The following is a 72,089-nucleotide window of genomic DNA, read 5'->3' on the forward strand; positions in this document are numbered from 1 at the left end:
GCGATTTGATCCTCATCAAAGTCACAATACATAAAATATGCTTGAGATAATAGTACACCAGGCAATTAAAATATCCAGCCTTGAAACGTTCACAGTGCTGGAGAAAAAACGTCAGCGGACCAAAACCATCTCTTCCACGAAAGCTAATGGGAAACAGTAGTTTGCACACCAGGAGTCACATTTATGAAATACATTTGGAAGTGCGGTTTAGAGCAAAGAGCCTTGACTTGTGCCTGGATGAAAGAAGTCCTCACAAACCATTAGGCCTGCCATCCACTCCCACACTCAGCTCAGGGTCTTTGCAGGGTTGTGTGCTGTGCCCCGTCCTCTATACACTTATGACTGCACTCCGTCCACCACGCTTAATCTATTTTTTAATTTCTAACTTTACTTTTTCTGTTTGCTGTTTGCCTTTATTATGAAATATGTGTCTGTACGGTGGGATTTTTGTGCTTGAGTTGTAGGTGGAAAACAATGGTCAGTCCCACCTTGAAGTGGACATTGATTGGCTGTCCCAGTGTGTGGGCGTGGTTAGCTATGCTGGTAGACTCCATTGTAGCTGGATAGGACTGCGGGTGGGGGCCGGGGTGGTGATTAGCGGAGGAGAGAGGTGAAAAGTGAGGGCCGTGTGCAAGTTGTCGGTCCAGTGAATGGGGGATTTACATTTCTAAAATGCCCCGATGGCCTCATTGATAAAAGTAGATTGATATGTGATCTGTGTGGAAAGGACTTTGCTCACTACCGAAGCAGCTCAAGTTTAGCCACATCAACGCAAAGCTACGGTCGCACAGCCACAGCTAACGTTAGCAGCAACGATGTTCCCACAGCAACGCTCTTCCTAGGGTTGACACCCGTCCCGTAAAATACGGAATTGTCCTTTATTTGAGAAAAAAATGTTGCGGGACGCGATTTGTCCCGTATTTTCATTAATGCCCCATGCACACGTCTGTCACACACACATCAACACTAAATTGATCAATAATGAACAAAATAAAACACAGGAAACATTAAGGCCAGCAAAATCTTAGTGGCGGGACAACAGGACCTGCTGCGTCTGTGCCAGATCTTTCTATGTGCCAGACAGCGGGGAGGACTCGGGCTTCACCTCCAGGTAGGGGGCGGGAATTGGGAATTAAAAGTTCCGTATTGAACCAATACGGACATATATTATGCCAGGCCCGGTTCTACGATGGTGCATAAGCAAGCATTGCACCCTCAGTTTGTGTTTGCGTGCTCAGTTGAAAAGACGAAAAGAAAACTGACAATGCGCCCGCGTTAAGCCTCATTTATGGTTCCGCGTTAAATCGACGGCATGGCTACGGCGATGGGTACGCGTGCGACGCGCACCGTACGTTCGCGTCTCCACGTATCCTACCCCGTAAACTCTGCGTTGGTGCAACGCGGAACCATAAATCAGCCAGTGTCCGTCACTCATCTCCGTGTAGCAGTTTCCTGCACCAGCAAGAGGCTGCTCTCTGATTATGGCTCACAGTTTGAAAACCCCAAATAAAAAATAAATTAGAGAATATTTTATGAAATCAATAAACAATTCCATCATCAAAATTATAACAAATAAAGGTTCAACATATCATGCTTTGCATGTAATAAGACTAGGTAATATATTAGTTTCACCTTTTAAGTTGAATTATTGAAATAGATGAACTTTTACACCAAATTCTAGTTGAATTATTGAAATAAGTTAACTTTTACACCATTTTCTTCACCTGTAGCAATATTCTACACCTTGGCTGATGTGGACATACAGAGCATAGGAGGCTATTTCAGCTGCTATATGAGTGGCTGTCTGTACAGTCATGCAAGTTCAATGCTATTAAAGAACACGTTTTTTCATATAAAATAAGAAGTTTTGGGGCTTTTTTTTGGCTCGTGCGCTGCTGAAATTGGGGCGTCCTTTATTTCTATTTCTGAAAGGTGGCAACCCTAGTTGTCGGTCCAGTGAATGGGGGATTTACATTTCTAAAACGCCCCGATGGCACCATTGATAAAGGTAGATTGATATGTGATCTGTGTGGAAAGGACTTTGCTCACCACCGAAGCAGCTCAAGTTTAGCCACATAAACGCAAAGCTACGGTCGCGAGCACAGCCACAGCTAACGTTAGCAGCAACGATGTTACCACAGCAACGCTCTTCCCCAAACTAAACTCGAAGAGAGCACCACGCGCATGCGCACGTCTGCGACCGAGAGGACTGCATTGGTTCAAGTATGTTAAAAAAATAAATAAATTACTTTATGAAGCCACTTTTTTTGTTGTTATATATCAATCTTTTGATCTGCCACAATAATGTAATGGATTTAAAGGAAAACACCTCAGTTTGAGGGCTTTGCTCAGCAATTTTTAGGTGAGATTAAAAAAAGATTAATTAATTAAAGATCTTAATTCATTAATCACTCATTTTTTTTAACAGGGCTGACAGGTAGCCTATTAAGGTGATTGGCCTATTCCATTCACAAAACTCTTTTTTCAGTGGAAACTACGTGGAAAAGGTCTCATCATTTAAATTCGTGAGCACCTTCGTTTCCGCCGACCTGTCTTGGACCACAAATGTCCGTTCATGAAGGCGGCAGGGCAGCAGCTCCACTCCCTGACGGAGCTCAGGAGGAACATCCTGGACAGGAAGAAGGTGCTGGCCTTCAACGATCATCGGAGGAGAGCCTGCTCTCTTGCTGCTGGTGTGTGTGCGTTTCCGGCTGCACGGCTGAGGACAGGAAAGCACTTCAGAGGGTGATAAACCACGCAGAGAAGACCATGGGATTCCCTCTACCTTATCGGGGCCCTGCTGTCTCAGCAGAACCAACCCCGTCACCTTTGACCCCTCCCTCCCCGCGCTCCACCTGTTTGATCCGTTGCCTTCTGGCAGACGTTACAGAGCTCCCTCCCTCGGACCAGTCGTTCACCTTTAAATGCCAGCTCTGACTCACCGCTTCCAAACAGTTTTTAACTCAATCAGCCATTATGTTGTTGATTTGATTACCTTGTTCTGTTCCCTCTGCTTTTAAACATGCGATCATTGCTAGAAAGCTTTGACTTGGACCTATCTCTTCCTGAAAGCTCCAGGTCAATATCTTTGCTGCCTGTCAGCCGAAAACATCTTCATTTAGACAGGCTTTTAAGTGATGCTTTATGTCGTACACTGTTGTATTTAATGTTTCTTTTTATTGCTTTTTTATTTAATGCTATTATGCTTTTATTGTGAAGCACTTTGTGCCTGTTGACCGTGAAAGATGCTCTATAAATAAACTTTACTTAGAACCACAACTCCTCCGGGGAATTCTGATACTAATCAATAATGTTTACGTCACTCATAGCCACGTTTTTGCTGCACAGTCACTTTACTGCTCATGTTTCCCTTGTGTTATCATATTTAGCGCTCTATTAATGTTCCTGTTCTAACGGAGCGCCTAATTTAATTCGAATAACAATGTCCTATGCACAATGACAGAAACGTTTGCTGTTGTTAAGAAGCATCTGCTGATGGGAATCAGCCTTGCAGAAAGGAGACCTTTGAAGACATACGATCAACAAAGGTCTGCACAAGACTGGAGAGGGAGGCCAAGTCATCTGAGGGTGTTTGGGCTTCTGTCAGTCCACAGATTACAGATCTATAAATGGACAGTTTAGTACTGTGGCGACTTTGCGTCAAAGTGCACCCAGCCAAGCCTGAATACTTTGCCTAAGCTGGCAAACTTCTCTGTACGTCTCTGTTATACATTGAAGAGGCACGGTGTCCATGGGAGAGCACACTCGGCAGCTTGCGTCAACCACAGATCGTCTCTTTTGATCCACATCTATCTCGACGCGTCCTCAGGAGCAACTGTGATGCTCTAGATGCTCTCTGTCTGCACACTCCCCTGATCCCCTGTAGCCTGAGATCTCTGCAGAGTGATTAACCTGCAGAATCTCTGCATCAGACCTTGATGGAGTGGCACTTGATCTCCTGTTCCCTGGTCTTGGCTGTGAGTGTTTCTTGTCAGGCCTTCTTTGTCTCAAATCCATCTCCCATCCAGTCATCCCAGGTCAGAGTCAATTTCTGGAGACCTCCTGCCTGGGTGATTCTGACATAAGAGATATGTCATAGCTGTTGTGCTGCTTGATAAGCATAATCACAGGAAAAAGCAATGTGCTTCTCCAGCCAGTGATACCTTGCTATTACTGCCCCTGAGGTTACTCTCCAGCTGAAGCAACAGTAATCGTCCAGAATGAGGGTAACCACTGTCATTATTTCACAGGCCTTGCCCTGCTGATCCCTGTCCCACAGGTACTTTCAAAGCGGTATAAAATGTTTTTTTTTTATTTGCTGGACGTCAGTTAAAATGATCTTTGTATCTTTGTCAGAAAATTCTTTCTACTCTTTTTTTCCGTCTTTTTTTTTATTGTGCGCTATATTCACAGGTGGACGTGTATGTTGAGGATGTACTGTCACACCTCCTTATATGGTCGTTCCTGGGAGGGGCTTTGTGCTCACGTGAGCAATGGGAGCGCGCTCCCAACCTGTTTTTTTGTAGTCATTGTAAATTTAAAGTAAGTTTATAGTGAAAGGTGCAGATTTACAAGGATTTTGAGAACTGTGTTTTTTTTCTATTATCGTGACTTACAGGAAGATCAGATCACATTTTATTGATAATTAATGCAGGAAGCCAATTAATTCCACAGGGTTTGCAAACCTTTTTAGTGCTTTTCTACAAGAACGGCACAGCTGGAAAAGGGGACGAGTCCGTCAGAGGAAGAGAGTTCTGCAGAGCCAAGCGGATGCCAAGGACATTAATGAGGGCCAGACGAGTTCTTCCTCTCAAGAACACTGCAGTGGGCAGGAGAGGGGTGGGAGGAGGAGAAGGCAACGAGGAGAATAGGTAAGAAGAGCAGCAGAGGAGGCTCATTACACGAGAACTCGGCCAAGCTCTCGCATTCAAACATATAGAAATATGCGACATAAAGACAAAATGTGCACAGACGGCATCATACACTGCAGCCAGACTGGTAAATACATCATCATCTTTATGAATCCTTTATAATGTTCATGTGAGCAAACAAACAACCAAAAAAGAAAATACAAAGGCAGGCACTGATGCTCTAATTATTCGTAACAAGATGTAGCAGGGTTAAAACTTATTCTTGTATAAACATTAGAAAACAAATTACATCAATAAAAAGTTTGTTATCGGTGCAGAAAATAAATCACAAGTCTTTGCCTAATTGGTTCCATTACGTCCCCACCTACCTGCTGACTCTCTCATCCATCCACACACTGTTTATCTTCATTTTAAGCGAGATGGATGAAAAAGGGTGGATGTGGGGGCCCCTGAATTTCATCTGTTATAACAAGCACATTAATTGCCAATTAGATGCAGCAGACAATTATCAGGAAATATCAGTTCATGCAGGAAAAACAAACTCTGGATGCAGAAGTTTGGTGGAGCTCCTGCGTTTTTAGTGGCAAAGCACGATGTATGTGGCGAGGTAATTTATGTGCAGCTTCGTGTTACTGGTTGTAAGTGAGCAAGTTCACTAACTCTTAATTGGGAAATAAATCACACTGTCGCCATGGCAACAAATACTTAAAAGTGGTCATGCCAAAATGAGAGCCTGCTGGTATACTGGTGTGTGTATGTGTATGTGTGTGTGTGCAGGTGTGTGTCCAGCTCATTACCATAGAATCTCGTTAGTAGCTGCTGTTGCACCGTTCACTCCTGTTGTGTTGGATTATTCTTACAGAAAGAACCGTGGACCTTTAAAACCCAAAGAAAATGCTGGAATAATTATTTTGTTAATGACCTGTAGTGAGCCAAAAACCATAATAATCATAGCTTTGTTCGAAAGCAGCAATTTTAATTTGAATTTGATCCCTGCAACACCTTCCAAAAAAGCCGGACAGGTGCATGTTCCCTCCTGTGAACATCCCCTTTCTTTTTAACAACCCTCAGGAAGCATTTAGGAACTGAGGAAACTAAATGTTGAGTTTGAATAAGACGTTGCTTGGATGGCAGGATAAGTCGCTCCAAAACCTGCTCAAAGCCTTCAGCATTAATGGTGACTTCACAGCTGTGGAAGTTACCCATGATGCCATGGGCACTCACGCACCCCCATACCGTCACAGATGTTGGCTTTTGAACTTTCTGCTGGTAACAGCCTTTACAGAGCCGACTGGGAGATTTGCGAGGCCCTGTGCGAAATGGCCGGGGGGGGGCCCTCGCGCGCTCGCTACGCTCATGCGCGCAAAATTTTGGGCTTTTTCGGGTCGGATTGGGTGTCTATATGCGTAATTTTAACTCTCCAATTAGCAAAATACTGGATACCTTCCCCGGCCTCATCATCATCACGAGTGCCTCGACGCGGGGCCCCGCGGCTGCTTGAGACCCGGTCGGACCAGTGATTTTTGTAACAAATTTATCTAACGAGGCTTTCAGAGAGGCATTAAACTCTTCCATTTTCTTTAGTTTTTTCATCCCCTGATGGAAATTTCCTGAATTGATATCGTTCTCTCGACATTGTGTGACAGTTTGTTCCAACTCCACCCGTCTGGATCAGAGCAGCTTGTGTCTGCGCTTGGTCTGACGCAGTTGTATTGAACAACAGACACGCGTCATCATTGCACATATATTAATTGATATGCACAGACTAGTACACATTTAGGTCTGTAATGGAACGTGACTGTTGATATTTATATATATATATATATATATATATATATATATATATATATATATATATATATATATATATATGTATGGGAAAAAAAAACAAAAAAAAACGGCCCTTAGCGCGAGGACCCTTGGGGCGCGAGGCCCCGTGCAGTCGCACGGTTCGCACACCCCTTGCGGCGGCCCTGGTCCTTTAATCCACAGGACCCCATGACTTCCAGAATACCAAGAGAAAAGTGGATTTGTCAGACTTTCCTGCTCTACGTCGCCCCGGCTCAGCTGAGGTCGGGCCCAGCGCAACCAGCAGCTTTTCTGCATGCCGTTCATATGAGTTTCACTTTGCAGGAAGGAGTTTTAACGGGATGTTGCTGCAAACTGCAACATACCAGATCTCTTCTTGGAGGAAATGAGCTCTGTGTCTGGACCAAAGATAAAAAGGACCACCCAGACTGATATCAGTAGGCAGTCTGAAAACCAGCTGACTGTAAAATAGAAAAAAACTAAAGAATATTTATCGTCCCCTCATACGACACACTGCCATGTTGCTCTGGAAGCTGATGGGAACACGCCCACTGTGCATCAATCAAAGTTAGCTGTGGATACCGGCTCTTTCATCTGACCCACGGCGGAGGAGCTGCAGAGCTGCCGGTGCTTCATGCGTTGTCGGTGGCGAAATCAGAAGTTAGAGCTGCGTTTAGCCGACACTGGGCTACTATGTACAACCGGTTACGAAGTGATGACGGCCAGCCATTGGCTGAGAGGACTGTCGTCATCGATGTGTAATTAAACAGTACAAACCAAAGAAGTGTTTTTTTTTAACCAATGTGTTTAAATTGTAAAGGCGTTTATTAAGAGCTGCTTAAGAACAGTGGATGCTTAATAGGATGTTATTATTTGTTAGAATGACTCAGATCAATATCAGTTGCTGCTTGTTTGTCTCCTTTAGACTTCAGGAGATGTTTTTGACAGATAATAGCATGGTTAATTGTCTGCCCTTAGATTGTTGCAGTTTGAAAAATATATTTTTAAGGCTGAAAAATATTATCTGTGTAAATTTATTGCAATTAATCGCGAGTTAACTGTGAAAATGTAAAAATGGAATCCACTGACAGCACTTACTCAGATTATTTGGCCTTTTTTTATTAAACTTTTGCAGTTTTCCCACTTTGTTCCCTTGGAAGACCTTGTCCTCCTCTCTCCAGTCCCCTTTGAGAAATGGATGGAGGCAGAAGAAGCATCAGCACAGATGGATGGATAGACTGGCCCAGCGCAATCTGGCCCCCTTCACTAGACAATTTAATATGGCGTCTCCCACAGTGCGGTTACCCTGCACGGGCGCTCCACTAAATCTCACTTTGACTTGCCATGATGGATATAGATTTGATGCATCAAAACACTGTGTGTGCATGCAATTTGGTCGGTGTGTGCATGATAGTGTTTGTGGAGGCATGATGGATACGGCAGACGATCAGCAGACGGGTGAGCTGTGAGAGGCAGCAATGATAATTATAGTATTTATCTTGGTTTGGTGTCACGGCTGCCAATGCTGCATTATAAACAGATAAAATGCTGGAATGTCTTTCGAGGCTCTCCATCAATTCGGCACCTGTTCTTCACTTATTAAAGGAAATACACCATACAGTAGAGAGATGATAGGTATAATTTATCTGACAGTCTTCTAATGCAGAATCAACACAGCAGAGGTTTTCATTCCTTTCATTTCATCTGTCACTCCTGCTTCTTTCAGCATGTCTTCTGTTTGCTGAGCTTCTTTAGGCAGTTCTGCTTTTTCTGGTCTTAACTTTTATATTTTAGATCAATAGAATTACTCTGAGTGATTGGCAGATGCCATTCACATGCATGGGGACCAGTCAAAGATATCTCTTAATCTACCTCACACACATACACAGTATACATGTGTATATATATATATATATATATAATATATATATATATATATATATATATATATATATATATATATATATGTATGTCCTGTGGATTTATGCATATGTAGGGACATCCCTTAGTTAAAATGGTAAGGTTACCTGTCATCACTTTAGCTACTTAAAGATTTGCACTGTTGGAGAACTCGACTTCTGAGCTGTAAATAATAAATGACCTACCAGGTTGTAACCATTCTTATTTAAAAAATAATACAGCTTGTAGTCTTTTTAATTGTACTAAATAACTCTGAGTTGGCCTGAGGATGAGGCAGATACCACCATCCACCACTGAAGGATACTATCTGGCCTAACTTGCAGACAGCCCCGAGTTTGCCAGAAGTCAGCCAGAAGACCGCAGGCTCTTCCAGCAGAGCCACCGCCGTCGTTGACCGTGTCCCTTTCAGACCAACTTTGGCCAGATATCCACAAGGGCCGAGTTCCAATGGAGGTCCGGGAAAGCCAAGACCCCGATAGATTGGAGCTCCCTCCAATGAAACTTAGGGTGCTTTCATACCTGTCCCGTTTGGAGCAGTTGTTCCGGAACAGGGAGCGTTTCCCCCTAAAGATCGGATCGTTTGGTACAGTATGTGTGAACACAGCAATCACGCTCGGATGCGGCACAAAACAAGCGAGCTGAGATCGCCTAGGAGAGGTGGTCTCGGCCCGATTCCATTCGAGACGTGGAGCGGTTCGTTTTTTTTATTTGTAATGAGAACATAATCGACACAGCAACCGATACAACTCCATTCATGTGTATGTGTGACCGCAGAGAAGACTCCACCACCTTCTCTCTAATTTCACCGTGCCGCGCTGTGGCAACATCACGGCACGGTGAAATTAAAAAATGTTCAATTCGGGCAGGGTTTGCGGCAGGCGACCTATCGCGCACCGCCGAGCTCAGCTGCAGAGCGGTCAACTCTTGCGCCGGTAGCACATAAATGAATGGGTTCGCTAGCGGCGGTCTGCGCTTTGCGCCCTCTCTGTGAAAGGGGCTTGTTGTTTTTCCTGAGGTACGGAAGAGGAAACTCCTTCCGCGTTTAGTTCTGACCAATGAGAGAACAGTTGGTTTGCGCATTGGCATTTGTTAACAGCTTTGAACCGCTACAAACGTTTGCCTTGTGAACACAAACCCCACAAACGAGAAACAAAACAACTGTATCGATTTAGCCCCTGAATCGGAACAAAACAAACGGGCCACAGGTGTGAAAGCACCCTTAGACTCCACCTGGAAGTGAGATGGTTGGTGCTTGGTTTCTCCTCAAGAGTTTGTTTTGACAAATGTAGTTTGGATAGCAACATCAGAGATGAGGATGAATGAATTGACAGATTTGATTAGAATAAATGTGAGGTTACAGAGATAGCCATAGGTTAGCATGAGAAAAGCTGATGATGCCAGGTTCTCGTGACAGAGGTTAGGTTGCCGGGCTTGCTCGCTCTGCCCATTTACTGGATAAACCAGGGTTATGGTCATCTCCTGCCAATAAATCGCAGTCTAGAGGTCAGAAGAATCAGATAATCTATGTGAGACATCTCCAGAGATTGTGTTTATAACAGCTCCTATATACTTCTTGGAATTCTGTTCCTCAAAGTTCACAAGCAATATTTCTCCAGATATTTGGCTCCAGATATTTGATGTGCTAGACATCCGTTGGCAGTCGGAGATGGCTCATTGGCGATCTCCTTGGAGTTATTCACACATAGTGACTGAATGTCCAAGGTCTGTTAACTCCCTAGATTGGCCCAGACTGTTCATCCAGGCGGTATCTCAACATGATTGATGTGTGAATGGTATATCTGCTCTGCCAGTTCATGGCATCTGCTTCAATAAATATCCAATGTACGGTTCTATGGAAGCAGAGGCCATGAACTCTCTTCCTTTTGCATTTCTTGAGAGTAGTTTACATGACATTGGAGACTTGGCTTATACAGACTATGAAGACGTCGTGGCCAATGGATGATTCCTATACATACAGTCCTTTTAGTATACTTGTTTTACACATACAAAGTAAGAATGACCTTGGTTCTCCAGTAGGGAGTCTGTCTACATGATCACTAAAGTTGACCGACACGTGCCTTGTCAGATTCTTAAAATAGCAATTTATTTTGAAATAGGTCCCGTTTACCCTAAGCTAGCATTAATTACATTAGATTAATTGTTATCTTTCAAATAATACATAAAAGATCTAACCTTCTTTTAATCATTGAATATTTTAACATCAACCAGGACTGATTTCGTGGGACGTTCACTACTGATAAAACTGTCCACTTGTGCATAATCTCTCAACACTGAACTTCAAGTTTTGGGGAATGGTTTTATAACCTTTTGCAGATTAATATGCAGAAACATTTGTTTCGTTAAGACTAGTGCTTATGTCTTTCCCTTTCAGTACTGTGTTAGCAAAAACCTGAATGCTCCAGTTCAGCAAGCTGACAAGATTCCTGCTTTTATAGAGGTCTGCACCTGGTTATCACTTCTGATTAGGGGATACTTGGTATAACCCACCCACATTTTTTTCCTTTACCTTCATTTTAGTTCAACAAAAAAATGGGACGGTGAAAAAAAAAAATGTTGTTGATCCTTGTCTAAAACTAAGAGCCATCTGACGATTTTTGTCATGTTTTGAGCACACCACATTGAGATAAAAGAGGGAGAACTTACTTTTGTGCAAACCATAGGAGAGATGACGTGCACGATCCACAAACATGCACAGCCCTGATCCGCTGACGAGCTTGGGTTGATGTTTGGAAGCCGGTCAAATATTAGTCCAAATTAAGTACAAACAGCTAATTATTTCACCCTCAGCAGCTGAGCGGATTAATTTTTTAATTGAACTTTCTCTTATTTATTACTCCTTTCAAGATAATGATGAAGAAAATTCATATTTCATTTGTTTTGAACATTTCATCTCACTCTTTAGTTGTTCCATGTAGAGAATATTTCTACTTCTTATGCATATCTTACCGTGGGTATATTTTGTTTAATGTATAGTAAATGTGCTTATATAAATAGAGGTCTTGTCCTAAGAGCGACGGGCTCTTCAGTGATGAATTCATAGTTCTGTTTTAGACTGAAAAGGTAATAAAACCTAATTTATTCCTACTAGAAGCAGTGACACTTTTTTAAATGAGGAAATGATTTATTGAGTTTAATTATAAATATTTATATGCATTCATGATGCACCTGCATTTTAAAATTTAGCATGTTTTTTTTCAAATGTTTGAGAAATCTCGACAGAAGTTGGGACAAATGGAGCATGCTCCGCTGCTGCTTTGAGAGTGGCATCAGTGAAAACAGGCTGCGCGAAGCAGACGGACCGCAGGAACCGGAGACTCACGCTGCGCCGTTGTTGTTTTCCACTGTTCAAACGCAGCTCTTCATTCAAACATGCGCCTGCTGTGTCTCCAGACATTTTGCCAGATCATATTAAAGTCACCTGCAAGTGTCCCAGGGATCCATCTGTTCCCGCTCTGTGGAGGATACGACCTGGACAAACCCTCTGTGGCATCACCCATACGTTTGCCTTAGGAGTCAGTTTGAAGGCTGAATTTTGGGAGCTCTGGACACCATCTTCACCGGACACGACTCCACGCAATCTAAAATTGGACAAATGGGGAACAGGCAGCCCACTTTAACTCAGTTATCACAAATCCTCCTATCCACGCTGATGCAACTAAGTTTACATTAATTCTGATCAAATATTCACCTCTACCGAAACAGCATCAGAAATGAGTTCTGCTGGGACTAAACAAGGTCTGGAGACGGACCCTATTGGCTAGTGGTCCAGTTAGTCAACTAGTCAAAGGTCCCTGGAGAGAGGAGAGCCCAGCTTCTCTGGCTGCTGTGAGGGTTACGCTGCATTCACACAGCACCATCGTCTGCGTCGTCTGCGTCGTCTGAGTCCACAGACTTTGAGTGGCGTGATGTCATCCATCCATGCCAAAAGGAACTGAGGTTTGTGTCACGTTGATTGCACTACTTCCATCAAAAGTTGGGAGATTTTCAACTTTTCCTGCTTCCATTCATCAGCCAATCAAGTTGCAGATACACAGCCTGAGCAACTAGATTTTTCGAGGCTAGCTCAGAGCTGCTCACAGCGGTTCGTTAACACAATTAAGAATCATTCTTTCTTAACACTGATTTATAATTCTGAGTTTCATACAGGAAATGAACAAAAAGAAACTTGAACCCGTGAGCTGCGGCGCTGCAGACAAAGAACCTACGGTTGGTGTTGGTGTAGTTACAGGGACACGCAAACAATACCACAGACATATAAACGCCAGAGACGCAAGCCCCGTACGGAGCAGAAGTATAAATAAGGCCGGAAATTTTAATTTAAAGGGGACTATTATGAAAAACACGTTTTCTCTTGCTTTAACATATATAAAGTGGTCTCCCCTCAGCCTGCCAACTCAGAGAAGGAGGAAAGCAACCAAATTCTGCCAGTGTCTGTACAGTCGCCTGGATGAGCCAGCCAGTGTCATGTGGCTTCTACGAGCCGTTCAGATTCTGCTCCCGTCGTTACGTAATGATGGGAGCGATTTACATAGGTTGGCCTCCGATTCCTGAAACCACGCCCACAACTAACTCCGCTGGCTGGAGCTTCCGCCATTTTTTCGTAGCGGTGTATGGCGTCATTCAGGCAGCCAATCAGCACAGAGCCTCATTATCATAGCCCCGCCCACTCAGAATCCTGCATAGATAATGAGGTTAGAGAATGGGAAGATAAAGACATGGCTCAGAGGCTGAATTTCTAATTTATTTAGCAAAAACAATCAAAAGCTTGTTTTTAAGACATTCAAGGCCCATTTAAAATAGGTATTAGATGCCATAATAGTTCCCCTTTAAAGCTCAGATGCCAAATTCAAAAGGCCACGTATAGTAAAGTAGCTAAAGTGTGACAGCTGGCTGATAACCATAGACTGCTGTCAGCCAAAAACCATCCCCCGTAATTATGCACATACTTGTGACATTATCTAATTTGATCTAATCTTACCCCCTCTATTATTGTCATGCATGTTTAATCTAGCCACGGACGCTAAAATGTTTGTAAATATATTTACATGAAGGTCAATATGGATGGACTCGTATTTGAAGCCCTAGTGGTCAGTCCAGGAACTGCATATTTCAACCCTTCTGTACCCTTCAGTTTTGCAGGCCTGATCTAACCCCTGGTGGAGGATTCAGCTATTCTTGCTTCTCCATAAACCAGAATCTTCCCAGCACAAATGACTAATTATCCTACTGCTGATTGCATTTGATAATTAAAATGTTATCGGTTCATTTGGCTGCAGCGTCAGGAGCAGGTAAGACTAAGTGGCTTAGCTCTGAATAACTAGCGCTGCCTTCATTTTCCCAAAAGCATCTTATTGGCTGAGATAAGGGACAAATCGATGGTTTGAAAGTCACTGGCTGATCATTGCAGACCCATTTATCTCCTGTGACTCAATTAATTGCAGCCCTATCATTAAGCACATCAGTCAACGTAACATAGGGCCCTTCTCGGTGACACTTTACAAATATGCCCTAATTAGTCCTCACTGGAATACCATTTCATTTGAGGGATTGCCGGGTGTTAGTCTGATCCCCACAAACCGAAGCTGTGAACCGCAGAGAATGTCTTTTTAAAGAGTCCTAACAGATGAGATACAGTGCTACAGCGCTGATAACCTTTGAGGCTAAAAAGGTGGAGAACATTACGACTTAATTTCAGCAGAAAGTGAACAACCAAGTCCAGAACAAGCAGAGCTGGCCACGACTCAAAGAAAGTCTGAACGGCTCAAACTCGCAAGGCCAGAGCACTGCAGGAAATGCCTCTAAAATATTATGGGGCGTTTGGAGTAATTGAGCTCCAGCACAGCCTGTCTGACCTTCATTTAATGATTTGTTGTATTTAATAAAATTCTATTAAACACAGGATAACACTTTCTATAGTCCCATAATAATAAAAAAGCAATATAAAAAGCTCATATAATTAAAACCCCGGGGTAGGCGGTAAATCTTTTCATATATTTACCTGTTAGGATTTGAAATTGACTAAGAAGAAATTCCCCAGATAACAGTCACCTTTGGTCTTAATTTGGACGACTTGTGGCTGTCATGGCAGAGCTGGAGCCGATGTGGTCCAGCTGTCACTCACACATGAGACGCTGGCTCTGAGGTGCATGCAGCGACAGCATCACGTGAAGTACAGTATGTGAGCCCTTTGGATTTAGTGGCTTTTTTGGCATAAGATGCATAAACTGATGATACTATTAGAATACTATGTGTCTTAGTTGAAGACGCCAATAACTAAAGAATTCAGCCCACGTTTGAGTGATTTCATTCGATGGCAAGTGGCAGCGAACTGAGTCCAAATCATGACTTCCCACGCTGTTCTTCGCCATTGGGAGGGAGTCCGCAGAATCGTTTCCCAGAAGTATTTCAGCTTGCCATGGTGCTCTTTGGTTGCTTTTAGGTACATTACCAAGCTTCTGCTTTGGTTTTGGGAGAAGCAACTTCCGCCACGCTGTTGTGTCACGACCTTACTGCCTTTTCGTGGTGGACTCTTCAAGCCTTTGGCTGTTGCTCGTCCTTTACGTCATGGAGGATTGTGTCTTTTGAATAATCACGACTGAACCCCCATTTCTAAGGATTGTCACCTTACTAAACTGTTCGTGGGGTGATGGACGTCTAAACACTCTGAGATGACTTTGGATCCCTTCCCATCCTTTTACAGGTCAACACCTCTCTCAGAGGACACTTATGACACTTACAGAGAAATTACAAAACACGAGAAATTATCATTGTTATCACCATAAGCACATTGTGTTTGTCTTTTATTGTGATTTAAATGAAGAACTGATCAACTTTTATGGCAAAGTAATGCAGAAAACATATTTTTTTATCTGCTGGACGTGTGGCTGAGATGTCAACACACAACAGTCAAGAGCAAATAAAAGTAAATACGTCTCTGTTTTCCGGTTTCTTTCGGCGGTGCCTAAAAACAGCATCAGCTTGGGCATCAGCTGGAGTGGAATTGCTGTTAAAGACAAAATAACAAAGAAGAACAAATAAATAAAAAATCTCACAAAGCCTGAGTTGCACCGTAATCAAATAGATGAAGGAATCAGAGCCTTTATCACGCGTTGTTTCTGTCAAGCACAGACCACATGTGCAGGTGACTGCAATGAAATTAAAATACCCACCTGCAACAACACTGTTTACCTCTGATCCATTCCGCACTTCAATCGGCACAGACATAAGCTGGAATCAAACGGTTTAGTCGCAAGGGCCAGTTAAATGCAGCAATACCACATCTGACCACATGGGGTCAGTGTAGCACAACAAAGTACAAATAATACTTCTGCCACATGGGGCAGTAAAGGTGGATGCAACAGCATCATACCAGTCACACTGGGCTTGATTTTTCTAATAGTATTCACATTTTCATCTGTAATCTACATCTGTAGTATAGAATTTATAAAGTGTCATAGATTTATGTTGGTGTAATAACTTCCATAGCTAGCACTAAACATGAGTCAGCATGACTAGCTGGGCATGATATCGGTTAGATTATTACATGGCAATAACTATTGTAACGACTAAATACAACTATTAATTGTGAAAAGTAATTCCCCATTTCCTTGTTCTGATGGTCCGACGATAAGAACAAGAAAACGCTGTTTTCTGCGGTGTTCTGGCATCTGACAGCTGTAGTAGCTGCTGCATATGTTGGCTGAGTGGTGACCGGTCGAGGATGATGGCAACGTTTCTCGCTCTCCAGTAGTCAATGTGGCGTCAACTCTTAGGGCCTGATTTACTAAGATCCTAAATAAAGAGTACTAAATTGTGTGTGCACTGAAAAAGTTTGCACGTGCTGTTGTTGTGTGTTTTGCGGGTGATCAACTAAGAATGCTTGCGCAATTGATAACAGGTGCAAACAGCAGTATTTAAATGAGGTGTTGCGTGTCTTACGGTTTGCACCATGGAGAGTCTGGATGGAAAGCAGGATAGTCGCAAGCGCAAAATGAAATTTGACGAGTTGGAGTTAGAGATATTAGTGGAAGAGGCAAATAAACACATTCATGAACTACAGCAAAGAAATTTAAACATTACCAAAGGAAACGCAATATGGGAGAAAATCTGCGATAGAATAAATGCAGTTGGTAAGACAAAAAGAACGGCAGATGAGGTTAAAAGAAGGTGGCAAGATATAAGAAAGAATAAAAAGTGGCCTTTAATAACTCTCTCTCTGCGTATTCTTTGATTTTGGCGATGTCGCCTCCTTGCCACAATAACAGCAGCCATCGGTGCGTAATGCTGGGCAGATTAGCACCTTCCTTTCGAACGTATTAAATACAGACGCAATCACAATCCCCGCAATTACTTTCAGGCTTGGTAAATGAACCAATTTGCATTTTCCCCTCCCAGTATTTAGCGCTTTTTCTGGCGGGTACGCCCCATATTGATTATTCATCAGGGCAAAAGTACTAAATGAACAGCGTGTGCTATTTTGCTCATTTGAGAGGCGCAGTCCTCTTTGCACGCTGTTAGTAGATCAGCTCGCACTTTGGTTTGCGGGTGATGTCAAGTTTGCACACGTTTTTACACACGCAAACCTTTAGTAAATCAGGCCCTTAGTATGTGGACGCTTCTGAAACATGGGGGCAGCATAGTACAAGAAAGGTTAAATACCACCTCTGACCACAGGGGGCAGCATAGTACAAATAAAGCAAAGACCTCTAGTAGAATAAAGTGGTATTATCAGTCCTGACAGGCCATCCTTGCTCACTAGTGCAGTCATGTTTTGTCAACATTTCAGATCTATCTGCCCCCTGTGGTCAGAAGTCGTATGGATATATTGAGGATCAACATGCTGGCAAGTTTTAAACACCTTGACATAATTTGATCTTTAACAGTGACCATTATGTTGTTATGAAGTCTGTAAAATGAATGGAACCGTTCTCCTTGACAACAGCATCATGATTGTGTTTCCCTCTGATTAATGTGATGATAACGACGTTCAAGCAACAGCATGCTAGTTGTGTTATGAATTCATAAAGAAGACAACTAACCCTTTTTATTTGCAATCATCAGATATATCACGTATAATCTTGTTGCGCTACTGTACAATAACAATAAAGTATTTTATTGTATTGTGTCTTTTTCAGCTGGTGCAACTAACTGAAACATTTCTGCTGTTTGGTTGTTCGTCATCACAGTAATTATTTCAGAATCAAAAACCTGCCAAAGATGCTTGAGAGAAGTAGAAGGTCAATAATGTGGAGTATTGATATTCAGCCTTGGCTTTGCAGCTTTGAAAAGATTATGAGCCGGTTGTGTCACATGAAATCAGGGCTTCCTGGAGATTTGGCCTCTTTGATTCAAAGATGTGATCTGAATTTCATTGGAGTCATACAACAAAGTGCACAAAGGGGGGAGTACATACAGATACATATTATGGAGCAATGTGATATGAAGATGAAAAGCATAAATAACAAAAATGGGAAATAGAAATAGCAGGAGAGAGAAATAAGAGGAGATACTGTGTGTAGCCTACAGCCCCAAATAAGGAAAAGTTAGGCTGATAAGGAAAAAGGGGGAAAAGAAACCCAGTAATTGTTTCCCTTTGATTCTCACATCTTCGTAAATAAGATGTTTCATTTTTTTCTTGTCAACTTTATTTCATTTCTTAACATACATAAATGTTTGTATTTCAGGCCAGGAACACATTCCAAAATATCTCTACAGGGCATTTTAATGCTAGAAAGGAGGTGAACGAATGGAATTTCAAACAGATGATGTCATTAGGTGAATGTTCTGATAATTTAGTACAATAGTTGTTACAAATGTTCATTTAAGAATGATTGGAAGGGATTTCTACATTTTCCGACAGTGAAAAATACCATAGAACATTTCAAGGTATCATAGGGAATTTCTCTGGTGCTTCGGACGACACGTCATTATTCAAGAGCTGGCACACCTGAAATACAACCGGATTCCATAAAAGTTGGGACGGTGTGAAGTATAAATCACACTAGAAGATAATCGTTTGCAAACCCATTAACCGTTATTTTATTGCCAACAGCACATAAACATATCAGATGTTGAAACTGAGAAATTTTGCAATTAAATGGAAAATATTAGTTCTGCTGAGCTACATTACAAATTTCATATTCAAACTTTACTGTGCGAAAAAAGCAGTACATGAACTTCGTCAAGAGGGGGTGTTGACGTCTCTGGGCTCGGAGGCATCTGGGACCATCACGTAGGGAAAATGCGTATCAGATGAATCAGGATGCCAAATAATTTTTGGAAGAAATGGGCACCGCGCTGTGGACCAAAGAAGAAAAACAGTATGCAGACTGTTGTCATCAACAAGTCTGAAAGCCTGGTTCTGTGATGTGTGCACTTGTGTCAGTACCTTTGACAAAACTCATTTAAACTTCTGTGATTGCAGCATTTAAGCAGAAATACATACATACAATTATACATACATACATATATACATTGTGAGAAAGTGAGCAACCCCTCCCCTTCTCACCATCACCAAACTTTTTTTTAATGTGTGTGGCAGAGTGGAGGATTGGGCGTGGTCTGCGGGGGAGCAGCACGCCGTTTATAAACCCAGGCATGGTGGAGAGGTTGATTGGACACAGGTGTGCCACAATCAGTAGAACCAGGCACACCTGTGTCCAATCAACCTCTCCACCATGCCTGGGTTTATAAACGGCAGCTGTATACCAGAAGGGGGGTCTGCTGAATGGAGGAAGCTTGTTGTTTTTTTTTTTTTTTTTTAAAGAAATACTGATTTTTACGGAGCCCCTAAAGGGACATGGATTTTTATTTTTTTTATAATGAATTGTACGCGCGTAAAACCTTTAAGTGAGCACGTAAAGTTGTTTACTTGCAAGCAAAGTGTAATGTCCTTATAATGGAGTCCCAGGTTAAAATATAGCTCAGCTAAATCCTGTAATGTCATTTCCATTCATAAACAGAGCAGGGCGCAACTGGAGGGTCTCTTGTTCCAGCAAAACTCCCATGTACTTGTTTTTACGCGCTCACGTAGAACAACTTTTAGGCGCTCACTTATAAGTTTTGCGAGAACGCGTGAAACTTTTTAGTGAGTGCATAAACGTTTTACGTGCTCACATAAACAACTTTACGTGCTCACTTAAAGGTTTTACGCGCGCGCGTAAAGGTTTCACGCGCACGCTTAAAACTCATTATAAAAAAAAAATAAAAATCCGTGTCCCTTTAGATTTTGCCCTCCGCCTGTATGTGTTTTTTTTACATAAAATAAAAAGCCTTATTTTTTTGGCATTCTACGCTCTGCGAGGTTTTTTTTACACCTCATCACCCAGGTCCAGTTTTGCCTTGTCCCCTTGTACGTGGGGAGGCCGCTCTGGTTCCTCACATACACACCTACATATATATATATATATATATATATATATATATATATATATATATATATATATATATATATATATATATATATGTATAGATAACATTTTCTGATTTAAAGTCCTAAAGGTTCAGACTCGGTCCAGTTTCCTTGTTTGCTGGCAACCGGTAAACTGATCTGGGCTTCTGGCCTCCTTGGGTCCACATTTGCGAATATGAAAGATAGTAGAATATCATTAATCTTCCATTCTTTTCTCTTGTCCCCTTTCTTTCCCTCTCTTCTCCTTCATCACTTGAGCACTCCCTCACTTCCTCCCGTTCCTGCAGCCTCATTTCACATTTTATCTTGCTGATAAGGCCTTCCTGTGCAACAACAGTTAACGAGCTCCGTATCATCATTTTTCACTCCGTGACACCATCAAACCCTTAAACCGAACTGCACAGCAGGAAGCAGGTTTACTCATCTGCTGGCTTGTGTGTTTCTCAGAGTTTCTGGTTTCGTCTGGATTCAGGTTTATCCGGTCTGACTCATCTCATTTTCAGAAAGTGACGGTGTTTAATTTTGACAGAGAGTGCATGTTTGCATGTGGCTCAGTGAGCGAGAGAAAGAGGATGAATTGTCACAGGTAACAGCTAATAGCTCATTTGCTGGCTCAAATTAAAACAAAAAACAGACTCCCAATTGGGGAAGCGTTGGGAGGCAGGAGTTATGAGGAAATGAAAAGTGATTGGATGTGAAGTTTGAATTAGAGGGAAGTAGTCTGGTGTCAGCCTCCATGAAGGTGACTGACTGAACCGGAGAGCGGCTGTCCCTTAGTAGACCAGATCCCATCCAGAACCTGTCTGATAAATTATTGCCAGGACACTCCGTACAGTTGGCTGGGAAAGCTATTAATTATAGCTTCAATGTATGTCTGTCCATGCCCGTCTTTGCTATCGATGCTGATTAAAAAACACACAAACAAAACTCGCTCAATGCCGTGGCAAAAGACAGTTTCTGGAATAAGAAATAACACAGTTTTCCATGTGTGAATCAGAAGGAAAAGCATCCTCTCGGAACCCTGCTGATCTTTGGGAAAGCAGAATAACATCAAACGTTATAGTTCTCTTGGACTGAGCAGTTTATGTTGTCTTGATATGGCTTAACTGAGTCTTTGTTTGGTTTCAACCACAAGTTTAGTTCAGATTTGCTCACTGAGAATTTAAAAATAAAAAAGATCAAAAGATCATCCCTGTGCTACAAAGAGATACTCTGCAAAACTGAAGCACTTCACACCATATTTTCATTAGACGGCTATCATGTTGTGAGTTTTTTAAAAAGGACTGGTGTCGTTTTCTATCAGTTTATGAAAACAAAAGGTCACTGTGGGTAAACTTGTTTGAAACTGTAAAACAACGCATATACATTGGCAAAAATGGTATACCACCACCACCGAGTGTAATAATAATGACATCAATTTTCTCAGTCAGTGGATCTTACTGGGTGTAACACTTTAAATGGAGATGTGACGGCTGAAAGGACTGAGGAGGGGATCGGCCCTCTCACAATTACCAGAGACCCCACCTGATGGACACCTGCCTTTTTACATTGAACTATATAGAATTGATCATAAAATATTAGGTTTCAAAATCTTACAGTTTGTAATGGTGTTGCATCATTGGGATAAAAGGACAGAGATGCTGCTCCAGTCAATAAGTAAACATCACTGACACCATGTTTATTGACTCCAGATTTCCTTTGGAAAATCCCATCTATCATCATCCATACCCACTTTTATCTCTTCTGTGGTCTGTCCATCCCAGCTCTCTTCAGGCAAAAGGCAGGGATACAGTCTAGACAACCTCACCAGTCCATCACATGGCCTCATGAAGACAAACAACTAGCCCTGCTCACACTCATAATGGCAATTTAAAATCACTGAGCAGCGTCAATAACATTTTTCTTGGATTGGGGGATAAAACCAGGGTACCCAGAGAAAACCTTGTGGAAAATAAATGTAAATAAACCCAAAAGCCTCTTTAAATCAGCTCACACAGGAGACAATATTTTGAAAATGATAGCGTGACAGTTATAGTTACTACCATTTATGTTACAGCAGAGACATTATTGTTGCCTGATTATTAATGGAAAAGAAATGTTTTTAAAGCATATTTTATTTAGTTATTTTGTCTGTAAGGAAGAAAATACTGTGTGATTTATGTTTATTGTTCTTCAAATACTTCAGTGTTTGGTGTGCAGTGATTCAAACAAGTCTGGATGTTGCCAGACATCACCTGGTTGGAGAGGCTTCTGATCAGCGAACGCAGAGATTAAAATCAGTGATGTAATTCCCAGGATGTCTTCCTGCAACCCGACTCAGCAGCAAAAAAAAAAACAGACAGAAAAAAAAATCTGATGAAATTGTTTTAGTGGTGTTTGAAAAGTTGTGTATAGTCTTTTTATGCTGTATAAAACATTAATTCCTTCCATGGTGCAGACGGTAAACAAAGCAAACTCACCCTGAAGTGAAACTAGATGACTATTAAGACCATGTTACTTTAAAAGAGATTCTGTTGTTGTTGTTGCACACCTAATTGGGTAGCATTTACTTCATTATCTCCAAGACAGACCGTAGCGACACATTCTTTCATTTCAGCCACGTACAGACTCGTAAGACCCATGTCATTGGTGACCCGTGTTGGAATCTGGGCTTGGGATCTTTGCTGCATGTCGCCTGTCTCTTTCCCTTTCTCCTCTTATTAAAATAAAAGCCAAAAGTCTTATTTAAAAACAAGACATGTGGGTTTTGTGGGCAACCCACAGATGGACCTGACCACATTAAATCCACCCATGGTTTAACCCATATGGAGAACAAACCCATTTCGTCCAATATTTCTGAAGGCATCCATCAAGTAGATTCTTCTTCAATCGGACCCCCTTTAACCCACATTCTCTGAGATCTCTCTAGTGGTGCCTCATTTTGGCACCACATTACGCCACCCACACATGTTGCACATTTCATCTCACAGTGGGGTAAAGGTGGCACATGGGTCACGATAACCTGTTTCCACCAAACGGTCCACAACAGTTTGATATATACGGTGCAGTATGGGACATAATTATTTGTATTTCCATCATCAGAAGTTGCAAACAGCACCAAAATAAGTTCCCTATTCAACACTGAATTGTATCACCCTTAAGTGGAAGTACCAACACCAGTGGTACAGTACACTTAAAGTGGAGCTGGAAAGAAAAACAACAGATGTTTTGTCAATAAGATGCATCATTTTGAGATGTTTCTGACACAAAGCTCAGCTAATTCTTGCCATGAAGAATTGATAGAATGTGTCCTTGCCTGTTGTCATTTCTTAATTGAATTGCATTCTTCTTCCTTGGTTTTATTGACTGGAGACACTGTTAAGCTGTTACAGAACACGGGCAGCTGCAACCAACAACATCACCAACATCCCACTAGGTAATGGAAACAGAGAGATCAGGACTGTGGATTGGAATGACCCAAACCGAGCTATGCTGCACGGTGGAAATGTGGCTTAAAGGCCATGTTTGCTGCCGTCCAGCCTGCACACCAAAAAGTGAAAATACAAGTAAGGCTAGGGAGTAGGCTACCATGTTGAACCATACAGACCCAAACTCTCTTTCATGTTAAAATGTCCAACTGTGTAGCGGAAATAAATACTTTTTTTGTCTAGTTTAAAAGCCTGTTTTGATCGATCACAACTGTACTGGGGGGGTTTCTTTGTGCCACATCAAGAAAAATCATACAGAGTGACAAATGAATGTAGCCTATAATTAGAGGTGTTGCCTGTTAAGTGCCTGTTAAGGCTGCCAACGCTGATGGCTAGCTGTCATCATGTTTGCCACTTACCGCTTCATACTGTAACGACTTGACCGAGCAAAAAAAATCATTCATATTTAAAAAGAATAGAATTTTTTGTTTTGTTCAGTTTATCAAAGTGACATTTAATAGCTTCTTAGGTTAGCATAAGCTATATTAGCTAAGCTATAATATCTAACTGTGATTGACTTAAGATGGGCCTGTTTCAGCTATTTTCCCGGGCCAGTTTGTTTCAGACATTTGCGACATAGTGCCCTGCCGTATGAGGCCCCCGTTTACACGTAGCAAAAACAGTGGTGTTTTCATGCGTTTTGGCCGTTCGTTTACACGAAAACGAAGCTCAAAGTCACCAAAACATTCTCATTTCTGAAAACCCCGGTCAAAGTGGAGATTTTCAAAAACTCCGTTTTCACGTTTGCGTCTAAACAGAGGAAAACGGACATTTAGGCTTCAGAACGTCACATTATGCGACAGAAACGTCAGCAGCGTCCTGTGTGCGACCTGTGTTTACAATTTGTTTGGCCACCGTCAATATTTTCTTGTATTTTACCTGTTTTATATTCTAAAGTCACACTTAAAAGTAACTCCACTTCTCTGTCACTCCGAACGAAAGACTTGGATCATCTTGGAAGTAACTAGAAGTTACACGTGTCATTTGTTGATGTTTTTTTCCAGGATTCTGATTGGCTAGCATGACTTTATGCTTCTCGTTACACTGCCCCCTGTAGGTTTGGCTGCTCATAGCACCTTAACAGCGTATTTATGCAGGTTCGTGTAAATGATGGTATTTTTCAAAAGGTAGAGGGGGAAATATCCGTTTTTGTAAATACCTGGCTATGTGTAAATGTGGCCTGAGTAAACACAGGCTTCAAAAGCACTCCTCAGAGGCCCCTATGGATGACATCACAGGGAGTTTGCCCACTTTTCTTATACAGTCCATATTTGTGACACAGATTCTGGCATAAATAGGACAATTCAAATCTCATCTCTTTCCTTCTGCTTGTTGACTTAAAATTGTTAACACTTAGTATCACGTCTGAGCAGCATCACAGCAACCGTCCTCTTGACTCTGTCACCCACACAGCTCTTACAGCAAGTGTTGCGTTGGAAGCTGCCCTCATTAACATCCTCCGTGCATCTCGGACACCACTGTGGTACTGCCATCTCTGGTAACCAGAGACGACTGCCTACTTTCTCTGTCTCTGCACGTCTCAGCCTCGTTTCTTCCTTCCTGTCACTCAACACTCCCATTTCTCCTGGGGATTCCTACTCAAAAAGTGTCTCGCACTGACATCCTCTCCCTCTGACGCTTAGTTTCCCACTGGCCTTTACTCCTCTCCTTATGTAATTACTTTAGTGGGTGCCGTCACATAGTAAGGGGGAGGAAATATATTTATCAGAGAGGAAAGTGAGGGAGGGGGCTGAAAGCAAAGTGAGCAGGAGAAAGAGGGAAGGAGCAAAGGGGAGCGATAAGGAGACCTATTGGGAAGGAGAGAGGGGTAATCTTACTGTGGGGAGTGTGGTAATATATCACCCGCCACAGTTAATAAAATGTCACAACGCCATGGCTTTAGACAGGAAAGAAAGGTTAACTGGTGCTCCATATAAATGTAGTCCAACAAGCAAAGGTGCATGATATTAGGAGTGCACGCACACACACACAGACACACACACAAGCGTGCAGGATTCTTTGCTAAAGTAGACAAATGAGCTCATAAGATCTAAAAGACAAAACTCTGGAACAGTTCACACATGCTCAGACATGCATGCAAATGCATACAAATGAGTGTGGGCAGCGACCACATGTGCACGTTTCTAACACAAACACATCAGAGTCTGGGCTGCACCCCAACCTCTGCATGCTCTGCTGATAGTTAGAATAATATGTGGTGGAAATCTCATTTTCATGATCATGTTTTATCACCATCTCTCCTCTCTCCTCTTCTACTCTTCCCTGTTGTCTCCTCTCTCACCCTCTCTTTCTTCTCCATCTCCACTCTTATTTTTCCAGCCCCCTCTTGCCCTCACCCCTCCACCTCCTCTCCTCCCTGTGGTCGTCTCACCCCTCTCTCCTACTCCTTCTTTTGCCCCAAGGATATCTCCCCTCCTACACGGCCTCGCCTCAACCCTCTCTCTCTCCATGTATTTATATCGTTGAGCAAATGTCATCCTTTCATCTTCCTCCAGATGAACAGACTCTGCTGGAAGAGGACGGAAGAAAAGACGAGCGGAACACAAAAGAACACGGTTTCTCTGAGTCCATAAATTCAACTGAAGCAACCAGCAGGGATATTATATAAACTCAGCCTTGTACAGGAAAATAATTCAATGCATTTCGGCCGGCTGGCAAAAGGATTGCCTCAGTGCAAACTCTTCAAACACACTGAAATTCTAAGAAAAAAAAGACTTCATATCAGAATTTACACAACAAGCCAAACAGATGCTTTTAGCAGGTATTAAATTGAACAAAAAACATTTAAAAATCCTTTGTGAGTCTGATTGACTGGTGACCTGGCCGGGTGTAACATCGGATGACGGATGGAATAGGCTCCATTCCCCAAAAAACAATATGGATGGAAACATGTAGATATGACGGTCAAAAACTGGCTGTGATTGGAAAATCACAGAAAACTGGTCATGTGGTGTTTCATATGTTCAGACAAAGTGGGTCTCAATTCCAAGCATATTTTATTTATGTCACACGTATGCCAAGTGGCGGCAGCAGCGATCAGGACACTGTTCAGTGCTGCCGTCTCATATATGAAAAGAAAATGAAAAGTCATGCTCAAGGGACTACACCTGCATTGCTACTCTGACACAATCAAGTGCCAACCATCTAACTTGAGACTCACGCAGAAGTACATACATGCAAACTAGTCGCTCTTCAGTGATATTAGCCATTTAAATCAAAATAACATTCATGTAAATCGTAAAGAGCTAAAGAGCATCTTCGTAATGACAACCTTTTTGTGGAATTCAACATGTGCCCTTGAGTCTTTCGGCCAGTCACAATCAAGATAACGCCGATGCTTCATTTTATATGTTGCAATTAATTTATTTCTAATATTATTGATTGATCGACAGTCAGCTTAGCCAATGGCTAGCCATTATATTCGTTACGCTACCAAGCTTATCAAAGCACTCTGCAGGTTGTACTAGCCCAGCATCAGCTAAGGGCGACAGAAATTTTGATTTCAACATTGCATGTTCCACTGCTTCGTCATTGGGGACCAGCGGAAGGAGCTGTAAGCCACGGCTAACTTTGACTGACATCAACGTGTTCCCGACTGACTTCATGTCCAACATTCCTGCACAAAGTAAGAACAAACAGAGGCTTCAAAACCACTTTTTACAAACCAGTGAGTCATGTCACTTAATACTCTACACCTAATACTCTATCTACACACTTCAAATGTGCAGTTCCTTGAGTGACCACTTGGCATTGGCTAAGAAAGTGAGCTGAACTTAACTGACCTTCATGTTAAAATGTCCAACTTTTTATCGGAATAAACATATTTACAGTCTGGTCTCAATGCCTGGATTTCAACCCCTTAACATCTGTTTAGAAAGTTCATTCTTGTGTACTTCATATAAAATGAAGCCACAAATGTATGCAGAATTAGAGGCACATTTTACTTGAGGGAGAGCTGGCTAGGGTTAATGGCTAGCTTTCGGCCCTTTAACTACTTACTGCTTAGCACTGTGTGGACTTGACTTCTGAACTGTGAATAAAGACCTAATGGAGTATAATGCTTCCTTCCAGGCCAGCATTATCATCCTTCCTGAGAAAGACGATTATGCTGATCTGGAAGGATCCAAGGACGAAGCTTAGCTAACTTTTGCCAGAGGCCAAACTCTATTACCGAGCCAGCATTTATATGTGCATTGTTGTCCTACCTGCTTTCTACCATATTTTAGGTGAGGTAAATTTCCAGTAAATTTCTTCAAGTGAGTATATGTTATTTAAATCAGTGTTTCCCATGCCCGCTCAAACACGTGATTGGATCACTGTCAGCTCGTCATCGTTGTCTGCACAAGTCTGTCAATGGCCCACTAATTTGAGCCAGGTGTGTTAGAGCAGGGCAACATGTAAAAAATGCAGAACAGTGTTCCCCCTGGTCCAGGGTTGGGAAACACTTATTTAAAGTATATAGAACCCACACAACCTGCCCCTTTCTAACTCCAAGCCTATTTGGTGTACTTGTGTTCTTCACTGGCCCCATATATATTGCCGACATAAGCTTCTCATTTGTGGCTCATGATACTGAAATCTTTATGGACCCATGTCATTTAAGCATCTCAAACCAACTCTGTACGAAAGTAGTCCTCTTGTAATCCAGTTGGAGCCCACATGGACATGCTGTCTTGGTACGTCGGCTAACCTGTTGATGGACTCTAGAGCACTGGCTGGGTGCTAGTCCTGGGAGCTGGAATAGATGGTTCCTCCAGCCAAGGCAGCCTCCAGAGAGCCTTAAAGCATGGATTAAGGTTCTGCGTTACACCAACGCAGAACACACGCCGTCCTGAACCCTTCGGACTTCTCCGTCACTCCATTTCGCCGCGGTACAGTACCCCCCGAGAGCGCTAGGGGGGTGCGATCTTTTCCTGAATGGTCTAATCCCACACACTGGAAGAAAAGAGCGCTGAAAGTTCACGACTGCTTCACGAACCGGAACCGGAAATGCGTTGCTACCAAGCGAACCAACCACAGCCCTCTCGGTTTGCATTGGGTCTGCGTCACCTCGACGTGTAGTTACAATTTTTGAGAGGTGCACGTCAGGCACGGTGCGCAACCTGCGGTGCACGCTCGGCGTCGATTTAACGCAGAACCATAATCCAGGCTTAAATTGTCTAAGCTAAGTAGAAGATTACAACAAATAAAGCTTTACTTCTGCCAGTGAGATGGGATCTGCATTGGATGATGTATATGGAGTGGTGAAAGAACTGGGTACTAGGGAGTGACCAAACAATTGTGGCCTACATGTGGATTGTCGGTATGATGTGTTTGTGCTGAAATGCTATACAGGTTTTCTTTAAACTGGCAACCTACCTTTATAGAGATGCTCCTCTACTTTCTGATGATCTAATAAAGCATTTGATTATCAGTGTGTGGGTGCTACCTTTTGATTCCTGTGGAAGCAGTAAGGTTGTACTTTTAGTTTTTCACATACAGCTACCAAGTTTTCTTTTCATGTACTGATCCCACAGGGTGTGAAAGTGCTGTGAAATTCTGGTGTCTCACAAGCCGCTGTGATTCACGGCTGTTCTCTCCAATGAAAGTGGTCCCACATAATGTCAGTGGAGCCGTTTAGAGTCGTCAAGTCTATTTTACTTGTCTGGGGTAGCGCTAGAAAGCGCTAGGAAGCGCTCTACTTTTGAAACAGCTCTGGGGAGACCTGAGGCTGGAACAAATCCAATACAAATGATTGGCTCTCCCCTTCCCAACTCCTCCACTGGCCCGCGCAAACATTACTGCCGTCATGCTTGAGTGTGATTAACACTCGTATGTTCGTTATCACAAATGTCATTGGTTTATTTGACGTTTGCAGGCTCAGATAATCAGCACAATGCAGCAAAACACAGGACAGATGTTTGAAACGCTGCTGACTCTGGTCACAAGTTTTGAATTCCTGGACTACTCCAGGAATTCACTGATTACCCTGTTGCATGCACGCCCTCCTCCACATGCATGAGCAACCCTGCCATGCTCAAACATGCCATAGACCAGGAATTTTCCAATGATTGATCGGATGATATAGATCGGAGCACTTATCAAAAGTGCCAGACTTTAGGGGTCAATTGTGTTTTTTTCTGTTTACAGTATGTACTGTATTCACCTCATTTTAAGATCTGATGATTTTTCTCATGTGAAACCTCAAAACTGAAAGATGGTGTACTTCCTTTTTCATATATTTGTCTTGAACTGCCAAGTGACAGCTGTGATAGGGTTGTATTCATGTGCTATAAAAGATGTAAAGAACGACTCAGTCAGGAGAGTTGATGTCAGATCGGTGTTTTCTATAGCCGTTCTGTCAGGACTTTTAGTATTAGGTTACAAAGATTGTACATTTGGAGACCTGATGTCTGTGTTCTCACTTATGAGGGAGTTCTGAGGAGGTAAGGAATTGCTGCATACATGGACAAACTCACACCCGCACCAGTGATAATGGATTAACAGGCTCAGTTTGCAGAGTTATTGTGATAGACTCAGATGAACACAGAATGGTCTGGAACGTCTTTAGTTTTTCATTAAAGGGGAAGCTGTGGGGGAGGGGAGGCTGCTTGGACTCAATGGTCTGTTTCTGGGTAAAACTGCAGAGCTTGAAGGAGGAAAAGAGACAAAGGGAGAGAAAACGAATGATGATGTCATTGGTTATTTTCTGTGAGTGTGCTTAAATCCTCCATATCAAGAAAAGCCTCATTCTTAGTCTCTTTTTGAATCTTTCATTCTTGAGATGTGCAGTTCATCTCTCTGAGAGTTTCTTTTTCATTTTGGGTCAGTGTCTCCAAATACAGTCACGACTCTTTGTTTTATAAGCTCACTAAGCATAAATTCATCCTTTCTCCTTCTGCTTTTGCTTCCTCTCTCTTCCCTCTTTTGAAGAGTTTCAGTGAGGATTTAGATCACATTGAGAAGAAGAAACAGCACGGATGAAAACAATGATCAACTCATGGCCTCAGACAGAAGACTTGGTCTAAACTTGGACTGTAACTCTTTTCCTAACGAGATGAGATCCTCGGTATGTTTTCTTTTGTCCCCCAAATAAGATCATTTCAGTCTTTTCTTTGGTCAACTGAATGATATTTTGTTTGGTCATTTCATGGACGGAGATTCAAGGGGAATGTGAGAGGCGCCTGGTTTGTGTTTTGTGCAACCACCAGCGTTGGACGGTAGCAAACTAAATTAAAGCTGCAAGCAGCGATGAACGGGCCCTCGCACTCACGTCCACCGCCCCCCATAAGCATATCAGAAATGACACCACCCACGACTTCCTATGTCAAACCATTCAAAAGTTATAGCAGAAAATAGGGACAACCAATCAGAAGAAGGGGCGGGGCTAAATCAGGCCAATGAAGCTCAAGGACTCAATACCGAGTCCGATGACACCACCCACGACTCGCTATGTCAAACTATTCATAAGTTATGTTTTTCCACGCCCATCAATGCAAACTATTAAGTATCAAATTTTTCGCCAGGCCTGGCTTGCATGCAAAATTTGGTGACTTTTTGGGCACGTTTAGGGGGGCAAAAAGGCCCTCCTTTCGTCAGAAGAAATAAAGAAAGAAAGAAGAATTCCTACATATAGAATAGGGCCTTCGCACTGTAAGTGCTCGGGCCCTAATTGACTGTAATGCTATAGTTAAGTAGATTCAGATTCAGATTCTAGTAAATGTATTAATATCATCCCAATCCAGCTATTGTATTTTCCTTTTTTTTATTTCAATAGACAAATTGCTTTTGCGTAGTTCTGTGTGGTTTTCTCTAAGTGATGTTACTATACCTGCACTTTGCACATCTCAACACGCTGCTTAGATCAGTTCAATTAGCGGCCTTGAACAAACATGATGGCTATGGCAGAGAAAGATGATGACTGATTACAGGAACATTCATGATCATACCTTTTTTTTCTTTTTAATACTCAGAGGTACCAGCAATAACAAGCCAGAAGCCTAAAGCCAGTTTTCTTATCATTGTACAAATCTTTTTAAACATGTAGTATATGAGGGGGGTGGGGGTGATGGGTGGCATCCGCTGCAAGTCGGATGCCACTGTGGAGTGAGTATGTAGGTGAGTGAGCAGGTGTGTATGTCTGTGTAACTGCGTGCGTGCAAAGTGAAAACAAGATTTTACCTAAACTGCAACTACAGTGGAGGAGGGAGGGCACAACCACGCCACCCGAGAGACCAGAAGCCGACAAGGAAGAAACCTAAACCCAGGCCACCAGCAACCCACGGAGGACCAGAAGAGGGAGAGGAGGAAACCCCCCACTTCCTCCCAGCAGGCGACAGAGGGAAGCCCCGGGCGGAGCCCCCATGACCACGGGAGGAGGCAGCCAGGAAACCTACGGTGTCGGACCAGGACCCTTTTGAGCACCAGCCACCCGGCATAGGCCGATCACATGGCCAAGAGGTCCACGCCCTCCAGGCCCTCAACCCCCACCTGGCAAGAGGCCAGACGCCCGATGAAAGTGGGAACCCCAGAGCCAAAGGCGGGTCCAAGGGCAGCGGGGGGAAGTGGAGACGGGCACGGAGCGCGAGAACCCCCCAACAAGGAGCCACCCGGATAAGCCCAGCAGCAAAGAGCCCCAAACCCAGGTTAGACAAAGGACATCCATCCATCCATCCATCCATCCATCCATCCATCCATCCATCCATCCATCCATCCATCCATCCATCCATCCATCCATCCATCCATCCATCCATCCATCCATCCATCCATCCATCCATCCATCCATCCATTTTCTATACCCACCTTATCCTTTGCAGGGTCACAGGGGTCTCCTGGAGCATATCCAAGCTAATTACAGGCGAGAGGCAGGGGTTCACCCTGGACAAGTCGCCAGTCCATCGCAGGACACCCATTCACACAGACACTAAGACTACGTTCACACTGCAGTTTCCAAGTGACCCAAATCCGATTTTTTGCTCATATGTGACTCAGATCGGATTGGTTTATGACAGTGTGAACAGCACAAGTCACATGGAATCTGATCTTTTCAAATCAGATTCAGGTCGCTTCCATATGTGGTTCTAAATCAGATACAGGTCTGATGTTTTGCAAGGCCAGGTCGGAATTAATGCGACTTTGACGTCACTTGAGAGCGACCGTTGTCATAATACTGCGCTGGCGGGGGCGGGAGTCACTCTGAAGCGATCGAAAAAGGTCAAGACAAACATGGAGGATAGCGGCGACGGAGCTAATCAGTGGATTATCTGATTAGCTGAATCCTGACTCTGAGTCCGCATCCACACACACCTCTCTACAGACGAGGCAGCCATCGCTCCACAAAAAGCCATTATTAAAAATGTGGCTTTCTTTCTCCTCCTTCTCCTCTTCATTAACACTTGCTCACAGTTTCGTCGGCTTCCACCACACAACAACTTCAAAATATACCCATGTATGCTCACTTCTGTTGCCTCCATGTTTACCGCCGTATGACGGCGTGCTGCGTGTGACGTCGTGCTGCGTGTGACGTCTTTGTTATTGTTCCTCTGCGTATGCGGGTCAGTTCAGGGCCACGATGCGTTCACACTCGAGTCTGATATAGGACACATTTTAAAAGATAATGTGAACAGCCACACAAAAAAATCGGATATGGGAAAAAATCGGAATTGAGCATTAAGGCCTGCAGTGTGAACGTAGTCTAACATACACTCATAAAGACATGGACAATCATTCTCTCCCCACTCCCATCATCTCCACCCTGGAAGCCCGGCACAGCCCAGCAGTCTCCCCTCCCAGGCAGCACGGCGAGCCCATACCTGGGCCTGGCTATCAGTCCCTCCCATGGTCCCCCCGCCCCAGGTCGAATTACTTTCGTTCAGTAAAAATTCATAATCTGAAATCTCTTTTTTGTTTGGGACGGAGCATGGTGTTGAGCCCGTGCTCATTAATTACGACGTAGATGGAGGGGAACATTCTTTATCCCTCTCAATGTCTCATTGTAGTTCAAATCTCTTTTTATTTATTTTAACCATCACCGTGTATGTAAACTCAGATTTAATCAAATAAAAATGCAACGATCATGTAAGTTCCTGCCGTGTTGAGCTAGTTGTTCAAATTCTTCTTTTTCATCTTCTTTGTTGCATGTGTGTGTTCCTCTATTTATTTGCAGTGGGCAAACAGTAAAAGTGATTTTACTTTACATTACTGCCACCAAGTGATATGGAGTGGTAGTTTTCTGGGCCAGTGGATCCAGGTCCATCACTGTAATGGAGACACTGTGGCTGACGGGGCCGAGGAGGAGGTCGGACCTGGTGTAGTTCTAGCCTCGTTGTTTTTACCAACAACTCCTGCTCAAAGAAACCTAAATTAAATCAGAATGGACTTTAAAGCAAGCAGTCTTGGGCTGTGGATGGCTAGATGAAGTTATATCCAGTGATTCATCTCAGATCTGCATTTCACAAGGAGGTGATGGAACTTTGTGCATCACTTCAGCTTTATTAACATTTTTTAGGCATATTTTCCAACTGTCAGCTAAATACTTGCTAAGTTTTAGTGTCAAACAAAACAGATCCAAAGACTGAAGAACAAATAAGGCAGTAACCACATTACTGAAGAAAGAAAAGGACCAATGCCCATTACAGAGAGTGTCTGAGATTCGAAAAAAGACTTGTCAAAGTGAGAAAAATCAATACTGAGTGAAGATCCCACTTAAAATGTCTTCAAAGGCAAGCACAGGACTGTGCTTCCACTCAGTACTCTGTCAAATCATGTACACTGTAAAAAGAGAGAGTGGTCCATAATGCCATGCAGAATAAATGATTTAGAAATATCAAAAGTGTCAGTTTCTGAATAAATTGAGAAGCGCTGAAGCAGAGGCACAGCCGTCATTGACTTCACAGAAGTCTCTGGTTTCACTCCTTTTCTCTCTGTTAGCTTTATTCCCTCTCTTGACTTCCCAGTCTGTCCACAGCTTGTCGCTTGTTCTCTCTAAGTGAAAGATCTGTAATCACGTTGAGAGAAATATGGCTTTTGCTTTCACACATTCCTGCTAAATTCCTGAGGTGAGAAATTGATGCATAAAATGTGTAAAATGCACACACGTGTGCATGTTCCCTGCATGAAACAACCATATCACGGGTGTAAATGTGTTGACAACATGTTGAGAGTTCATGCTCTACCACTTTACGAGTTGTGGCTGAAAATAACATGTTACAGAGAAGCTTTTTCGTGTTGAAAATGAACAAGACAACATCACTGTGCTCAGTGAGTGTGCTAATTATGGTCTACGTAGAGTCTGTAAATGGAAGCAAAGTGCAACAACAGTGGGTTTACTCTGAGAAAAAAAACCTGCAAGACAAAACCTCAACATTGATGTTGGGTACAGTAGGATATTACACTGAATGTTAATGAAGTTACTTTTTTTTGTCCCATCACTACAGGATTTATAGGGTTTAGGAATTCAGGGCCCCCAAGTTAAGACTGAATTTGTACTCAGACACATTCTTTTCACTTTCTTTTCTCAACAGCACAAGTTTCCTAACCTTGTTGCTGATAAGCGACCAATTACGTCAACCTACGGTCAGTATCAAAGCATTTCAAGAACCTTGCTTTGATAGCTGCACTATCTTCTGTCATAATCTCCATCCGAATTAGTTTAACACTGCATATCTCCTTTGATTCTGGTTTTGTATAAATATCTTCTGGGGTGACAGATAGAATCCACAGAATCTCAGGCAGATGAACTCACCTTAGAGAAGCGACCTCATCATTACCTCCTGGTCCCTCTAAGAAGACAAGCACAACACTTCAGCTCTCTTAAAGACAAAAAAACTATCTCTCATCTCTCATCTCATCTTCTTCCGCTTTATCCGTTCCCGGATCGCGGGGGCAGCAGCCTCAACAGAGATGCCCAGACTTCCTTCACCTCAGACACGTCCTCCAGCTCTTCCTCCAGCTCTTCCGGGGGGAGTCCGAGGCGTTCCCAGGCCAGCCGAGAGACATAGTCTCTCCAGCGTGTCCTGGGTCTTCCCCGGGGTCTCCTCCCGGTGGGACATGCCCGGAACACCTCCCTAGGGAGGAGGGACATGCCTGGAACACCTCCCTAGGGAGGCGTCCAGGAGGATCCTGTACAGATGCCCAAGCCACCTCAGCTGACTCCTCTCAACGTGAAGGAGCAGCGGCTCGACTCCGAGCTCCTCCCGGGTGACCGAACTCCTAACCCTATCTCTAAGGGAGCGTCCAGCCACCCTGCGGAGGAAACTCATCTCTAAGGGAGCGTCCAGCCACCCTGCGGAGGAAACTCATCTCGGCCGCTTGTATCCGCGATCTTGTCCTTTCGGTCACTACCCAAAGTTCATGACCATAGGTGAGGGTAGGTGCGTAGATTGACCGGTAAATCGAGAGCTTCGCCTTTCGACTCAGCTCCCTCTTCACCACGACGGTCCGGTACATCGACCGCATAACTGCGGACGCTGCACCGATCCGTCTGTCAATCTCACGCTCCATCGTCCCCTCACTTGTGAACAAGATCCCGAGATACTTGCACATACAAAAAACTATATAAAACTATATACAGATACGCTGTGAGGACATGCAGCTGGCAACGACAGGGTAGCTGAACCTAAAGCCTGGTATATGCTGCTCCCTGAACTTGTAGAAAGGGAGCGCTGTCGACTCAACGCCATTTCAACATTCTCTTTGTGTCACAAAGTGTTGCGATGCAATTCAACACCAACTTTACTTTCCAGTTTTGTTGGTTTATGAGAAGGAGTTGAAACGGATGAGTGTGTAAAATGTTTGAAAATGTTTTTATTGCAAATGTTGCGTTGTAAACGAAAGAGAAGTTGTGCGAGGAGACTGTCAGATGTGCACGTCAGATGATGCAGAGGGTCTCCAGAGGGGGGGTGCAGGGCGACGGAAAGGCTCTGCCCTGCAATGCCATTAACTTGACATATAAACATAAATCAGGGTTAAACCAACACACAAGAAAATAACACACAAACCAGTTAACTCACAAAAATCTTATAATCAAAAGAGCAACATCTTAATAAGGGAAACAGAGGAAAATCAAGACTTACCAGGAACAACCCAGTAGATTAATAAAGCAAACCCCCCAAAACCACAGAAGAAAAATGGTAATAAAGCAGAGAATTGTATCTCAGTTTAGTCCCAGCCATTGAGTCCTCTTAAATTCATCTTTGAAATCCTTCATTTTGATCTTATTTTGGTACTTATTTTGGCCCAACAACAAATGCCAACAATGACATAGCTCTCAGCATAGTTGCTACATAGAGGTGTAAATCACACTTCAGCTACTCTAATAACACATCTATATTTGCCTGAAGACATGCACATTGTTTTTGTGCATTGATGGTCTGAGAAACAATGGGGTTCTCAGTAAAAGTGGCTCTGGATTACCAGATTTCTGAATACATGAATGAAGGTGGTCATTTAGGGGCATTATACTTCACAGAGCGGCTTTTCAATCACGTCTTTGTGGAACGCACAACAAAGCCACCATCATGCTGAGGCAGGGTGATAACGATCTGCAGTGAAAGTGAGAACAGCATCAGCAAGTGGTGATGCTTTCCAATGTCTTTTACTCACGTGCAAATTAGAGAATGTGAGAGTTAAGAGATTAAGAAGCAACTATCGCACTGAGAAAGGGAATGAGTGACTCGTGGCCTATTGCAGAGTTGTGCTGCGAAACCACTCTGTTACCTTGTGATAAGAATGGAAAGAGGCACAAAATAGAAAGAAGGGAGAGAAGGAAAGCAGTGAGAAGAGGAAGGTAGGAGAAGAAATTAGATGGAGGAAAATGGGTGGAAGCAGCTTGAATTGACGGCAAGCACTTTCACAGCTGTAAAGGCACACTATGTAACCATACCCCCCATGAACAAACGGGGGCAGCATATCACTAGAGAGGTCGGGCTCGGACAACAAGGTACAAAGTCCCTCCCCCAAGCACATATCAATGACAGCACCTACCAGTCTAGAAGTAACATTGCCATTTCATCCTCAGTTCTGCCTTCAAGAAGCAAATTCAGAACCACCTTGAACATCGTCATCTTCTCTCCTCACTGTCTAACTGCCTTATCCATCAATGGATAGGAACCCTCATGTCGACTCCTTTTCTGCATCTTTTTGTTCTAATCACTTTGATTTCAGTTTGTTTTTATTTTTTTATCTGGTAGTGGTGAGGCAGTCTATTTGCCTTCTGCCCTTGTAGCTGACTTTGGGATCAGACATTTACAATGTGAGCGTAACTTGGTCGCCCAATCTGCTGGTCTTCAAAGCTGTGGCATAATCACATTTAAAACGAGAGTTGTTTATTTGAAAATGGATGAGAGGAAAAAACTGAGCAGCGGTCTGATTTGTTTAGGACATGAAAGAAAAGGACAAATATGTGTAAATGAATAGATTTGCACACACGGACAGCAGGTTGTCTGTGCTTCAGAGAGCTTGGGATTTGGTAGAATAATTCATAAGAAACAGTAGTTACTTCCTTGAACTGTGCATGCGGTATTTTGTTAAAGGTTTAGAACATTCTCCCATTGCTCCAAAGGATTCACTTTCCAGCAGTGATGTTGGCCCATACCCTGCCCTTAGGTTTATTTCTGATATGAAGTTTGGGCAAGGTAATGGGCCCAAGGGAGCAGACTCGGACCACAGTGAGGCTCAAAAGGTAAAAAAGGTTTGTTTTCAGAAGCTGATGGAATGGGGCTGATGAGTTCAGGAGGTGGATGGTTGCAGGAGCACAGGTGATTTCTGTCAGACAGAGATTCAGTTACGGTATGGGGTTTTTATAACGGTGATAAAACGGAAACAGACTAAATTTATTCCCACTTGAATTCCAGGCGTCCAGAGACAGGTGGAGTTTGCAGGTGGGGAGTGGGCAGGTGGGAATCTTCCACAGAAGTGAAGGCGGAGCAGGTAACTACATCTGCTGGTGCAGCTGGGGGACATTTTTTAACATGGAGGTCAGTAGAGGGCGACTCATTTTTGGAACCAACCCCCAGTGGTCAGTTGAGGGAATGCATAAACAGACTATTTTCAGTGGGCCTGTATCAACACAGCAGAGCCGTCTGTTTAAACTGACATGTTTTCTGTGGCACAATATGGTGTTTAGTAAGGCTTCTGTTGATTTTTAAAAGAATATTCTGGAGAGTGATTGTTAGATATCGCAGCTTTAAACCCATTCAAAAATGAATAAGTCATTTGTCCGCTGTCAGGTCGGAGAAGGCCCTGGGACCAGTGTTTGATGAACCTTTCCTGTCCTCAATCCACTGTGTAGGCCAGCCGCCTCATCTCTTCTTCCCCACATCAGAGGCCCTCGTAGCCTTTTGGACAATACCCAATTTCTTCCCGGTATTAGAAATATCTTCCATAACCTCTCAGCAACATGTCTCAGCTTATTAATAAGCTGGGACACTCTTTTGGCCGAAAGGCGACGAGAGAAAATGTCTCATTTGAATTTGCAGCGGGAAGACGATGGAAGTGGAGTTCTGTTGAAGGAACCTCTGTCCTCTTGATAAACACACAGGGGCACACTCACGCTCAAACGCACAACCCCTGGCAGACTCCACCGCAGCACCGTGAGACTCTGTGATTAAAAGGGTGGCAGAGAATCTCAATCTGAGCATGTTCTTCATGAAGGTGACATTTCAACTCCTCGCAGGGAAGTGGCTGCTCAAATGTATTATCTGGGAAATACAAATATTCTGAAAAGCATTTATTTTTTCAAATTTGAAACACGAGGCCCAAAGTCTGTAAAATATTGGTAAGATATAGAACTTTTTTTGCAGAGAAGCTTTTACTTTTTTGCAGTTTCGATATTTCCATAATGCGCCAACCTCCCCTAAATTTGATTGAACATGCTGATGACAGGGGCACGGTGCCGCAGCTGGTAGTGCAGCCGTCTCACAGCTAGAAGGTCCTGGGTTCAAGAACCCCCATGACTTCAGTGCCCACACCATGGGTGGGGTTGGTGAAAGGGCCTGTCTGTGTGGAGTTTCCCCCGTGTTCCCCTGGGTAGCTAATGTGAGCTACCCTCACAAAAACATGCACACAGTCCTGGGCTATACGTGCCCCCTCTGGCCAACCAGGGAGCCAGATGGGGTGGGGAGGATCTGGCCGGAATAACGTGATCCTTCCACGCGCTACGTCCGGCCAGAGAAACCCCACCCTGTCTGGTGAAAAGATGCGGCCTGCTCATTCCTCAGGTTAAGGAGGAGACCTGTTCAATTTGACTTAAAGCAAAGGAGAGTTTCAACAGCCCTGATGTATTCTGGGAGTTTGTTCCACAGGTGAGGAGCATAAAATCATGAATGCTGCCTCACTGTGTTTGGTTCTTACTTACAGAAAGTAAGCGTGACCCCGACGACCTGAGGGTTCTGGTTGGGTCATAATGGACCAGGAGATCAGAGTGTGTTTTGGTCCGAGACCATTCAGAGATTTATAAACCAGCAGCAGGATTTTAACATATATTGTGTGACAGACAGGAAGCCAGTATAAAGATCTAAGAACTGGAGTTATATGGTCCACTGACCCCCAGACCACCGCAAACATTGATCCAGCTACTGACAGAATTGGGCATGCTCGAAATCCATGACATTGGGGAAGGGAATAGCATTATTCATATTTTGTTATTTCAATTAAATATCAACAGGCATGACGTCATCCAGAAATTGCTTATCCTACTTCAAGGCTCTTTCAGAGTTGATGATTCTGGGACCGATTTGCCGATGACAGAGGTCACTAGCCTGCCTGTTGGAGGTCGTTGGTCAGGAGTCAGGACAACATCCTTATGTATGAACAACCCCAAAACCTGTCCAAGATTCTAAGTAGTGCATCGCAGAGCTGTTGCCAATGGTCAACAGAAAAATAAACCAAATAACTGGAACTGTCAGGAGAATCCAACAGCAGTTGATGGGTGAACAAGGCATCAATCATGTGCGTGCACCGAATGGGAAATGAATCCTGAAGGGGAGATCGGCAAAGCCGGGGGCGAGACACACAGAACAGACATACCACAGTTTTTTCATTACAAAATATTTTTTATTAACCTTCATAATAGACCGTTTCTGCTACCTGCATGCGCTAGTACAGTGCTTTACACATATTCTTTTTCTTTTCTTTAATTGTCCATGTTCCAACATCATATCACATCTTAGCACAAACGGTTTGAAGCGTTTGTTTCCTCTCTACAACTGTTTCTAAATAATCAACTCCTTTTTTGTGCATGGCCATGCATGGTTGTCCTCCCACCAGGAGGGTTGCTTATTTTCATGTCCACATAGTACATTAAAATTAGATTATATATTAGTTTTCCCCAGAGGTCTACATCTAGCTATTAATGGCAGCGACATGTCCCTACCAATAATATTGATTGGCAGTCTTGTCCCTACTAGTATTTAATCAAACTTTGACTGAAAGTACATTTATCTCATATGTGCTTTCACATCTTCAAAACAGCCCTTCAGGTCCAGTAGATTTGGATTGACAGGGCTGAATCTTGCTTTTCAGATGCTTTGCTACACGCTGGAAAGCGTAGTCCTTCCTGCTCAATGCCATGAATCTAACTTCAGCTCTCTGTAACAACACCTCGAAGCATCCAAGCACAGAGAACCTGACAGAGGACAAAGATAATGGAGGGGAAGCTGATTTTGGTGGAGTGAGAGTTTAACCCTTGGGGCACCTTTTAAAATGGACCTCTCATAAAAATGCAATAAAAAAGTTATATTTTTTCTTCCTTTTGCCACATAAAATCCTTTCAACAACTTAAGGCTTAAGAACAGGCAATATTATTATTATTGTTTATTAGGGCCCGAGCACTTACAGTGTGAAGGCCCTATTGTATCTGTAGGAGTTCTCGTTCTCGTTTTTATTTTTCTTCCGACAAAATGAGGGTGATTTTGCCCCCCTAAATGTGTCCCAAAAGTCACCAAATTTTGCACGCAAGCCAGGACTGGGGAAAAATTTGATATTTCATAGTTTGCATTAATGGGCATGGCCTAATGGCTCAACAGCGCCCCCTAGAAAACTTTGTGCTTCAAGCCCCATAATACGGTTTGACGTACATGCACGGAAATCGGTACACACCTGAATCATGTCCCAACTTAAAGAAAATCTCTTGGTGCCATGGCCGAAACCGAACAGGAAGTCGGCCATTTTTAATTAATCGTGTCATTTTGGCGCAATTTATGCCATTTCTTCAGCCGCTTCTTTGCCCGAACCGTAACGTGCACCCAGATGTGTTATACATCAAAATGTGCGTCTCCATCCTGCGACGATGCCCATTACTTTTCTCAGTCAAAAGCGTTACCGTGGCGACGATAGACACCAAAAAGCGCGCCCCCCCTTTACCTGATTGGTCCATATTTGATAGTTCCTACTTTCTGCCATAACTTTTGAATGGTTTGACATAAAGACTCATGGGTGGTGTCATCTGACTCGGTATTGAGTCCTTCACCTTCATTGGCATGAATTAGCCCCGCCCCTTCATCTGATTGGTCGATATCTGATAGTTCCTACTTTCTGCCATAACTTTTGAATGGTTTGATATAGAGAGTCGTGGCTGGTGTCATCCGCTAAATGTCCAGGCCTGAAGACTTCTACATGCAAGTCATACAAGCGCTTCCACTGCAGCACGCCTGAACGTGCACAAGGGTGCGAGGGCCCGTTCATCGCTGCTTGCAGCTTTAATTTTATATATGTCATGCCCTTTTTGGCATAAGAACCACATCTTTTTCTTATTTAAAATGGAAAAACACAAAATGTGAAATATTGTGGATGAGGTTATTACTTTTTTGACTGGGTCACTAATTGATGGGCCTGCGGTGAACTGGCAACCTGTCCAGGCTGTACCCCTGCCTTTGACCCAAAGACACTTTTGGGTCCCCAAGGTGTTCAGAGGGTTAAAGACAAACTGTGACATAAAGAGGAAATTTTTATGAGAGAAACCTCCGACAACAATTTTTTTTTCCAATTTCAACACATTCTTTCTAATTTCAAAGTAAAATATTGTTGTCGAATGATCAGTTGCCCTGGAAACACCCAATCATCCCCACCGTTCGGAGCTCCTCCCTCCTCAGCCAGTGGTCAAAAGGGTCCTCATTCATTTAAGAAAGTAAATTCTCTGAAAACTCGGGTTCTGGTCATCAGCAGGCTTGAAGAGTGCCGACATTCAAGATAAAAGGAGTGAATGTTCATGAAAATATTTCCATGTTTGAAAGATGCATGCAGGAAACGCTGAAGAGGCTCTGGGTTTCAGATGAAGTTCAAATGAGGAAGTGATATGAAGTCCATCAAAAACAAGTGGGACAAAACCCAAAAACAAATAAAACCAAACAAAACAGCACTGGCCAAAATTGACATTTTAAGGTAACCTCCAAGCACGTAATATTTTTGGACATTATACATAAAAAAAGATTCAAATTTTCTTTTTTGACAAGGAGTAAAACAAAGATTTATTTTTGTATCAACCTCATAAATAAAGTAAAAACTGTGACATGACAAGTTGAAAGTTTTCATTGACAGAACGAATGCCCCTGAGCTGGTTAATCTTGAAGGAAGATTTTTACCGTTCTGCTTTTGCTGTCTGTTGTTTTTTTGTTTTTTTTTGGTAACAAAACTGCAGCATCGCTGACATTTCTGTGCTCTTAATGAAGATGTTCATTGGTTCCAACTGTTTAGGTGAAAAAGCAAAATAAACTGGTACACCTCATTGGTTTTGTGCAGCGGAGCGGTGGATGGTGTGGACGGAGTGGGATCTGCTTGTCCACTCTGCTCTCTGTGGAAAACAAGTGGGAGTCTTACTCATTAAGCAGCAACAAGGAGTTAGTTGTTTTTTTTGTTGTTCTGCTGGATTTTGTGACGGCAACATTATCTCCCAGCGGGTCTTACTCCGCATCATTATCACCGCAGCGATTTTCTTGTACGTGTTCTGCTCAGTGGTCATGTACGATTCCCCTGCATATCATCAATACAAGATGCAATTAGCGTTGTTCCCCAACCCCCTCAGCTGGAGCTCTGACGGCTCCAAAATCAGGGCAAAGAAGCGCTGGTAGGCGCTAGCAGACGAGACCTTCCCGACGAAGCTGCGTGGGTGCGACATTTGCATCAACAGGATTGTTTACAGTGTCAAAAAACAACGCACAAACGCAGATTCAAGTCCTGCCTCGCACTCGAGAGGTGAGACAAAGCAACAGATGCAACGGATCTAGGTGGGGGAGTATGAAAGCAACACAGATGGTGCTGACGTTGTGGGTGATGGTGTAAAAGGGAGTGGGGCAACCCAAAAAAAGAGATGCATCCATGCATTAGCTATACCGGCTTATTCCAACGCAGGGGTACACCCTGGACGGGTAATGAGTCCTGTCGTCACATCCAACACCGATGACTTCAGTGCATCGCACGACATGTCCTTCTGTAGCCACGGTTACACCACAAACACCAGCACTGCTGCATGTGTTTCCTACTGGAATAAACAAAAGAAGCTCTTTTTTTTCCTTAACCGTTTCTTCAACATTGAATCAAATAATCAGTGACCAGAGACAGACTTCTTGGCTGTTTACAAAGTCAAGGGAAGAGGTTTGTCTTCAGATTGTGGAACTCTGTAACGCTTTGAATCTGTTGTTCCCTCATTGCATGACTGAAGGCACAGCTGGAGAGCAGAGGCAGAAGACGAGGGGATGTCCAGCGCATCATTATGGTGCCATTTCTGTGGGTATGTGGCTTGTTTCCTGTGTGTAGGTGTGAGGGTTACTCAGTTTAAACAAAACAATACCATAAACAATGACAACTAATGCAGCTTTCATGGAGTTTAAAGCGACATATTTTGAAACGTTTTTGTTGTTTTTGCCAGCACGAAGCCAGCCGTGACCCTCATTAATGGAACATTACAAGGTCTCTACTTTTCCATATTCTGTTAACATAGACGACTGTTTGACTCAAATATAAACCTATAACAACCAAAGGAATGGGAAGTTTTGTGCAAAATGCTGCTTTAAAATGACACCATATCCATATTAGTATTTTACCTCCGATTAGGAAAAGAGCTCTCCATTCACACTACCGTATACCGACTTGGAAACCTGGTTGTAAATTCCTTCGAAATAGATTTCCTCCATTTACCAAATAGATAGATAGATATATAAATGGATACTTTACTAGTCCCCAAGGAAATTTAGGGTCCCCAGTAGCTGAAAAAAACACTATAAAAACACTTAACAGTAGACAACTGACTCACAACTCACAGACATGCGTGCACAAATGACATACATTTAGGAAGACATGTTCAGGGGGAGAAGAGACAGTATAGCTTGAGTGAATAGTGCAAAGTACAGGAGATAAATACATAAATTACAAAAAAATACAAAAATGAGTGTGTGGGTGGGTGTTGGGGCCGGCTGAGGCAGATTTATGTCCACCACTCCCCTCCTCTCAGTGCAGTGTTGTAGAGCTGAATGGCCCTGAGAACTAAAGAGTTGCTCAGCCTGTTTGATGAGCAAGACAGTGACAGGAGTCTGTCACTGAATATGCTTCTCCGTTTATTGATGTTATATTATTTTATATTATTTATCGATATATTATTTTAAATGTTTGTTACTAAATTCAGTATCAGACTCAAGTCCACCGTGACTGTAAAAAAAAAAAAAAAAAAGTTGATCTTTTAAACAAGCACAGGAACCTTGTATGGATGGTTTTCCCAACATGATTGTTGTTTATAAAGTCATCTTCAGTGCTTAGTGACTGTTCGAGCTTCAGCCCTGATTTATCAATAAATCGCCCCCCTAAAATGCAGATGAAGTGCTGAGTATCGGCTCCCCAGGGACTGGAGTTCAGACCTCTGAAGCTTTCAGCTCCATAGAAAACCCCTAGAAGACCCTGAACTCTCGTCTGTTTTATGGAGTTAATGCCAAAAATTGGTAAAATGGTGCCTCTGGTGTACTTGTTATACAGGCCTTATTCCACTTACCAAATGAGACAGAGCTAAATTCCTTATTTGGCTTAAACTGCCAACTTAATGTCCAGAAGATCAGCTCAGATACTTGTAGAATTGGAGGCAGGACACACATCTCAACCTTTTTCAAAGTAACACATAGGGCCAAATCCACAAAGAATAGATTGCGCCCGCAAATAGCGCTGTGAATTGCGCTGCATTAGCGCCCACAATTTGCCCCGCTTTAAGGTCCTATTCACAAAAGATTTTGCTCTAATGATATACCGGCGCAAACACGGCCATAAAGTTTTGCGGCTGAGTGCAATTTGCACTTGTCTGAGTAAGTGAGCGGAGCTGTTTCCAGTGTTCTCCATATTTCTGCACACACATTGGCCCATAATAAAAACTGCAGAAATAAAAAATAAAGCGAGTGAAAATAAAACGTCATGGGGCGCAAGGGCGCAATTTCCACTGGGAGGGGGGGCATGTCCCCCCCACTTTTCAAACTCATGCTTTTGTCCCCCCCCCAAGCTTTTTTACAGTTTAAGAACTAACGTTAGGCTCAGCCTGTATTACAAATCATCAAGACACTGTGCGAAGATGGGACGGCAGCCCGCTCCCCCTCCTCCCTCCTCCCTCAGTGCTGTTCAAGGATGATTTATGGTTCCGCGTTGAATGGACGCAGAGCATACGGCGTAGGTTACGCGGCTGGCGCACCGTACAGTGCGCGTCGCCGCGTAACCTACGGCGTAACCTTACGACGTAGGCTCTGCGGCGATTTAACGCGGACCATTATTTAGGCATAATTAGGCTTAACTAGTGTGTGCGTATGTGACAGACGCGCATGGGACGATTGTGAAATACGGAAATAACTGTTTTATATGAATTCTAATTCCCAATTACGTAACAATTCCGTATTTCAAGGGACGGGTGGCAAGCCCACTCACCGTGGCTGCATCTCCAGCAGCAGCTGAGAGTCTTGACTGACGCTGAGCTTCACAGGGACACGATCAGCGCTATTTTATTATAAGTCTGATATATGTTGTGATATGTGATGACATTTTTAAGCTGTTAAACACACACATTCTAGATTTATATGTTTATATGGTGGAATTGTTTGTAATAAAGCAGCCCCTACTGTATGGATGAATCCTGAGCTCCTGTTATTTTTATTTTTAAATCCGAGATAAGTCCACAACCCCACTTGATCTGATTGTCTACAGTCATGTCTGACTGTAGATTTCACCCTTAATATCATTCAGTATCACACAGGCTTGAATGATATTGAGGAGAGAGAGAAACAGAGAGATGGGGAGTGAGGAGTGAGTTTGTGCGCAGTTTAATACACGCTTCTGAAAGACGGTATTTGCTCCACTATTTTTGCGTGTGGCAAATAGCTCTGGCCTTTCTGAATTAGGCGCTTTTTGCAATGAGGCTTATTTGCATAGAAAGGGGGCAATTTTGCGCCAAATGTATGAATATTACCTAATTTGCATGCATGCAAATGGAACCGGCGCAGACTGCCACTATTTGCTTGGCAGCGCAGTTTGTGGAGCAATTCGCCCTTTGCGGGTGCTTTGTGAATTAGACGCTCTCTTTTTGTCTCATTTGCACCGGTTTAGCGGCCGCAAAAGCCGCGCAATCCTTTTGTGGATTTGGCCCATAGTGACTACTATGTGCTTGACCACCTCTTCCGGTTCGGCGTCACCGTGGTCACCGTTGGGGTGTGGGGTATCAATGGACTGGATTTGAGGAATAAAGTATAGAACAGTACGGGAAGGACCGGAGGAGTGCCGCACTCAATGTTATGTGGCACTAAGCCGTTTGAGATGAATTATCTTTGCACAGCTACCTCCAGTATAAATGGTGGTGGTGGTGGTGGTGGGGTGTATATAAATACATCTACAAAATACAAAGAGACTGTCAGCAGGAATGTCATGCTCAGTCATCTGAATGCAGAGTCCAGGTGGAGGAGCTCTAATGCTGCCCCCACAGCAGTACTGGTGTACGTCAGGAGGTCATTAGTGGCCCTGAGAAGCATATGTGCTGCTGACGAAAGCTTGACTGTGTAAGTGGCTGTTTGGCATGGTTGTAAAAGCTGTGAGCTGTCAACTGTCCAAAAAAAGCCACCGAGATTTGAGCCCGTGGATCTAGAAGAGAGAGCCACTTACACAGAACATCTTCGGGCTCAGGCTGTGCTCTTACAAACGTGAGGTTATCAGCAATTATCCTGCATTAGCAGAGCCACAAAGTGACAAGATGAACACAATGTACCAGGAAATATGAACAATTTGAATTTTGAAGTCATTTGAAGACTATTTTGGATTTCTCCCAACCTGTACATGACAGAAATAAAGCTGGGTTGACACGGAAAATGCAAATTTTAAAAATGCATTTACTTTTACACTTACTTGAACTTTTCTGAACAGACAGTACGAGCCCAAAATACTTAATGCCCCCCCCCCTTAAGTTTAATTTAATAATGTAACATACATCCACTTTGGTATTTCAGGCAAAAAAAAAGCCGGTATTGAGTGCTAGTAAGTAAGTGAAAGAAAAATAAATAATGATGTTATTTCAAAAAAGGTGACGTCAACAAGTACATTTAACAATGATGTCTTACAAAGGCTGCGTCTGGGAGGAGCAAAGATGGCAAGATGATCACCACTTCATCCACAGATCTCTGTGGAAAACTGTGGAAAGCAAGTGGAGACTTATGAAACCCAAAGTGATGACCTTTAACCGCTGCTCACCTTCCTGTCTGCAGGAAAGAAAGGGGACAAAGTTATACCTGAAGGTCTTTCACACTTGGGGCCTGATTTACTAAAGGTTTGCGTGTGTAAAAACGTGTGCAAACTTGACAGCACCCGCAAACCAATGTGCCAGCTGATCTACTAACAGCGTGTAAAGAGGACTGCGTCTCTCAAATGCGCAAAATAGCACACGCTGTTCATTTAGTACTTTTGCCCTGATGAATAATCAATATGGGGCGTACCCACCAGAAATCGCTAAATACTGGGAGGGAAAGATGCAAATTGGTCCATTTACCACCCGCAATGAGATTTACCAAGCCTGAAAGTTTTTGCGTGGATTGTGATTGCGTCTGTATTTAATACGTTCGAAAGGAAGGTGCTAATCTCCACATGCAAAAGGAGAAATATTTTATTTGAATGTTAAATCGAGTATTATTCAGCAAAAGGTTGCCACAGGAGGCACATTCATTTTTTTATTTGTGATAATAAATAAATCACGTGTTTTCATGGAGAAAAAAGTGTTTCTCATTGTGCGCCTATACTTGTTCTGCAGTCATACCCCGGTGTTGTGCCGTATTCAGCACCCCCGCCGTGAAAAGCACCCCCTCGTCTGACAAAAATTATATTCTCATTCTGTGTTCTGTTCATGTTCTGTTGTCCATGTTCTGTTTAGCGTCCAGTTTTGTGTTAATGATTCATGTTTAAATGCGCTCATGGATTCGGGTAAAAAAAAAAAAATCGAGTAAATGGTTATTGATGTCATTAATTAATAGCCTGCTTACTGTGTTGTCTTCCATAATATTTGTAAATATATATAATATAAACTCCTAAGTATGTGTTTGTATGAGTGTGTATATATAAATATATTGAAGTGTCAGTGTGTTGTTTTTTTTCTTGGTCTACTTATCATTGAATATACGAGGGGGTGCTTTTCACGGCAGGGGTGCTGAATACGGCACAACAATATGCCTCTTCCACTAATATCTCTAACTCCAACTCGTCAAATTTCATTTTGCGCTTGCAACTATATCCTGCTTTCCATCCACTCTCCATGGCGCAAAGTTTGCGCCGCAAACCGTAAGACGCGCAACACCTCATTTAAATACTGAGGTTTGCACCTGTTATCAATTGCACACGCAATCTTAGTTGATCACCCGCAAAACACACAACAACAGCACGCGCAAACCTTTTCAGTGCACACGCAATTTAGTACTCTTTATTTAGGATCTTAGTAAATCGGGCCCTTGGTGTCCTAAATGCGTTTGTCAAGTGTTGGGAGACGGAACAGCAACATCCCAAAGTGGTAGAAGATTCACAGAAGATTGCGGCTCGTTTGGGTTGTTTTGCAGATCTGAAATGCAAAAATGGGTGATTATTAACAGAAGAAGGTGAAGTTGAGGAGAAAAAGAGATTAAATGTTTTGGGTTCATATTGTCAGACATAAAGACATAAAAGTAAGATTGTTCCTGTCACTGTTTGGGAATATACTGTCTTTCAAGCCGGGTATCTGCTGAGATAACCGGACATTACGATGCACACACAGATATCGCAGGCACCACGATTGCTACTGATCTTAATGTAGAACCCACTTGGAGTCTGCTGGAAACACTCAACCCACTTAAAGATTAGGTCGAGGAATCACACAGACCTGCTTTGGAAAGATCCAGAGCTGAATGGAAAGTCACGTATCGATGAGCGGATGTTGTATCTGTGTATATATTTATATATATACAGGTTTGAGCTGTGAAAATTAAACTTGACCGTGCCCCATATTCACTATGGTTTGTTTATTTACTGATTTTGTTTCCCTACTCAGACTTTTCTCAGGCCCAGTTCATTAATATCCTTCATTCACTGCTCTGTGTTGCCGGTCAGTGACTCAGGCTTCGTCTTCACTGCTCATCCTCCTCTCACTGTCACTGCCGCTTCTGTTGTTTTTGCTTCCCCTCTCTTCACAGAGTTCAGCGATCCCAGATTATTGAACGACAGGCTGAAAGAAAACCCACCGGTTTCCTTCCACGCTGTGATAAGCAAGCGGTGCAGAACAACAGAGGAGTGGCGGTGGTGGTCGGACCACCGTTGGGGGATGCTGTATCCGTGTTTCATGTGTCCGTGTTGTGTTTGTGGGAGAACGGTACGAGTGTGTGGACAGGCTGAAGGATGGTGTGGAAGTGGGAGGCTTCAAAAGAGAATTTCAATTTAGGACAGAATCCTCCGAGGCTGTGCACACAGCCCAAGGTGCAAACAAAATAACACACATGGACAAAACAGTGGGTACCTGTGTGTTAAACACATACTCACAAAAACACACACACGCTGAGGAGAGCATACGGGTGGCAGAAATCTTTCATATCTCAGTGTGAGTGTGTCTTTGTCTCTGTATCGATGAACACACCAGCCCACACAAAAACACCAAGGTGCCTGTACTAACAGTGGGAAGACACAAAAACACTTGCGTTCGTGCACACAACATGTGTCTGACAACTCCGGCTGCATGTCCACGCTCCTGTTATAGACCGTTGTGAATGCTGTGGTCAGTAAAACTCTCCCTCGGTCGTCCTTTACAAAAACATATGGTGATCACAGCTGTGACTGATTAAAAAAAAAAGCCTAAAAGGTAAAAACTTCTGCACGTGAACATTTGCCGGAAGGATTTGATTGTGAACCTCAACGAGTGCGCTGATAAGAAACATCCAGTCATGAAGAATGACTCCCTGAACCAAAAGAGACGCCAAGACCACCACCTCCACCAGTTCGTCTAGATCAGGGGTCGGCAACCTAAAATGTTGAAAGAGCCATATTGGACCAAAAACACAAAAAACTAATGTGTCTGGAGCCGCAAAAAATGAAAAGTCTATAAGCCTTAGAATGAAGGCAACACATGCTGCATATTAGTTATAACTTGGGGAATTATTATGCACTTTGAGAAAAAAGTCGAAATGTCGAGGAAAAAAAGTCAAGATTTCGAGAAAAAAGTCGAAATGTTGAGAAAAAAGTCGAAATGTTGAGAAAAAAGTCAAAATGTCGAGATAAATGTTGAAGTACAATCTCGAGAAAAAAGTCAATATTTCGAGATAAAAGTCGAAATGTTGAGAAAAAAAGTCGAAATGTCGAGGAAAAAAAGTCAAGATTTCGAGAAAAAAGTCGAAATGTTGAGAAAAAGGTTGAAATATCGAGAAAAAAGTCAAAATGTCAAGATAAATGTTGAAGTACAATCTCGAGAAAAAAGTCAAAATGTCGAGAAAAAAGTCAAAATGTCGAGAAAAAAGTAAAAAATTCGAAATGTCGAGGAAATAGTCAAAAATTCGAAATGTCGAGAAAGAAGTCGAAATGTTGAGAAAAAACGTTGAAATGTCAAGGAAATTTTGTGAAAAAAGTCAAAATGTTGAGAAAAATGTCGAAATGTAGAGAAAAAAGTCAAAATTTCGAGAAAAAAGTCGAATCTCGAGAAAAAAGTCAAAATGTTGAGATTAAAAAGGAAAGGAAAAGGGAAGAAAAAAGAGAAAAAAAACAGGAAAAAGGAAAAAAGAAGAAAAGAAGAAAAAGAAGAAAAAAAGAGGAAAAAAGAAAAAAAAGAAAAAAGACGAAAAAAAGGAAAAAAAGAAAAAAGACGAAAAAAAAGAAAAAAAGAAAAAAAGTTTTTGAAAAAGCTCCAGGAGCCACTAGGGCGGCGCTAAAGAGCCGCATGCGGCTCTAGAGCCGGGGGTTGCCGACCCCTGGTCTAGATAAATACAGAGGCATTCCCAGACCAGCTGAGCGATACCTCTTCTACACCATTTCTGCCTTGGACCTTCTTCCAATTGCTGCTGCTTGAAATAACCCCCCCCCCTGAGAGGGATCCAGGGGGGAACCCTCACCAGATGCCTGGACCACCTCAGCTGGTTTGAAGTGGAGGTGCAGTGACTTTACTGAAAATCCACCTGTCGCCCTGAAGGATCTGCAGTAATTTAACCTAAAGAACCGAGTAAAACACAAGAAAAGAAACCTAAAACCCAACAGAAACCATAACAAGCAGCGCCTACGTGTCTGGGGTCTCCCCGACACTTGTACATACAGCATGTGGGCTTAAAGCTGTGTACTTTACACGCCACAGCTGCTCCCACCACCGCTTTTACAGAACAGATGTTCACCATCTACTGAAGTAACTGTTTAAAAATCAGTTCATTGTTGTAAAGACAAGATTACTGAACCTACCCAAAGAACAGTTGTGCTTACACTTGCTGCTATCTGCATCATGCAAAGAGGAATCAAGTTAAAACCTTTAGCTTTCCTTCAAGTGGTATAAATGTTCACATAAGAGCCACAGAAAAGGGCTTTTGCAGTCTCGTGGTTGCTACCTAAGGACTACCTTGAGTTTGAAAGTACAAGGATGTATTTATCTTCGCACATGAAATGTAAATGCACCACATTTTAAACATCAAAATAGTGAAATCTACAACAGCACCAACAGTCTCCAAATGTTTCCTGTGATATTCAAGAGTCTGTTCGGCACCTTTATACTGGAAAACCAGCTGGATCCCGGCTCTCTGCAAAGGTTTTCCACGACATCAGGTAAAGGCCCGTTTAGAACACTTGAACTTCTTCTTTTCAACAATCCTTCGATGAAAGTGTAAGTATCTGAGTCATTGCAGTCAAATTTGCTTTTCTAATACGTAAAAACACATTTAGCTTTTATATACCTTGCCAATTCTCAGATTTGATTACTTCTTTAATATAGTCATAATGCACCCATTCTTGTCCCTGCAGTGCTATAAATATTTAATGGGTCAATAAAGACATGAGGAATTATTGCTGTTTGTGTATTCAGCTGAAGAACATTGTGTTTTCTGTTAATGTGTCTCAAATGAAGACCAAATCATATTTTTTCTTCCATATTACTGCACAAAACTGGTTAATGCCCTCCTCTCTTTCTTACCACTGTAAGTGTCGACCATCATATTACTAACGACAACTAGCACGTCCTCTTGTTGGTTCTGCAGGTGTTCTGGAGATATATACAGTTTACAGAGAAGGATGAAGGCTACAGAGGGTTGAATAAGTCATTATGAAAATGTAGGTTTTTAAAATCCAAAGCCAGAAATAACAGCAACATAAATGGTAGACTTTTTAAAACTTTATTCCAGTCCCCCCCAAAAAAAAATCTATTGGTAATATTTTAAATAAAAAACAAAGATGTTCCACAGCTTGATTACATACTTACTACTAAAGTAACTCCTGACTAACACTTAATGGATTAATCTTTTGCTTTTATTACAACATCAAGTCTGTGTGAATAAGCAACTTCAAACACCCTTTGGGGTATTATCTCGCTCTTCTTTGCATTAATTCCTTCAAATAGTGAACAATCGTTTACGTTTCAAGGTCAATCAAGAGCTTTTTGCCAGTGTAAAGACCTTAGAGCTGGACTGATGTGGTCCTCTTTGTTGGTCTTAGTGAGGACTGGAGCAGCAGAGTTCTGGATGAGCTGCAGTTGTCTGACTGTCTTTTAAGGTGGACTATAAAGATGCTGTTACAATAATCCACCTACTGAAGATTAATGCATGGACTACTTTTTCCAGGTCCTGCTGAGTTATCATATCTGTTAACCTTGATATATTCTTAAGATGATAGCAGACGGAATTTGTTTTTTTGCCTTAATGTGTTTTTCCAAATGTAGATCTGAGTCCATCACTACACCCAGGTTTCTGGCCTGCTTGGTGGTTTTTAGGTGTTTAGATTGAAGCTCTGTGGTGACCTGTAATCGTTTTTCTTTGGTTCCAAAGACAATTACCTTAGTTTTGTTTTTGTTTAACTGGAGAAAGTTGTGGCACATCAGTCATTAATGTCCTCAATGCATTTACCAAGAGCCTGTACAGGGCCTCTGCCTCCTGGTGACGTTGTAATATATATCTGCATTCTGCGTGTCAATTTGTGCCAGTGGGAGCTTGTAAATGTTAAAAACAAGAGGTCCCAGGATGGAACCTTGGGAACTCCACATGTGATTACTGTCTGCTCAGATGAAAAGTTACCTATTGACACAAAATACTTCCTGTTCTCTAAGAATGTTTTGAACCAGTTTAGTACTCTCCAGTCGTTTGAGTAAAATATTGTGGTCAACTGTATCAAGTGCAGCAGAGATCCAGGAAAACTAAGACCGACATGTTTCCACCGTCTGTTTTCAGACATATGTATTCAAACACTTTGGTCAGAGCGTCTCAGTGCTGTGGTGCCGTCTAAAACCTGATTGGAAGGCTTCATAGCAGGTATTTTGTGTTAAAAAGTTATGTAGCTTTTTCAATGATCTTACTTAAAAATTGGAAACTTGAGATGGGCATGTAGTTGTTCATTTGTGTTTTGTCAAGATTGTCCCTTTTCAGCAGAAACATAGAATGTATATCTCTGGTCTTTCTTTACCAGGCCAAATGAAGGCCGATAACCAAAAAAGAAGAAGCCTCCATTATGAAAGGAAGTACAGACTTAAACAAGGGTGTTTTTTCGTTCCTTTAACTCTCTGTATTTTTATTAGTTCTTATTTATTTTTTGTGTGTAAGATTACATAAAAAAAATCTGATATCCATATCTGACATTTATGTTGTTATTTCTCCGACTAGATAGATAGAGATAGATGGGTAATTTATTTATCATGCAAGGGAAATAATAGTGTTTGATATTTCAAAAAGGTGCAGTGTTATAACGGTGTGTCAACTTTTTTAACCGTACATCCACTGAACAGGTGTAAGTGAACTCACCGGGAGTGTTTATGGCCTCTCTCTTCTTCTTTCTTCTTCCAGTTTCTACGCATAATAGTGTACTTAGCACCCCTGTAAACACAAGTTTATCTCAGAACTTGTGATTACTTATCAAGTTTCCATCTTTGCACAAACATTTGTCATTGCAGATGAGGCCGGAGAGTGGGTGAGCAGCCAAATGAGTCAGTAAACAGGTAAAATGAGTGAGTGAGTGAGCAGCTGACTAATCAAGTGAGTGAATGAGCGGGTAAGTAGCTATGCATCTGACTGATTAAGCTGCCAAGCACTTAAGCCCACAAAGCAGTTGAGGCATTTTATATGTTAATGTGTGAGAGAGGAACGTATGAGGAATAGATGTGATGTGAAAGCAAAATAAGAAGGCAAGGATCGGTGAGAAAAAAAAAAAAACCCAGTAGAAGCGGGGACGGAGGAGGATGGAGGATGGAAGATGAATGTGGTGGTGGGGTGAACCTGGGGGAGCGGAGGACAAAGGGAGAAGCACTGGAGTGTGTAGGAGGTATGGAGAGAAGGAGCTGCTGGTAATCACAGGCCAGTGATGGGTGGTCAAGCTGTGCACACACACATGTGTGCGGCTGTGCATGTGTGTGACACCCACCGAGGTCAGCGATCTGTGATGGACCCACGCCATGTGTGTCCGTCTCTGCACAGATGTGTGTGTGTATTTTCAAGTGGCTGAATAGAATTTCAGGAGCTATTTTTTCTTTAAATCTCGCCCACATATTTGTCAGGAATTAACCGCCGCTCCGGCCACTGAGCATAAGGTTCGGCATCGTCCCGCTCCTTACATTTTAACAGGATATTTCACTTTTCCAAATAACAACCTCTTGTAAACAGTCAGGAAACCAGAGAGTCTGTTCCTGCCTTTTATTCAAATTGTTACAGCTGTGTAATGAAAGGGAGGCGGTTTCCCCTGACGTGTGATTCCTGACGACTGCGTTTAACCAAGTTCCTGGTGCAAAAACGGAACAAAAACGGAGGCGTTTTCATGCGTTTTGGCCGTTCGTTTACACGAAACCGGAGCTCAAAGCCCCCAAAAACGATCATTTCTGAAAACTCCGGCCAAAGTGGATATTTTCAAAAACTCAGTTTTCACGTTTGCTTGTAAACGGAGGAAAACGGAGGAAAACGGAGGAAAACGGAGGAAAACGGAGGAAAACAGAGATTTAGGCTCAGAACGTCACATTATGCAACAGAAACGTCACCAGCATCATTTGTGCGACCTGTGTTTACAATTTGTTTGGCCACCGTCTATATTTTCTTGTATTTTACCTGTTTTAAATTCTAAAGTCACACTTAAAAGTAACTCCACTTCTCTGTCACTCCAAACGAAAGACTCTCTTTCCGTCTTGGAAGTAACTGGCAGTCCAGGCTTATTTATGGTTCCGCGTTACACCAACGCAGAGCCTACGGCGTAGGGTACGCGGCAACGCGCACCGTACGTAGGCTACGCCGTCGATTTAACTACAACTATATTAACGGAACTATATTATTCAGGCTCCACACGTGTTGATGTGTTGATGTTTTTTTCCAGGATTCCGATTGGCTTGCATGACTTTACGCTTCTCGTTACACTGCCCCCTGCAGGTTTGGCTGCTCATAGCACCATAACAGCGGGTTCGTGTAAACGAGGATATTTTTGAAAACGTAGAGGGGAAAATATCCGTTTTTGTAAATACCCGGCTATGTGTAAACGTGGCCTAAGACAGCAGTCAGGTGTTAGAACTGAGTAAAGTGCATAAAAGAGACTTTAAAGGAGATATAACAAGGAGAGGTGGGTTCAGTTCTAGTTACAGAGCAGTTCAGCAGCATTAGTAGTCGTAAAAACACCTGGATTTTCACCGTATTTCATTTTGACCATACAGCCTTGATGCTGCGGTTAACATTCATCCGTCCAGAGATATAATCTTTACTACATGTTTTACATCTGCCTTGGGGCTTTCTCCTGACTGGACAGGCCCAAAACATCTCTCCAGGCAGGCTCCTTCACTGCTATTGAAGGCTCCACATTCTGCAGATGCTCTTTGATCACAAAAATCAGATGCCCGTGACCCTGAATAAGATAAAGTGGGTACGGGAAACTGATGCATGAATATTTCTTATCCTTGCTACGTCACACTCGTCTGGTGAAAGCTGGAGATCCAACGCTGGGACCCAATCACCTTACTGGTCTGTGAGATGTTCAAGTATACGTTGAGCGTCAGAGTGACATCCTTGCGACTGCAGAACATTAATGGAATAGAAGCGCTACTTCATTCATCTGTTGGGGGGGTTTAATGTTGAACTTCAAAAACTAAGTAAGAAAAGCTTTGTTTCTAGAAAATGATAACACTGTTTTAGACTATTTTGCTAGTTTTTAAGAATTCTAATCGAAAGTATTTTTCTCACCCCACTGGCAGAGATCCTTTGCTTAAAACAAGGCAATTTTGCCTAGATTAAGGAACACTGGGCTTGTTTCTAGAGGGGCTGTTTTTGCAGAATAACATAGGGAACCTCTGTCTTTGTTTTTCTTTTCAATAAAAGCAAGGGCTTAACTTAAAAAAGAAACCAAAAAACTGGGCTTCCAGGCAGACATCACAGAGAAATTCATGGATAAAGTCGTGTAACAAAACATGCTTTTGTACCTTCTTTTGATGTCAGTTCTGGTTCAGATATGTTTTGTCACCAGGTGTCCTGGTTGGGCTTCATTTTGTCTGGAGTATTTTGTCTGCACCAGCAGGAGCGGCACATTTCTGACGAGTCATGGGCAGAATGAGCTCAGCTGCATTTACAGATGACACTGACGAAGGACTGAGACCGGGACTTCACGGGAACAAACTATCTGCCCCACGGTTCCAGCTGAAACCTAAAAAGACCCATCTGAAGACTTGGAATTGGTTAGAATAATATGAGATCTTTAAATTGCTCTTTGTGAAAATGGTGCTCCTAGAGCAGCTTTGCATGCATAATATACTCCGTAGATAAAATACTCAGAAAAATAGGAATAACTCCAAAACCCTCTAATTATGTGAGAATGAAATACTGAGAATCACAAGGAGAGGGTCATCCTGAAAATGAACAGATTTGGCTCCAGAGTTTAGATTTGTGAACGTCCTAGAGGCTTGTTGAGTGGCGGAGCTAGTGACTTATGAACATTCACAATGTTTTCAACATATTACAACATTAAAAATGTTACATTTTCAACATCTTCTGTAAAAGGGCCTCAACACCTATTTCATACATGTTGGAACTGCCATCGGGTTCTAAACATGAAAGTAGGGGTCTCAACAACCCACCCACAACCAAAATTAGAGCTCGATATCTGTGTTCTGTTTGATGAATACGAGCCTCATGATGCGGTTTGGTTCCTCTTCCTGCCTGGGAGTTTAAGGGTCCTAGTGTCTTTGTGTTTCCTGGGACTGCACCCTTCTGGACAAAGTTCTCTAGTGTTGTTCCCGGGACCTGCTGGAGGTCACAGCTACAAGGTCATAGCTCCAAGTGCACCAATAACCACCGGCACCGCTGTTGCCTTCACTTTCCACATCTTTTCTATCGCTTCCTTTAGCCCTTGGTGTTTCTCCAGCTTCTTGTGCTAATTCCCATTGTTGTTGCTGTTGCTTAGGATCGCGACATCTGTCACTACTACTTTCCCTATATATATATACATGTACCGGTATATATATATATTTGTATATATATATATATATATATATAAATAAATACACAATTCTCGGCCTAAACAAGCCAACTATACACCACGAGAAAAAACAGGTATTATGGAAACAAAAGCAAAATGCTCATTAAGTAATACTAGCACATATGCTGAGATGGGAAAAAAATACTCAATCCTTACTGTGTAGCCACAAACGTCCACATTTTTGAAGGTCCGGCTCTTGTGGACGTGCACTGCCTGTCATACAAACATCACAGAGAGCCAACATCAGCCAACAAGCTTTCTCAGCAGCCTGAAAAGCATTTTGTGCAAACGAATGGTACACCATATGTTTTCTTAAATTTTTAGCCTCTGGTCACATCTCAAATGATCATCTATCATAATAACACTGTAGATACGTCCAAAAGCACAGGAGAGCACAAAGTCATCCCCGGAGGTGCCGATGGGAAGTCTGGACGCTCTCTAACTGAGCCTGAGTTGAAATAATTGAGAAACCAATGTTGAAGCTGCAGGGACAAACTAAGAACGTTCAGCCCAATGAATCACATGTCATTTGCATGTTCAGATGTATTTGAGTACTGCAGTTACATATTAATTAATACATTCTCATTAGAAAGCGCTCACTTATATAAGCACGGAGAAGCGATGACCGCTGCTGCAGAAATCCTTTTTTCATCTCATTTCTCTCAGTTGGCCGCTGTATTCTGAATGTCTGACTTCACCTTTCTCTGATCATTGTATTTACCGCGTTGGCGGGTGAGAGAACGGAAACAAAGACAGAGAAAGAAAACACATTTTTATTGTTTGTGCCATTCCCTTCTTTCTTCTCTATATCTGCTTTGATTCCTTCTCCCTCCATCTTCTTCCATCTATGCTGTCTGTCCTGAAAACACAAACAGCTTCACAGTCACACTCAGACTGTCTTCTTGGTGGGATGGGACACACACCAGTGGACACTGGTCATGGATCACCGGTTAACTCAACGGTGCACCAGTCAGTCTGGACAGGAAAGAAGGCTGTTGGAGTATTTTTCTTTTGATTCACTTTTTTTCTTTTCTTCATGGACAAGTGTGGACATGAGGACACACACACACACACACACACACACACACACACACACACACACACACACACACACACACACACACACACACACACACACACACACACACACACACACACACACACACACGCATGCAACGTATGTTATCCATTTTATTACCAACATCGTTTTTCACTTTAAAATGCACATTTTCACATCCATCCATCCATCCATCCATCCATCCATCCATCCATCCATCCATCCATCCATCCATCCATCCATCCATCCATCCATCCATCCATCCACTTATCCTAGTTTAGGGCACGGGGCAGTACACTGGGATGACCTCATGGGTTGGATCTGGGAGGATATTTTAAGCTTCTTTAATTGCGATTTAATTTTCTAATTCTTTTTGTCCGACAAAAACATTTTTAGGTTTTTTTAATTACCTTACATGTTTCGCCTTTGGTGCTGGTCCTGGAAAGCATCCTCCACCTCAACCATCCACACAAATGTTTTGTGCATGTTGATGCAGTTGATGCAACGAACTCTGAGCCACTTTGTTATTTAGCTTGTGCTCCATCATGCCAGACAAGGTACAGATCATCACCACATTGACTGGATTGTTGGCCCACAGCAATAAACCTCTACATTGTATCTCTGAATATACTTAAAGGAGCTTGAGGCTCCTTTTAAGAAATGAGACTCTCTAGCGCCACCCTTCACCACGACGGCCGTTGGGGGTACTGCAGCCAACAGTGAAGCCGGCACGGGAGAACGGGGAGAACGTGCATGCAGCGTCATGTGACGTCACATCCGCAGCCCAGCGCGGGAAATTCGGGACCGAATTGCAGCACATTTTGCAGCACACAGCCTGTTCAAGGCAACGGAGAGATACACTAGAGGGCTCATTCTTTTGGGTTTGGAACACTTCATCTGACATTATTACTAGAAAACTTAAAATGTATACAGATTTTTTTCATAAATCTTGCCACAATCCGGCCTCAAGCTCCTTTAAGTCATGGCTACTGCAACAATGAATTTCCCTTTTGGCATTCATGAAGTATGGATGGAATTGAACTGAATGGAGTGGTAGTTTACTGAGTTAGTGGATCCTACCAGGTCCGTTTATTTACCAGGTCCGCTGTGATGGAGAAGCTACGGCTGAACAGACCAAGGAGCAGGTTGCCCCCGTCACAGTTCCAGCTCCCTATAGGTTTTACACTCTGGACCCCCACTAGTAGAAACCTGATTGTTCACAAACCCACAGACGACCCATCAGTCTGCCACTTAACATTTGATGCCTTACCTTGCCGTGCTTGTCATTAAATCCCGTTTGTTCCTACTCCAGCTGCCATGAGTGGAATGAGACTTGAGATCCCCGCTCTAACTCTGCTGCAGCTTTGAGCCCCGACATTCAGTAAGATGAAACCACAGGGTAATTTATGGCTGCCATTAGCTGCAGACCAGCAAGCCTCCCCTCTCATACAGAGCTCTGGGAGCTGGCACGACACAGCCCATCCAGTTTCATATTCTGCCCTCTTCTAACATATGTGTGAGCATGTGGACGTCATCTGCCCACTTTTATGACTAAAACAATCATTTTTCTCCACACCCAACAGTATGTGTGTGTTGTGGCACTGCTGGCTACCAACAGGTGGCACTGTAGATCTGCGTTTGTTCTGTGTGAGGAGGAGCTGTTTATGGAGCGGAATGCAAATTTCTCAGATCTGCTGTTGCAAAAAGCAGAGCAGAGGAAGAGAAGAGAGAATGAAAGGCATTCAGAGAATTTAAATATATGAGGAAAAGATGGAAGAAAAGGGAGAAAGGGAGGGTACAATTTAAAGAAAGGACAAAAAAGGAGGAGAGGTGACAATGTAAGAGAGGAAGAAATGTTACTAAAAAATAATGTAAGCGGTGTTGAAAAAGACAGGATAAAAAGCTTAAAGATAGTAGGACAATGAATGTAAAGAAATTAACCCTAACACTGAAGCAAAAAAGGAAGAAAAGAAACAGCAGGGACAGAACATAAGAAAAAAAGATAGAGACCTTGTCGCTAACAGTGCATTAAACAAGAATCAAGTTAACCCTGGAGCCATTTGGAATATTTTACTAGCAGATAAAGGCAACGGTCGATTCTGCAAGATGATCAAATACTCAGAAAAAAAGAGGCAAAGTGAAAGGAAGGAAAAGGATGAGGAAGATCCTGAGAGCTGATTGTGAAGCTGACGAGGAGAGACAATATTTAAGAATGGATGAGAAGAGGAAGAGGAAAAGGGGAAACCGGGAAAATGCAAACGAGTGTGTAAGTGCGTGTGCCGATGTGCTTGTCTGCTGGTGTTCCCGTGTAGTTCCGTGTTTGTTTGTGTCTGACACAGTGACAGCCATGTTTGTTTGCGCACAAGAGGGAAGAACAGAGCAACAGACGTAGACAGATGGGGCTAAGAGGGGTGAAAGACATTAAGTGTGTCATGTCCATCTGTGAGTGTGTGTGCATGCTCGCTGAATTGTGTGTGTGTGTGTGTGTGTGTGTGTGTGTGTGTGTGTGTGTGTGTGTGTGTGTGTGTGTGTGTGTGTGTGTGTGTGTGTGTGTGTGTGTGTGTGTGTGTGTGTGTGTGTGTGTGTGTGTGTGCGTGCATGATCTTTGATGCCGTGGCACCAGCCGTACAGTGTGCCTGACACAGATAGTAGGATTTATGCTCTCCACAAGACTACAGATGGTGACAGGGGAAGCCTGTGCTTGCCTCCATTTCCCTGCGCGACTCTTCCTCCGTCTGCTCACGCTCACCAACCGTCTCCTCCAGGCCCAATGTGGATATTTGCTTTGCTATTCCACACTCTCACAAAGACAAGTAATGGGATTGTTAAAGTCAAAAGTCTCTATCATCTGTTGTCTTTCGGTGTCTGTGTACTACGTTTGTGGGGAATGGGTCCATGCTCCGTGGGTCCTACAGCAGCATCTTAGCAGAGCCTTCATGTGTGTCACCGAGTCGTTTCTGGTTCTTTCGGGGGGTCTTTAGATCTGTGGAAGTGATGGTAAATCTGCCCATAGAGTAGGGCCGTGCAAATCTGGTCCTTCGAGGTCTCTTGTCCTGCATGTTTTAAATGCTTTCCTTCTTCAGCGCACCCTGATACACGTGACTGTGTCATAAACAGACTTGTGCAGAACTTTCACACAAGGGGCCCGATTTACTAAGATCCTAAATAAAGAGTACTAAATTGCGTGTGCACTGAAAAAGTTTGTGCGTGCTGTTTGCGTGTGGTTTGCAGGTGATCAACTAAGATTGCGTGCGCAATTGATAACAGGTGCAAACAGCAGTATTTAAATGAGGTGTTGCGCGTTACGGTTTGCGAGCGCAAACTTTGCGCCGTCGATTTAACGCAGAAGCATAATTCAGGCGAAGCTGCAGTCTCTGCGCTGATCCTGACACAGCGGGTCGGAGCGGATTTGGTCATGATGTTTAACCTGTGTTTTGTGATTAATAAGCACGGGTTTTAATTAAATGTAATTTACGAAGGATGATTTCACGTTCAATAAGATAAATAATCAATAAAATACAAAGTTTTGCACAAAGGCTTGGCCTGCTTGTGGGCGAGTGGAGGGGGGCACAATAAGAGAAGGTTGCAAGATATAAGGCGGAGAACTAAAGAAAAAGTGGCCTTTAATAAAACTTGTGCAACCATTTTTAAAATAGCATGCAGCAGAATAAAGACTCTCTCTCTGCGTATTCTTTGATTTTGGATGTCGCCTCCTTGCCACAATAACAGCAGCAGCAGATTAGCACCTTCCTTTCAAACGTATTAAATACAGACGCAATCACAATACGCGCAATTACTTTCAGGCTTGGTAAATCTCATTGCGTGTGTAAATGAACATATTTGCATTTTCCCCTCCCAGTATTTAGCGCTCTCTGGCGGTTACGCCCCATATTGATTATTCATCAGGGCAAAAGTACTAAATGGATTGCGTGCGCTATTCTGCGGATTTCAGAGACGCAGTCGTCTTTGCACGCTGTTAGTAGATCAGCTTGCACATTGGTTTGCGGGTGCTGTCAAGTTTGCACACGTTTTTACGCACGCAAACCTTTAGTAAATCAGGCCCAAGGTGTGTTTATGCAAGGAGACAACTAAAACAACCAGGGCTACAGCTCTCGAGGACTGGAGTTGTCCACCCCTGCCATATAGGACATTCCTTGAGTTTTGGCACTCACCAATGAAAAGTCTTTTTTTTTGTGGGATAGTGTACTTTTAGCCCCGATATTTGAATCTGAGGAATTCCCTTGATTCATTAGCTTGTAAATCCACCTTTAGCAGGAACAACATAAAGTAGTTGTTTCTCAGATTACTATCAGTCTCTCACCTCATTTTAGGGTAATTTGGGCCCTTTTGTAAAACTGTTTCAGTTCATTAAGGTTTTAGGGTTTTACACAAAAGAAACAGTCCTGGAGGAGGGTAGACTTAAAACTTTACTGTGCAAAAAGGGCATCTTATCCAGAGGCAGCATGAATATCCCTGGGTCTGGAGACAAATCTGGGATGGAGGCATAACAAAAAAGGACCATCCAGACTACTATCACAGACAACAACAAATCCAGGCTCTGTGATGGTTCGGGGTTGCATCAGCGCCCTTGGCAAAGCTCGTTTCCATGCTTGCTATGGCAGCATTAATCGAAAAAAGTATTCTGGTGCAAATTTGAGGTCTTCTAGTACATGTCTTTTCAAAAGGCATTCATATGAAGTAAAACCACTTTCTGCTGACATTATAAAGGCATGGCTGAGGAAGAGGAGGGTACAGGTACCGGACCGGCCGGTCTGCAACCCTGATCAGAGCATGTGTGGAGGGTTTTCAAATCACAAATGTGGCTACAACCTGAAGACACGTTGAATCTCTTCATCACTCGGTATCGTTAATGCTAGAAGACCTTTGAAGTGTTGTGGGAAGAAATAGCAACAATAAAAAGTGGTAAATGTTTTACTGTCCCAGCGTCTTGGGAATGTGATGCAGACCTGAAACACAACCTTGGATCAATATTAACAAACAAAATAAAATATCTTGGGTTCATATCGTCTGCAAATGAGTAAAAGTCGATGTAAATTTAAGAAAGTTTTCATCCCAGCTTGTTTTCTGATTGGGGCTTGTGTTGAACAGTACACTGAACTACATAACTTATAGTTTACTCTCTTGCATTGGCTGAGAAAATTGTGAAGGCTTGTGAAATTGTTTGAGCATGCAGATTGTTTATATTTCCTTACGTAAATGACATTGTGTTCACCTAGTCCCTTTCTTGTTCCCCGAATGAAGGACAATTGCTCACAAACCCACATCTGCAAAACACAGCCCTAGTCCGAATGCGTCAGACGTTCTCGGTGATATTCAATATAAACGCTCTCTGCCTTGTAAATTTTTCTCTTTCGGTGCAATGTGGTTCAAATTGTGAAGTGAAAGTGTGGCTGTTCTTAATAATCATATTTCAATGGATGGTTAGAACCCTGGTGTCAAAGCCTCCTTCTGGCTGCAGACATGCTGTGTCTCTGCAGACTAAATGAACATGGGAATAAAAGCACATCTGCACAGTCTGTTCTCAAAGTCATTCATGATTGGACGAAAGTGATGGAAGCATGTCCTTCAAGAAATTCAATACTTCTGTAAACACTGTTAATCACCCCAACAAACACATCCTCAGTGGTATGCTGTGTTTTACTGTCATGAAGGATGAAGAAGAATCTGTGAAGGTGGTGAGGCTAAAGGTCAGAGATTCTTGGCTTTCTTTGGCCCTTGATTGCGTTTTACAAGGTTATATCCTTCAGTGGCAAGAACAGATAAAAAAACAGATACACAGTATATTATTCTAAACTGGTGAGCGTGCCAGGATTGGGTATAAAAGTTACCAAGGACTTATGGTCAGAACACACTGACGGCACAGTTTGAAACCAACCACTCCATTTGTTTCCTACGAGAATGTCCACTGTTTCTTTATCAAAATGTATAAATTGAACGAAGAATGTTATCTGCAAAGGTTGAGAAAACTTGCATGATATGAGCCAAGTCAAGAGAGTCTTTAGAGAACGTTCATCTCATGTCAGATTGTTGCTGAAAATATCTATGATTCAACATTTTGTTGTATAATACAAGTAATTTGCGTATAGTAAAAGTAACTGATGAAATGATCTGCTTTGGTAGTCGGATCCTTCGGCCGATCTACGCCAGTAAAGGTACTGGCAAACATTCGTAAATGGAGCTCCTGTTTTGAATCCCCTTTCTGTGGCAAAATCAGACAAAGATTGACGCGCAGTTAGCACAAGCTACCTGCTCTTAGCTGAGCTTCTTCCAGACAGACCCAACCAGTCACAGTGGTCCATTAGTAAGATTAACAGCACAACAATATGTATTCTATTTAAAATATGTACGAGAATACTGTTACATCTTTATTTGCAGCTCAGAAGTTGTGGCAAGTGGCAAAAGTGATGACACCAAGCTAATGGCCAAACTGACCACAAATGAAAAGTCTACGCACCTATCCGGCTCTGGAAACCGAAAACTGGACATTTTAATGAAAATTGGCTCACTTTTGGAGCCATGACAGTAGTCATCAACTTGGAATGTTTGTGCATGATCAAAATACACATTTTTCAAACTATGAATGAAGATGTACAACTATAAGAGATAACTTGTGTTTTCAACCAACACAGTTTATAGACGGTGTAGTCAAGTTGGCGCTACAGCAATGCTCTCCTCACATGGAGTGATACACTCGACCTCCAGTGTGCTCAGAACTACTTTGAAACACCTTTGATCTTTCAGCATCCACACATCTAAACGTTTTGAACAGACGTCTGAGTAAAAAGTCAAGACCAGACACCACTCATACATGACCTGGACATGGACTTAGAAGTACTCCTGCATCCAGAACCTGAAAGAAGGAAGAAGTCACATACAGTGGCAGGAAAAAGTAAGTGAAACACTTGGAATTAACTGGTTTTCTGCATTAATGTGCCATAAAATCTGATCTGAGTCACAATCACAGACAAACACAATGGGTTTAAGCTAATAATACATTTAAGACTTTTACAATGTTTTGTTTTTATTTAAAACACCCATTAAAGGAGCTTGAGGCCGGATTGTGGCAAGATTTATGAAAAAAATCCGTATACATTTTAAGTTTTCTAGTAATAATGTCAGATGAAGCGTTCCAAACCCAAAAGAATGAGCCCTCTAGTGTATCTCTCCGTTGCCTTGAACAGGCTGTGTGCTGCAAAATGTGCTGCAATTCGGGCCCGAATTTCCCGCGCTGGGCTGCGGATGTGACGTCACATGACGCTGCATGCTCGTTCTCCCCGTTCTCCCGTGCCGGCTTCACTGTTGGCTGCAGTACCCCCGACGGCCGTCGTGGTGAAGGGTGGCGCTAGAGAGTCTCATTTCTTAAAGGAGCCTCAAGCTCCTTTAAAGGTATTGTGACATCATTTTTAACATGCTTAAATTAACACGCTCCTCCTCCAAACCTCCTCCAACCCAGCCATACGCTCACAGCGGCGTCGGAGAGTTAAGCCGGGAGCGACAGGCGAAGCATGCACGGAAAAGCAGGAGGGCGAAGCACAGCAAACAATCATAAAAATAAAGGCATGCAAGCAGCAGTGTCCCCTTATCTTAAGTCCAGTCAGTGGCCGCGGGTCTTTTTAGCAGTTGGCCTCCGGTGATGAGAACAGAAGAGGCTGTAAACAGCTCCGTGTTAAGCCTGATTTATGGTTCCGCGTTAAATCGACGCAGAGCCTACGCCGTAGGGTTCAGCGTACGGTGCGCGTCGCCGTGTAACCCTACACCGTAGGCTCTGCGTCGGTGTAACGCGGAACCATAAATCAGCCTTTATGGTGCGCTGGAGAGGAGAGGAGACAGGGAGCTGGGTGGAGGGGGCGGGGATTTAGCGGGTCTATACGTAACGGCCCGCCACCAAACCAGATGCGCCGTTTTTGCATAGCTATGCGGAAAATCCCAGAAAGCACACAATACACTGAATGTTAAAAGTTCGTTGTTTTTTGGGTGTAATTGATGTCAAGACACCCAACAAAACACAAAAAATCAAGAAAAATGTGTTTTTCATGTCACAATCCCTTTAAATATCGACAGGCCTGGAGGATAAACTAAGTGAACCCATAGATTAATTACTTCAATTCATTTTTGGATTTGTCAAATATTTCTGTTCATGAGCATATTTCCACGGTGTTCCACTATGGAGGAAGCTGCTGCTCTCCAAATAAAAACATTACTGTTGCAACAGGAAGTCTTGGCCCCACTTCTACTGGGAAAATGTTTTATAGACAAAAACTGGATCATTTTGCACTGTGTATGGGGCACAAAGGACACAGTTTACCATCATGAAAACATCATCCCAGTGGTGAGGTACGGTGGACGAAGCATCATGATTTGGGCTGGAGGCGTTGTCTCCTGGAGCACTTGCCCACATGGCCGTCAAGTTTACCCAAATATCCCACAGGAAAATGTCAGGGTGGGGAGTCCCCCAGCTGAAGCTTGGCATAAGTTGTGTAATGCAGCAGGACAATGACCCATACAGGTAAATTCACCACAGGATGACTTCAGAACAAAGAAAATCCACTTTTTGAGTGTCCCCACTAGAGCCCAGAACTTAACCGCTTTGAGATGTTGGGGAATGACCTCAAGCGACCTCAGACACGAGATGAAAGAGCATGCTAAAAGGAGGTTCAACCAAAAACCAAATTGTTACTGCTGTGATAGATGCAAATGTCGCTGCTTCAGGACATACAATCATTTAAGCCATGAAAGTTTGAATTCGCTCTGCTGCTTGTTTGTAGATCAACTTCACCACTTACATCATGCAGTGGTGTTCTCAAAAGAGAGGCTATAATTTATTCTTTTTATCCATTTATTTATTTATTTGTGGCAAGTTTGGCATCCTTGTAAATTCTAAGGCGCATTCTGTTTGAAGGATGCTTAGGAAATTTTCTTGGGTTTCAGAAGATGCAAAAACAAGCTGAACTCTTTCACAGTCTTGTTGGACAGCATAACTTGTGATCATAGAAATTAACAGTGGTTTTAAAGTAATTGCTGTAGTTAATGTCTTCACACCTCCTTTTTAGTTGCCTTAGAAACAGGCAAATGTATAAGTGTAGCGTTAAAAGGGATCAAAATAGCACTTTCTGAACTGAAATGCACGCTGGAGTGACTGCAACGAGTACTCCTCTTCTTCTCTGCTTCGTTCTTCACTTGGCCGTCGTGTCCAGGTTTATTCTGTTCATTTGTCTTTTTTTTGGTCTGTTTCTTGTTCTTGTTGTAGAGAGAATTGCCTTTTTCCCCTCACCTTCCCAGTGTCTCTTTCTAACATTTTTGCTCACAGATTTGTTTTTTCGCTCTCGACCTCTTGTTGCGAGATCAATGCCTCCCCCAGGTAGGTCGAGTCTGCGTTACTCTGCCACATCGTGTGGGAGTGTTAAAGGCAGGCCGGCGGCACATTCAGTCAAATTTTATCTGCATCTCTGTGGTACTTCCATGTTTTCTGTATTTGAAAACCACTAAATGAATGTCTCTACAGGCAATTTCTCTTATTTGGCATAGATCTGAGGTGCTGTACGGAGTTACAAAACCATCAGTTAGCCTGGAAAACAGCCATTCACAACCAAAATTAACTTCTGAAGATTTTAAAGCTTTTAATTTTTCGACTGTCTAGACAGATGCTTGCAAGTAGGTGTGTGTGTGTCAGGAAATACAAAGAGAAAATAGCAAGTGTGCAGTTGTGAGAGTACAGAAAAATGTATTAATTTTTTTAAATCCAGGTTTTTAAACCACAATCTGGGGGAATCTGGGATTTTTTCCTCTGAGGTTTGGACTCCAAGGCATCCTACAGCACAACCACACTATTCACTGAAAATCACTGTGTTTTTCAGTTGCTTTTCTTGTTGGATGAGCTATGATTGCTTAGTTAAATCTGAAATTCAAGTAATTTGGTTGGAAAATAATGTATTTTTGCCACAAAGTTGCAAACATCTTTGAGAAACCCCAAACATGGTGGTGTGTGGACCTGCTCTGTGGATGTGAGGTGGATGTTGCTAGTTAACCTTAATTCTACTACAGATGGCAGTGATCAAAGAACAGAGGAGGAATCTGAGAGGCCTCATTTTGTATGACCCTGTATGCTCAAAGTAGTATTACCAAAACACAGGACCGCCGTCGATTCTCGCTATCTTCCCCTGAGCCAGCCTCAGCTGCTCTGCTGCTGGCTGGCCGCCCTGAGATGGCGTGATGTTATAATCCGACAGACCAGTCCACGCTGAACTGACAGAGGCTTCACTCCAGCACCGAGAGGGGGCACATCAACGAGCTCACCAGACAGAAGAGCGAAAGGTAAATTCACTCCCACCTGTCTGGTTTAATTCATTTGGGCCACGAGGGGAGATTTAAGTGTGGGTGACATGGGCAGCCTCCTGGGCCGGCATCTTGATGGGGGCAACATGAGCGCAAAAAAAGGAGCAAAAAAGCCTCATGAATATGATCATTTATTGTTGATTTGTACTTGATGTCAATTATAAGCCTGCGGTGATATCCTGTGGGTTAAAAAACGGGACCTGTAGTAAATGAAGGTTGTTTTTTGGCCTAGAGGGGCTACCTGGTGGGTGGCATACCTGCCAACACTCCCGATTTAAGCGGGAGTCTCCCGATTTTCAACCATTTCTCCCGCCCTGCTCCCGATTTATAATTTCTCCCGCTTATCTCCCGATTTTAAAGTGAAATGAGTCAATGGTGTTTCACGTGTCGGGGTTCCTGCATGGATGTATTATATTAACGGCTTCCTGACAAACCTGGCAACCCAACCCAAAAGCACTGCCTACGTCCAAGCTCCGCCCCATGGAGCTGCTGTGATACGTCAACGCCGCCGCCATATTGGATGTGGCAAGACTGCGCTGTAAACTAATACAAGTAAATGGACTTATTTTCATAAAGCGCCTTTCTACAAAGAAATGTACGTTTTACATCTCATTTATTCATTCACACACACACTAATATACTTGGGAAACAGTTAGGCACCAAATATAATATGTTTAATTTTCTCAGATGGCAAAAATAAGAACTTTATCGATCCCACAGTAATTCATGTTATATCAGCTATAGAGAACAAGGTAGTGCCTAAAAACAATATATATCTCCCCTCACAAAAACAAGAAAAATAGAGAAACATATTTTCTCATATTTTAAAATTTTCAAGTTACAAAATAACATATTTGAACCATTTTTCAGATTTTTTCAGTTATTTTATTGTTTGGAAAATGGTTAAAATATGTTATTTTGTTATTTGAAAATTTGAAAATTTGTTTTGTTTGAGAAAATGCTTTGAAAAAAAAAAAAGCTGAGGGAAGAGTTGGTGGAGTATCAAGTCATAGCAAGCAAGGATCTCCCATAGGAAGAGAGAGTTGAAGGTTCTGGGTTCTTCTAGGGAAAGAGGAGAGCTTTACAAATCTGACATCACTGGTGAAGGCAAAGCTCTGCATCCCTCACAGCAATGCAAGCTCAGAGAGCTCATTCAGCATGGTGGAAAAGATCCTCACAGAAAACACAATGAGTATGGATAATTCTACTCTTTGCGCACTCATTTCTTGCAGGATAAACCATACCAGCCCTGGCCACAAGTATGTACCCTCCAAGAAAGTGATTGAAGCTGCAAAGTCTGACACCTACAATTACAACAGGTCCTTGGGTGACAAAGGGAACCTGGAAAATTCTACAAATATTGTATTTAATTGTTATTAATACTAAACTTATTTGGCTCCAAGAAGGCTGTAGAATCATTTTGGGAGGTACATTTTAGCACATTTCATTGTAGCTATGGATTTAAAGCTCATTAAAAGTCGCCTTGTTTATATCAGGGTGGGGATGTTGTGAGTGGAGCATTCCAACCACTACCCCAGAAAATCTCCCTCTTTTTCACAGCCCAATGTTGGCAGGTATGGGTATTCTAAAAGCAGGAAATGATGTTCAGCCCTCTCACGTGAATTTAAATCATGTGATCACAAATAATTTAAGCATTTGGATCAGAGACATTTCTTCTTCCTACATTTGATGCAATTAGAGAGTACATGAAAAAAACAATGCATGGACCGATGAGTTGATTCAGGTCTTGTTGCCATATTACACCGATTACACCTAGAGGGGCGGCCGGGGGTTTCCTTTCATCTCAATCAATAAATCAGTAGCATCTGTTGTTTACGTGTTTCTTCTTCTTTTCATTCTTCTGCTGGCCGTTTGCGAATTGCAAAATATGCGCATTATTGCGACCTGGTGGCCGGCGACGCAATTTTTTCAGTCAAACGTTTCTTGTGTGCTACAGTGTAATGGAAACACGCTGGCTGAAGGGGCCGAGGAGACGGCTGGCCCTGTTAGAGGTTCCTGTCTGACAGATTTACCCTGAACTCCTGCTAGTGGAAACACTCCTCAAGTCC

General features: G+C 42.7%; 1 long non-coding RNA gene across 1 annotated transcript; it reads right to left on the reverse strand.

Annotated features, from left to right (window-relative positions):
* Positions 1–15,550: 15,550 nt before the first annotated feature.
* On the reverse strand, positions 15,551–22,355 carry LOC133453321 (uncharacterized). Its single transcript, XR_009783356.1, has 3 exons — positions 22,266–22,355; positions 18,798–18,917; positions 15,551–15,624 (listed from the first exon to the last, which is right to left on the reverse strand). It is a non-coding gene; the product is annotated as an uncharacterized LOC133453321 (long non-coding RNA).
* Between the last annotated feature and the right edge of the window lie 49,734 nt (positions 22,356–72,089).

Source organism: Cololabis saira, chromosome 1, assembly GCF_033807715.1.
Source record: "Cololabis saira isolate AMF1-May2022 chromosome 1, fColSai1.1, whole genome shotgun sequence".
NCBI classification, from domain to species: Eukaryota; Metazoa; Chordata; class Actinopteri; order Beloniformes; family Belonidae; genus Cololabis; species Cololabis saira.